General features: G+C 40.7%; 2 protein-coding genes across 2 annotated transcripts in view; one reads left to right on the plus strand and one right to left on the minus strand.

The window, feature by feature from the left end:
- Positions 1–11,354, plus strand: part of zgc:63972 (protein CutA homolog) — a 17,056-nt gene extending 5,702 nt beyond the window's left edge. Inside the window, exons 3-6 of the mRNA XM_067969494.1 lie at positions 4,376–4,435; positions 6,947–6,992; positions 8,300–8,349; positions 10,526–11,354. Coding sequence (XP_067825595.1) covers positions 4,376–4,435; positions 6,947–6,992; positions 8,300–8,349; positions 10,526–10,628 — 259 coding nt within the window. The 3' untranslated portion in view covers positions 10,629–11,354. The remainder of the gene's footprint in view (positions 1–4,375; positions 4,436–6,946; positions 6,993–8,299; positions 8,350–10,525) is intronic.
- A 10,285-nt stretch (positions 11,355–21,639) lies between these two features.
- Positions 21,640–55,531, minus strand: phf19 (PHD finger protein 19). Its single transcript, XM_067969759.1, has 15 exons — positions 55,392–55,531; positions 51,102–51,296; positions 50,187–50,268; positions 46,732–46,827; positions 43,606–43,706; positions 41,468–41,616; positions 40,198–40,293; positions 38,804–38,872; positions 35,463–35,586; positions 33,103–33,170; positions 29,747–29,923; positions 29,406–29,508; positions 27,523–27,608; positions 27,024–27,119; positions 21,640–26,791 (listed from the first exon to the last, which is right to left on the minus strand). The coding sequence occupies exons 2-15, from the start codon at positions 51,279–51,281 to the stop codon at positions 26,461–26,463; spliced, it is 1,758 nt and encodes a 585-aa protein (XP_067825860.1). The 5' UTR covers positions 51,282–51,296; positions 55,392–55,531; the 3' UTR covers positions 21,640–26,460.
- Positions 55,532–72,089: the final 16,558 nt, after the last annotated feature.

Genomic DNA, 72,089 nt, shown 5'->3' on the forward strand with positions numbered 1-72,089 from the left:
ATGGGATGTGGACGTCGCTGGCGAGGCTGGCATTTATTGCCCATCCCTAATTGCCCTTGAGAAGGTGGTGGTGAGCCGCCTTCTTGAACGGCTGCAGTCCGTGTGGTGAAGGTTCTGCCACAGCGCTGTTAGGTAGGGAGTTCCAGGATTTTGATCCAGCGACGATGAAGGTACGGCGATATATTTCCAAGTTGGGATGTTGTGTGACTTGGAGGGGATCGTGCAAGTAGTGTTGTTCCCATGTTCCTGCTGCTCTTGTCTTTCTAGGTGGTAGAGGTCGCAGGTTTGAGAGGTGCTGTCGAAGAAGCCTTGGCAAATTACTGCAGTGCATCCTGTGGATGGTGCACACTGCAGCCATGGTACGGCGGTGGTGAAGGGAGTGAATGTTTAGGGTGGTGGATGGGGTGCCAATCAAGCGGGCTGTTTTGTCCTGGATGGTGTCGAGCTTCTTGAGTGTTGTTGGAGCTGCACTCATCCAGGCAAGTGGAGAGTATTCCAACACACTCCTAACCTGTGCCTTGTAGATAGTGGAAAGGCTTTGGGGAGTCAGGAGGTGAGTCATTCGCCACAGAATACCCAGCCTCTGACCTGCTCTTGTAGCCACAGTATTTATGTGACTGGTTCAGTTAAGTTTCTGGTCAATGGTGACCCCCAGGATATTGATGGTGGGGGATTCGGTGATGGTAAAGCCGTTGAATGTCAAGGAGAGGTGGTTGGATTCTCTGTTGTTGGAGATGGTCATTGCCTGGCACTTGTCTGGCGCGAATGTTACTTGCCACTTATCAGCCCAAGCCTGGATGTTGTCCAGATCTTGCTGCATGCGGGCACGGACTGCTTCATTATCTGAGGGGTTGCGAATGGAACTGAACACTGTGCAATTATCAGCGAACATCCCCATTTCTGACCTTATGATGGAAGGAAGGTCATTGATGAAGCAGCTGAAGATGATTGGGCCTAAGACACTGCCCTGAAGAATTCCTGCAGCAATGTCCTGGGGCTGAGATGATTGGTCTCCAACAATCGCTACCATCTTCCCTTGTGCTAGGTATAACCAATCCCACCCGGCGGGAAATTAACGGGATTGGGTCGGTCACCCGATTTAACACCCCGCCCAATTTTGCTCTCCATTGACTTCGGTGAAGTGTAAAATCGGCATCCAACCCAAACCAGCTTGATTTCCACCGGGCGGGTTAGGTTAAAATCAAGGCATTGTTTTTTTCTGTAGCTTCAATAGATTTAAAACAAAATGTTCAAATTTTCTTTCCTTTGTTGCCCTCTCCTGAAAGTCTAATGTTGGGCAGTGATTCCGTGTGCACCAATGGTCCTCCATACCACACTTAAGTGGCCATCCTTGTAAGCCTCAACAGTGAATATTGACAGGCTCTTTGACAACTAAGCCCCATTTTGTCCTCACCTGATGTCCCAACACATGCAGTCTCCAAGAAGGATCACTGGATAGTGATAAAGAGTAACCTAATTAAGTCTATGGGCTTCAACCATCAGGCTGGATGCATCCTTGAAGTGGCTACATCAATCTCCGACTTCTTTTTACAGCAACACTGTGCGCTGTAATTGCTCGACAAAAGAACTTGTCAGCAGTCCAGCAGAGTGAGCACTGCTGAAGCAAGTCATCTCATTAGTAGTGCCCTGCCTTAAAAGGTTTGAAGATAAGCCTGTGAATCATGCCATGGCTCAACTGACCTAGATTATCTTTTGTAACTTGAGGCTTATTAATTATGCAACTTTTTTTTGGTGTTATAATTTCTTTAATAATCCAGTCACATTCTTCACACAGCCAAAATAACTTTAAAATTGACTCTAGTTCTCATCTTACTCCAATTGTAGAAAAGGAAACTTACCTGAACTTGATTCAAGAAGAGTTTTTGAGAGTTAAGTAATTAGTGAATTTTTATGTTACAGTTTTAATTTCCATGATTAAATTTGCATTTTTCTGCTTTTAACAACATTAATTTTCTTAAATTGAGGATGTTAATTTTGGTAACAGAATGAAGGATCAATTATACTGAAGAAAATAATATAGATAACACGTAAACAAAATCAAATTAATTATCAGATCTAAAGCAAACCCAACTAAACACAGAATATACGGGCAACAGAAGTCATATGAAGACCTTAGTGAGGAGATGTATATAAGAAGTGTGTGCCCGAGGATCTGCAGCCACAGTCACCTGTCTGCGCTGCCCTCTACGTGGCTGTGAAGGTGATGATCGCACTCAACCTTTATGACACAGGGTTATTTCAGGCAGCCATAAGGGATCTCTGGAACATTAGCCAGGATGCAGTATGGGTATGCCTTTGTCATGTGACCAACACACTTTACAGGAGAGCAAACCGATTTTCAAAGAATGAACGTCTCTGTCAAATCACAGAGATTCACATTCCTCTCCTCTCAGGTGAATGTATAAGACCCCACTGCACTATTCGACGAAGAGCAGGGGAGTTCTCCCCGGTGTCCTGGCCAATATTTATCCCTCAAATAACATCGCTAAAAAAAAGTCAGATTATCTGGTCATTATCACCTTGCTGTTTGTAGGACTGTGCAGTGCGTAAATTGGTTGCCGTGTTTCCTACATTAAAATGGTGACTACACTTCAAAAGTATTTCATCGGCTGTAAAACGCTTTGGGCATCCTGATGTTGTGAAAGGTGCTAATAAATCTTTCTAATAAACGAGTTCAGTTTTGGTGGGTCCATTAAAACCATAATTTGGCAACAATATAAGCAGTATAAAGACATACTGGAAACAGCGACCTGATAGTGGGTAAGATTTTTCTTAAAAACCTGTTGATTCCATAGTTAGTTGTTACTGATGGACTCCAACAGCTGAATAACAATTCTTTGCTTTGAAAGTGGACACTCCCTTGTTTTACATTTCTTGATTGCTTTAAGACTCCACTGACCCAAAGCGATCAGTTACAGGCCCAGCTGGTTCACTGATCACTTTGTTTTTTTTGAATGCGTTACTGAAATTACACCCATGTTTCACGTGGCTTTCAAATAATGTTGTAGTTTGTAGTCCTGCACTTATTAGAGACCGACTTAACTAAACTTTTAATAAGCCTCTTGCTAAGTTATTATTAAATGCTTCATATTGGATTGGCTGTAGATTTCTTATTTTTATTTTGAAGGCTTATCAGGAAATGTACTCTGGTAGAGATTATTTTAAAAGGAAAAGCAATGGGTACATTTGAGATGAATGTTACTCCGCCATTCTTTCGGTTGCAAACCATCAGCACATGCATGAAATCCGAGGTTGGTTTAGTATTAATCAATCGGTGTTCCCATATATAGTTTCAACAATTTCAGCATGAAAATCTTTATTTTTTTCAAAATCAGTTTAAACATTGTTAATTTTTGATGTGCAGTACTTTTTTTCATTCCCATGACTTGGGAAGAGGAAAAAATGCAGAGGCTAAATTCAATTTTTTCCCCTTAAATTGTACACGACATATTGAGAAATGTTATTACAGAGTATTAATATATTAGGAGGGTTTGCTTCTATCCACAGCATATTTGTTCTGACATTTCATTTCTGTCATGTGTGTCAATGTTTTCCTTTAAAATACCAGCAAGAGCCATCTCCATGTTGGTACTTTCTGATTTTATTACATTCAGATTCCTTAGTTCCAAAATCTTGTGTGTCAGTTTTCTTTCTGAGTTCAAGGGGTTCTGTGATCATTAACTCCTTTGGGTAATATGGGTACACGCAGGCTTCCCTCTCTACAAGGCTGCAAATTACAGATGCAGCCATATTAGAACACTGTGTACTGCGCAGCCCAGGAAGGAACTCTGCTACTAGATTTCAAGAACTGTCTCCTTCTCCTTAAAAAGGAAACTATTAATTTACCTCATGCACAGAGCGATTGTGCAGTGATCACAACTAGAGCTTTCCATCAATCATCCTTGAGCAACCTCTTTCCTCTCAGTAGGAGTCAGGATGTAAAAATGTTGTGTGTTTGGGATGTAAAAATGTTCTGTGTGTTTAGCTCCTTTTCACACAAAGGTGCTCAAACTAGATACTGAAAGTAGAAACTGGCTGATGTTTCAGGGTGGTATAGAGTCTGCAGGCTGAGCAGGCTTTTAAATAGCCCAGATAAACTTCTATTGTAATGCTTAAGTCACGAGTGTGAGAACAGCAAGTAGAATTTTAAGTCACTAGCTCTGTCCTAGTTGCCAGGGCAACATGAGGGATTGAACACATTCGGTTTCGGGAACACATGTTTAAAGATGAGAAAGGAAAATTACAAAAATAATAAAATGAAGTATAAGAATCAAATTATTGATAAACCTTAAAACACAAAAGTGGGTTCAGTTGATTGGATAATGAACTTTGTTTTTTTTGACCCCCTCCCCAGGACCATTATGGAGAAGAAGCTAGCTGCTTGTGTGAATATTTTACCAAAGATGTTTTCCATGTAAGTTAAAGAAAATACCCTTTCTTTCAAAGTTTAGTGAACCTGTGCCTGTCAGGAAACTTCCCAAGAATTCACATCCATGAAAATCTGTGGCTTGTTCCTGAACAAGGGATGTCATCTTAAAATTCAAATGAAGCCATTTAAAAGCAAAGAAATATTTCCACACAAAGATTTGTGAGAATGTGAACTGCCCCGGAGGACCATAATTGCAGAACCAATTGAGATGTTTAAAAAGGGAGATAGATGGTTACTTAGGAGGCAAGAATATTAAGGAATATGGGGAAAGGACAGGGAATTGGGATTTAAAAAATAGAGCTGGCTAACAAAATGCTACAGCAGATTCAATGGGGCGAATGGCCTGCTCATGCTCCTATGACTTAATCACCCTCTCATTAAATTTGCTTTCATGCAGCTATTAGTCCTGTTAAGCTTTTTACATGCCATTAATCCATATACTGTAGGATTTTGGCTTCCTAAAGATTATTAAATCTACATAAGTACATCAAATTATGATAAAGCATTGTCAAGTGCAGAATATATTACAACTTTAGCAGTAATAGAATAGGACTATTTTTAGCATAACTTGTAGTGAACTGGGAGAGATTTTTGAAACTAAATTTTTGGATTGTGTTCTGAACAACTACATCTCTAGGCCCAATGCACATGTTGATATTCAGTTGGAGTTTCATTTTTAGTACAATTTGTATTTGTCAAAAAGGAGAAAAAAATTATGCAAACCAACCCCAACCTTGACCTCTCTACTTTCTGCAAGTACAATTCTATATCTCATTTATTCTTTCATTCCAAAGTCCTGGAGCATGCCATAGCCATTCACTGACATACCTGCCTACCCCATCACTCCCCGCTGGAGTCCCTCCAATCCAGTTTCTACCCTGCCCATAGAACTCTGGTGAAAGTCATCACTGTAACTATGATAGTGGCTCATTGTTCCTTCTTTTCCTCTCTGCTGCCTTTACTGCCATTGACCACTCCATTCTCCTCCTTCACCATGACCCCTCCATGGCATCACTCTGTCATGGTTCCACTCAGATCTTTTCCAACACAGTCACTGCATCTCCTAAAATAGTTTCTCTTCATGTAACTACAATACTTTTGATGTACCCCAGAGTTTTCTCTTTAGTCTTTTCCTATTCATCATTTACCCAACAGCAACATCTGCAGGCACAGGCTTCATTTCCAAATGAATGCTGACATTTAACTCTACTTTATTGCTCCTTCATCGACTCTATAACTGTTGCTAGATTTGCCAACTACCTTCTCCAACATCAAGTCCAAGAAGAGTCAAAATTTCCTTTAGCTCAACATCAACAAAATCAAAGCCATCTTTTTGGTTCCAGCCAGTACCTTCATGACTCTAGCCTCGACTCCATCAAACTTCCCACTTACCCTCTCAGGCTAAATCCAGAGGAAAAATTTGCAGGGCTGTGGGAAAAGAGCAGGGGAGTGGGACCAATTAGGTATCTCTTTCAAAGAGCCGGCACAGGCAAGATGGGCTGAATGGCCTCCTTCTGTGCTGTCTCATTCTATGATTCAATGATTCATCTCCTTGAGAAATGACTTCCCCAATGCAATCATCAACTTGTCTTTTGGCCTTCACAAATTTCAAGAAATTCAAAATTCCATAACCTGCATCCCCTCCCATATTAAGTCCCACAAACTATCCTGGTCAAGCTGCACTGACTCACTGTGCCCCAATGATTTGATTTCAAGATCCTCATCCTCTGATCCCTCCACAACCTCACTCCACTCTATCAAAGTGTACTTCTGGAGGCATCCTGTGCTCCTGTGACACTGGATTACTGCTTACTTCCCAATCCTTCCACTTCACCAGAGGTTGATCAAGAAGGCATTTGGCCAGTGTCTTCTGAAATTCTAACCATTTCACTTCAATACCTCCCTCTTCTGCTTCCAAAAAGCCTCCTAAAACCCTTCTCTATAGTCAGGCCTTCAGTCTCTCCACCCCCTGCATTTCTCTGCTTGGTCTTAAGAGCACAAGGACTTCTTCTTTTGGAAATCTTATGGATTAAAGTTAATGGTTGGAAAAATCATGTGGAGTATGCTCACAATTTCCCGATATATACTCCCAGTGGGAAAGGCTCCGCATGGGAGTGAGCATTCAGAAAAAAAAATCCAGTTGTATGTAACTAATATTTTACATAACGATCTATGATCGAGTACAGAAAAATGTGCAACCCCTAAAAATGTTTGCAACACCCTGCACTGTCCAGGTTAAATTTCACCAATATATGTTATGTGTAAAATATATTGGGGGTAGCAGTTATAATTGGACTGTTCATTTACAATACTGGAACAACCAAATTCTACTGCACTTGGAAACCATCTGTGCAGTTTTTAAGTTTGTCCTCTTCTGGTTTTTACATCCTACACAAGACTAACAGATGGAGGAACTCTAGAGTTACAGCATAACTCTGTCTGGAAGTAGGCCTGTCTTTGCCCAGCTGACCACTGTGTTTCTCATTATATGCTCAGGTACTATTGGGACAGTGAAATAACAGAAACTTCTGAAGCACTGCTGGTGAGTTGCCGCATGTCTGGATTGTTAAAAATATGAAACTAAAGTATTCATTGTTAAATGCAGTATGTGTAAGCAGTATAGCAGGCAAGATACATTAAACACAAACCACACTGCGGAGTTCATTTCTAAAGTAGCACAAACTATACTAACAAGGGATGAGATAATATTAATTACAATGTCAAACAGTTACTTGACTGGTAGCTTGCCAAATGTTTAATAAACCTAACATAATTCACAGTGAGAACATTGTGAGCTTACATAACAGAAAACAATACTTTTCTTATCTTTTCATTCCCTCCCTCTCCAAAATAATGCTGATTCCCTTTTTTAACGACTTAAATTTCCTACACTAACATAATACACTTCCTGTATAATACTTACTGCCAGTTTGTACAGTTAGTACTAGACTAAGCACTTCTAGTTAGCTGAAAAGCCAAACAGCTCAACAGCTTGCCAGTGACAATAGTGTGTTTGTCTTTTTGTTTCTCTCCCTGGTAGTCAGTTTTGTCTCTGGTGCTTTATGTCTTGAAATGGCAGGCAGGCATTGTACCACCTGTGCTTCATGTGATGGGGGATCTATCTTTTGATCCTGGTGCTCAGGCAATAGGACTGCAACAGACCATAAAATCAATGAATCTTACAGCACAGAAGGAGGCCATTCGGCTGGGAGCTTTTCACTTGTCCAATTTGGGAAAGGTGACCCCAGCAGACCTTCTGGGGTCAGTCCTCATTACCTCTGTAAGGTAAGCTTCAGGCCTGGATTGGGCCTGCAGGTGGGAGCTCACCAAAAAGGGAGAAGGAAATTGTGTGTGTCATCAGTCTTTAAAGGGGCAGGGCATCAAGATTAAAAGGGACGCAGCCAATTATAAGATAAAATTCTTTTTCAGCCTTTGGGCAAAATATGTGGATGGCAATGGATGGCAAAATGCATGGGGAGGTAGGAAATGGAGTCTGCAGGCAAACAATGGAGTGACAAAACACCTGAACCCTCTTTGATGGATGGTGAAATAGAGATGTGGCTGCATTTGGACACAAGAAGAGTTGCTCGGTTTGGGACTCTAGAGCATTGTCCCCAGAGGGCAGCGGTGCAATATAGACTTCCCCTGTAGAGAAAGCACTTTGTGAGGAGAATTCCATTTAAGCAGAGGGAAGCAAAAGCTGGCAGCACCAGGTCGACCTTGCAGCCAATTATTAAATGGCATTGATGGCAGCCCCTTTAGAATCCCAGATAATGGAGACGGATATCCAAAAGAGAACTTAATGAGTTGCCTATGAAGGTTAATAGATGATTTTCTACATTTCTGTAGGTGATAAAAACAAGAAGTTCAAAAATACATGAACTGACAGAGTTTATCAGGTGAGTATATTCATTAACCACAGATGGCAGTCAGGTGTTGGGTTTACCCATCAGCTACAGCTTCTAAGATTTTTTTATCTTTAAGAACATAAGATCTCAAAGAATGTGTAAAGACCATTCAGCCCTTTCCTTCCACAAGCCATGTACAACCTATCTTATCTTGAACTTTAATCAATTTAATGTCCACAGAGAATACTACTCAAAATGTCTTAGTGACCCACAAAAGAACTCCAGAATATCAGCATACCCTTATACCTTCAATAATCAAATCTGATTGATTATGTTTCCACTGCCGAACCCTTCATTGTCTTGCTGGCAAATGAACCATCATATATCACATGGTCTGTTACCCCTGTCCATGTTTTTCTCTAATAACACGAGGAATCATTCTTGTAGATTTTCACTGTTATAATTCTTTGGTCATTTATTCAATTAGATATTAGATTTAGAGATGGAACAAAAAGTCATTCAGAAGGAAACTATGTCACAAGTTTGAATCCACAATTACAGCGAACAATTTGTTTTTTCCGCAGAGAGGGGAAAGCATTCCTCTCTTTAAAATTATATTTCTTTCCCTCCCCTTTCTTCAGTCTCTTTTTTATATATGTCTCGAGGCATAGTACATATTTAAATGACCATATAAAGAAATTAGGCACGATTTTCCTCCTGCCCAGTGACTGTATCCTGCTGTTTTTCCCCTTTCCATCAGTCTACCTCAACACGATCAGTATTTAATTGAAAAAAAGTTTTGTTATAGATGTTTATCCAGACGTTGGAATACAGTCTGGAAGCTGCAATTTTCGTGCACATGAAACATCACAAATTACTGTTATCCTCTCAACCAACATCAATAAAACAGTCTCTCTGGACATTTATCTTATTGTTGTTAGTGGCGCCTTGATGTGCACAAGTTAGCTCCTGCGTTTCCCTGAGGTCATGAACGGAACTGTATAAATGCACGTCCTTTCCTTTTACTGATGTTGCATTCATCAAGGTTTTAATTTCACTCGAGGGTCAGTCTGTACCAGGAGACTAGCTGAGAATCAATTGCTTTTATCCTGTGTAACACATCCAGGATGGAGTGTTGTCAAACACTTGATGTACAGGCATTTAGATAATTAAAGAGAATGAAATCATCAACTTGTCACTGCTTTTCAATGTGCATTATAAGGAAAGTAGAAGGAACAACATCTCAACAACACAATTTGAATTTTGAAAACTGGGAAAAGACCAACAAATGTAATCATTGGTTGCAGATTCTTTTAATACTGGGAAACATCTAAACACTAGGAACCACTGATAATGATAATGATGATGTCAGGGGCAGCTTTCCCTCAATTTAAAACTCATTAACACGAGACAGGTCTGGAAGCATGTGGCACTTAAGGACCTTGAAGTGAGTAATAATGGTGTAATCTTCAATATTTTGTCCCTGTGAAGGGCACGTTTTAATTAACACTTCAGAAATATACACTAACCGAGGTGAAACTTTACTGTTTAATCATTGTAACTACATTCAGGCACACATGAAAAGACTACCCTTTGATTCCCAACTAAAAGACATCAGTTTTCAAAAAAACCAAACACTTGTACATCTTGTCCTTGATGTACATAAATTAATGAATTAGTGCTTCATGAATCCATTCTACAGCATTTCATGAACTATTAATGAGATCTCCATACATCCATTTACTAAAGTGGATCCTCCGTAGGAACACAACAGTGGCATAAGCACTTCAGTATTATATTGTTAACAATGTTGTGAGCTGCAGTCCTTGGGTTATTGGAGCTCTCACTCAGCTGCCTCAGTCACAGGAGTTACTCAGCTCAACCAGGCTGCAAATGGAACACTATATGGAAGCAAATGATTCCATCTTGGGTGTAGGGAAACCATAGATTGGCCACCTGAATCACGGATTGACATCTCTAGCAGTTACAGAGAACTCCAGGACACAAACCAATACCCCCTTTTCGACTGTCCCTTTCAGCTGACAGGAATGAGATCAAAAGGGTAAAAATTGAGACAAAGATGATTAATGATTCTTTATAATTTTATTTTATTTATTTGTTCAGGGTTATACCAGGGATGTTACTAGGATTTAAATAAATGCACAAATAATGAAATGAATTTTGCCAGAAAAATCTATCCTCTAAACCTTTGCTTTCTTTCCCCCAGATTAGTCCATCCTTTTGAAATTCCTGAAGTCATAAGCCTCCCAGTTGACCAAGGCAACCCATTATACTTGAAATGGATAGAAGAAGCTGTGCCAGAAGAATGATTTACTCACTTTGTTTAAAAAAGTGTATAGAGTTCAGTCTCCGTTACCATTGCTTCCTTTAGTGGTGTGTAAATGAACAACATGGCTTGTTAAAAAACAACCAGCCACAGCAACACCCAAAGGTCACTTTGCTGCTCTTCAGAGGCAGGGCTACAACTAAGTTGGGAATTGCCTTTATACTGTTCAATGCAGTGAATGACCCTGTCACTTACTTGAAAGAAACAGAATCCAAAAGCATAGTAATGAAACACTGTTCCTTCACTAATGTGCATAATACTTACATTAACTTCTTCCCCCTTCCAAAATTCGTTGCCTCCAAACTAAAAAAGCAAGTCATGGAATAGTCCAGCCTTCAATACTGAGTCTTTCAGGCTTTAAAAATATCTACACGAAAATATGTGTGTAAATGTAACCAAAATATCTGCAAATTTTCGTTGCTGAATATTGTAAAGATAAGTGGGATATTTCCTCTGGTCACAAATGTGAATGAAAAGGTTTATGAAGCTATAAAATGGGGAAACCTGTTTTGTACTCACACAGATGTTTTCCGTCACATCATTGACTGGAGCGAAGTATAGTTGGAGATGTATAGAATAGTGAAACATGTCTTAGTTCTGGATTAATGGTAATCGTATTATAATTGTGATTTTCAACACAGAAATCCTGCTATTAACTTCAAACATCTTTTAAAAAAGAGGAACGAGTAACTGAACTGCTGCCAGATGTTCAGACATAATAAAAATATTTCTTAAAAGAATTGAATGTTACAAATGCAGCCTAATTATGGCTTTTTTAACTGAAAGAAAACACCAGCATGTTTACTGTTAGCATTTTCCCACAGCGGGACCATTTTGAGAGCAGCTTATTAATCATGACTTTAAACAAATTAAGTTATTCAATCTGCTGTGGCCTTGCACATGGTAAGTGAGGTGATATTCTGAGATACAAGGACGAGCATTGTACAATGTTATGCACAGTGTATTATTCTTCTCTAACAGAGAGCTGTGTGTAACTGGCCTGTTCCGCCAAAGCCACAAACACATCCTGAGGTCAGTTGGAGAATAACTGCTCAATTAGTAGTTTTTTCTGTTGCTGCGGAAGTTTCCCTGAAATCAGCATGAAATGAACGGCTTTGTTTTTTTATATACTTTATTTTTCAAGTGCAACGCAGATATTTCAAAGTGTGACAAAATGTGACACCTGAAATGTAACAGATATATACAAACACAGAGATATGAGCATATATTATCTCCCATGGCATTGGTCATGGATAGCCTGGGACATGAACTATAGCGTGGGAGTGGAGTGGGAACGCAATACAAGGACAGGGAGTGGAGCAGTTGAGCAAAGTGAGAGCTGGGAAGGAGATGGATTGGGACACAAGGTCTGAATTGAAGCAGGGAGTAAGCAGAGTTAATTTCTTAGTATCTGGCAATTGGTAGCAGCATGTTGTGGGGCCTGAGTTACACACACGCATTCCTGGGACTGAGACTCATGAGGAAGGCAGAGTTCTGTCTGTCTAACATGTAGCATGTCCGCACTATTAGTCATTATGTACCCACATCAGGAAATGCTGGAAATACGCAGCAGGATGGCCAACATCTGATCATAGGAACAGGAGTAGGCCATTCAGCCCCTCAAACCTGTTCCGACATTCAATTAGATCATGGCTGATCTGTAACTCAACTCCATTTACCCACCTTTGCTCCATACCTCTTGATATCCTTACCTAACAAAAATCTATTAATCTCAGTCTTGAAAATTTCAATTGACCCAGCATCCACAACCTTTTGGGGGAGCGAGTTCCTGATTTCCACTACCTTTTGTGTGAAAAGAAGCTTCCTGATTTCACTCCTAAATGACCCAGTTCCAATTTTAAGATTCTGCCCCCTTGTTCTAGATTCCCACACCAGAGGAAATAGTTTATCTGTATTTACCCATTATCATTTTAAACACCTCAATCAAATCACCCCTCAATCTACTAAATTCAAGGGAATACAAGCTAAGTTTATGGAACCTGTCCTCATAATTTAACCCTATAAGCTTGGTTATCTTTCTGGCGAATTTGAACTGTATCCCTTCCAAGGCCAGTATATCTTGAGGTTTGGTGTCCAAAATGGAACGCAGTACTCCAGATGGAGTCTATACAACTGAAGCATCACTTCCTCACTTTTGAATTCCAACCCCCTTGAGATAAAGGCCAACATTTCATTCACCTTTTTGATTACCTTTTGTACCTGTGCATAACCTTTTGGTGATTTGTGTACATGGACACCTTTGCTTCTCCACAGCGTCTATTAAGAAAATTTTCCAATTTATCTTTCTCCCATCTAAAGTGGATGACATCACACTTCCTCACATTGAACTCCATCTGTCATTGTTTTGCCCACTCGTTTAGTCTGTCTATGTCCCTTTGTAACTTCCTTTAAAGATATGTTAAATATTTTGGGTATATACTCTTGATCAGAACTATCTTTTCTCTTTACAGCTGCCGACAGACAAGTATTATGTGTTCATTTGAGATTTCTAGCATTTGAAGTTTGTTACCCTTGTGCATGGTTAAGATACATTGTTTTTCCTGTCAAAGTTATTTCAGAGAGTGTACAGCATGATCTGAAATGTTTTCTTGTTTTGATACAAAAAAAATGATTACTTTAACATAATTATTGGTACCAGCTGTGACTTCCCTGGTCCTCATGCTCTCAAGCCTTTTCAGTCATGGGCAGAAGGGTAGGAAGCAAAGCTTCCAAATAGCAAATCCTAGCACACTCTGTGAGTGGCCAGTCTTGCTGTCAATCATAAAAGAAGTACTGGTGTGTTATGTGGCCCTCAGCTCCAAAATCAGAAAGGAGGCAGCTTTAAAATGAATTTTGGCAGTTGCAGTGCAACTCTGCAATGCAGTTGTATGAGCTTCTCTTTAGATACTACTGGCTGAAACCAATTGTTAAAATACATTTGCCTTGCTATCTAAAGTTATATAAAAATATAATAGAGAAATTATTCCACACAAACATATACATGTAACTGTGGTGCAAATGCACATTGGGATAGCTTTGCTGATTCAAGTCACAGTTCCAAAATGGCAGCACTGTTAATGTTGAGGAGGAACAGAACGATAAAACCAATCTTGCTGGAGTCTGTAAAAAAAAGTTTTAATACAGATTGTTTGGAGAGGGGGGATGATGAGCAAAAATATTTTAAAATATATTTTAAAGGGACAAATTGGATAGAAAAGGTTAAAATAATAACAGAGAAAAAGGAACATATACGTAAAAACCATATCAATACATAGTGCGTGTAGCATTAACATTTATGTAAAACAGAATTATAGAATTCACTTTGCTAAGAAGAACAAGACCTGAGGAATCACTCTTCCTTGGTTATATAACATTGTGGAGGTCAGATTGAATTGAAACTCTTGTATAGTTAGATGCATTGTTTATTGATCTCCAAGAATTGTATATTCAGGCTGATTTCTGCACTGTGAAGTGGTGCTGGAATAGACATGATCCAAAGCATCCTCCCAAGGGTAAAATGCTGCAGCCATTCTATTTTCCCCTGGAGTCCACAGCTATTTCTTAGATTTGAATTATTTTTAAATATGAGGATGACACCGTGTTTAGAACTTCAATCACTTCACCAGGAGTAGTGGGTAGAATTTTACTTTTCACCTGTTGAGTTACTGATTTCAAGTTAACTTGTGTGGAAAGGCTGGACCAGTCATCAAAATCAAGGAGAAAGGCGGGTATTACCCTGGGATGTTCACACACACCTCCTAGCAACTAGATATAGAACAACACAGGGAGAGGCCTGGGGACAGCTCACCTGCCAACACTCACAGCCAGGGAGAGTGCATGGCAGAGTACTAAATAAAGAAGAAATAAAAGTAAAAAATTAGAACAATATGCATTTTGCATATCTGATTAAAAAATGCAATTTCACCCGTGAAGTGCTCTCCTGAGATTATATATTAAAAACTGAGGTAGCTCCAATCAATCCACTCTTACAGCCTTGTAATATTGAACCCAGATTACACCAAAATGAGATAATGCCAGATAAATATACCAAATCGTCTTTCCTGATGTTTCTTGTTTGGATAAGCACTCACCTAATATATAATGCTCTTACCTTTTAAGCTGAAAGCGTTTTCTTGATTAGCAAAGAAAAACCTGTTCAATATATCCTGAAAGCATGGCAGCTAGCACAATTACTCTGTCTTTAGTTAACAATAGGAAGCCTTAAAAGTGTCTATTCATGTGGGAGGATTTAATGTCAGTAAATGTGGCATGGATGGTGGGTTCATTGAACAAGTCTGGGTTTCTTTACACTTTTTATCCAAACCTCTTACACCTGTCAAAGCCACTTGCTCTAATTTCTAGTTTAGGTTCTAATAACATTATCCATCTTAGCTGAATCCTGGAAAGGCTTGTACCCATTTAATGTGTCCAGCTGTCCTTTCTAGATCTGTGTTGAAACTCTAAAAATAGATTTCCTCTGTTGAAATTATTTTCTTTCTGATTTTGCTTTAATTTGAGCAACAAGGTGAAGGTCTAGGACCTGCTGTGCAAACCTGCCAGCTGCACACTGACCCTTCTATATTGTCATGGAACCAGTACTGATGAAATGTCAAGTTGCTTGTGTAAACACACAACACTTTTGAGTACTGTAACAAAAATATAGCCCTGGGCCAGGTTTCATAGTGATTTCATGCCAGTGGTGTAAACCATCATTTTAATGCCAAAAGGCAGTTCCTGTACTGCGCTCCTGTGCTTCAGTTCGAGAAGTCATTGTGCTATCATTATCAAACTTGCAAAGTCTTGAAGATTTTTGAGACTGGAGTTGCTCTAATAATCTGGTAGAACACAAAGGAAATCAGTAACTGGACAATTTTACTAAATGGGACTGAGATCAGGGGATATGGGGATCGGGCAGGAAAGTGGAGTTGAGACGAAAGATCAGCCATGATCTTATTGAATGGTGGAGCAAGCTCGAGGGGCCGAATGGCCTACTTCTGCTCCTACTTCTTATGTTCTTATGAGAATATGGAGACACAAGTCTCAGATTTTAATGAAAGTGTGGCAGTACGGTTCGATTACTTGGAAAAAGAGCCATCTGCACCAAACTGAATTATAACGTAAATGGAGATCACAGGGCTGGTTTCTGAAGCTAAGCTCCCTCCGGCCGTAAAGCTATATAAGAGGGGGAAATGTTACCTTAGAATTGGTACCTGCTGACTTGGACATAGAATTTGACTCGGTAGCAGTAGTAGTAAATGGTTTCCATAGGCGGGAGCACTTTTCCTCTGTTCCATTGACTCTGGGTGATCTGGTGCACTAGTTCCTATTGCCCACTCTCTCCATTTCATTATCAGTCCCTGTTTAAAGCATTTTATTTTTCTCAGAAGTCAAATTTGGTTTGTTTTTCTGTGCCCTGCTTTGGATGTACTTATTACTGGTACTTAACTTTCATTAATAATTCTTTATTACATCATTGATTTGTGTGAAAACTCATAAAATGGAAAAGAAACATTCGTTGTCTTAACCAAGTCTGGGCTCCTCTGATGATGCCAGTTAGGTGATGCAAAATCAAAGTTGGAGTTTGCACTCACAGGCTTCTGAATTGTAATACTATGGTGCCCCATCTAAAAAATTACAATACAGACCACTGAATTCAGGGAATACTTCATGTTTAGTTAGAAAGTTTGCTACATGTTTCCCAATTAAATATTTTATGTATCAAGATTTTCTGCAAACACCAATAAAAGTTAAAACTCCCGGAGGAGGCGAACAACTTTACTGTTTCCCAATCTCTTTTTTTTTGCCTGCTCCCTGCGGTTTAGAACCTAAATCAACCAATCATAAAACAGACGTTTCCAATCTGACAGGGTCAGGAAGTTCAAGAAGATATAATTAAACAGCAGAGGAAATATAAAGATTTATGCAGCACCTGATCCATGATTTGTGAGATTCAAATGTTTCACATCCAATGAATTACTTTTGAAGTTTAGTCACTGTTGATATATGGACAAATATAGTTTTGCTGCATCCCTAGCCAGCTAATCAAAGCTTATGGGCTGGTTATGGCCTATGTGTAGTAGTTTGTACACCCTAGCTTTAAACTGAGTACCTTAAACACATGTGCTATTTAAAAAAAGTCATTAACCAACTTAAAACAACTTTGTTAAAATAGTGGAACAATCAATGTTAACCGAACATGTTAAAAATAGCAGACGGGGAATTCGTATCCAGTCTTTCAGAAAAGATTATTCACTTAAGTGAGGGGTTATCTGTGGATATATTTTTTTTCTAAATGCAGTGTGTGGTAATGGATTTCAGTGTTACAGTATTAAATTAACTTGTTACAGTAAGTGATGTGCAAAATATAAATGTTAATAGAACTGTTCTTTGTAATCACTTTATTTCAGACAGGGTTTAATTACACTGCCTGGTCAACTTTGACAGACCCTAAGGTAACCTCTTAAATGACTTATTAATGTTAACTAGTCAGTGTTAAAATTTTGTAATGCTATACAGTGCCTTTCATACCAACATTTATAATATAACTGTTGCAATGAAGGAACAAGTTAATCTCAGGCATTGCATTTCTCCAGGACAAGCTCACGTGAAACATTAAATCCCACTCTATCAGACTTTACACAGCACAAGTATGCAATGAAAAATATTGCTCTTACTGAGAAAGTTAAAAATAAATCACCTCACAGGCTGCACCCATGAACCTTGTTGCTCGAATTGTCCAATGATGCTTTGCAGCAAATCCAGATGACAGACTTTGCTTTAACCTGACCAGAGTAGTAACATACCTTGACAGTAGTAACCATGTGACAACAGCCCATTTAACATGTACAACCATCAAAGATTAGTTAGTCAAATGACAGCAATTAAATTCTTGGTTTTCTCTTTCCCTTTCTTAGAATCATAGAGCTCCTTAGCCCTGTAAATTTTTTCTTTTCAAGTAGCGATCCCATTTTGAAAGCTATTATTGAATCTGATTCCATCAGGCAATGCATTCCAGATCATAACAACTCGCTGCGTAAAAAAAATTCTCATCTCTCTGGTTCTTTTGCCAATTATTTTAAATCTGTGTCTTCTGTTTACCGACCCTCCTACCAGTGGAAAGTGTAAAATTCTCTGTTTCATTACAGGCCTAAAGCTCTGTAATTAATACTATATGATTAACAGTCAATGGTGACCAAGATACAAGGGGAATATTCAAATTCTGGAGGGGTTGGACAAAAATAGCCATCAGGAGGTGGGTATCCTGTAACGTAAATCAGGCCCAATGTGATCTCCTGGACTAGTTTCGATCACCTAAAGGGGTTCAGTGAAGAATTTTTCATCCCCCCTCCCCCAATTGGCCTGAAATATTATCTGCTTCTTTTTGCCTCTCCCAGGAGATTCCAGGGCTCTAGGTGGGTGGGGAAGAGTATGTATTATGATGAATAAGGCATCACAACTGTGTGGGACAGCCTGAATGGACCAGTAGGTCTTTTAAGAACGTAAGAAATAGGAGCAGGAGTAGGCCACACGGCCCCTCGAGCCTGCTCCGCCATTTTAGCAGATCATGGCTGATCTTCCACCTCAACTTACTTTCCCGCCTGATCCCCATATCCCATCATTCCCTTAGTGTCCAAAAATCTATCAATCTCAGTTTTGAATATACTCAACGACTGAGCATCCACAGCCCTCTGGGGTAGAGAATTCCAAAGATTCACAACCCTCTGAGTGAAGAAATTTTTCCTTATCTTAGAACTAAATGGCTGACCCCTTATCCTGAGATTATGCCCCCTAGTTCTGGACTCTCCAGCCAGGGGAAACAACCTCTCAGCGTCTAACTTGTCAAGTCCTCTAAGAATTTATACGTTTCAATAAGATCACCTGTCATTCTTCTAAACTCCAGAGAATATAAGCCCATTCTACTCAATCTCTCCTCATAGGACTATCCTCTCAACCCATGAATCAGTCTAGTGAACCGTCTTTGCACCCCCTCCAAGGCAAGTATATCCTTCCTTAGGTAAGGAGACCAAAACTGTACACAGTACTCCAGGTGTGGTCTCACCAAAGCCCTATATAATTGCAGCAAGGCTTCCTTACTCTTATTCTCCAACCCCCTTGCAATAAAGCCTACCATACCATTTGCTTTCCTAATTACTTGCTGTACCTACATGTTAACTTTCTGTGATTTGTGTACAAGGACACCCAAATCCCTCCGAATACCAACATTTATTAATCTCTCACCATTTAAAAAACATTCTGCTTTTCTATTCTTCCTACCAAAGTGAATCATTTCACATTTCCCCACATTGTACTCCATCTGCCACCTTCTCACCCGCTCACTTAACCTGTCTATATCCCTTTGCAGCCTCTTTGTGTCCTCGTCACAGCTTACTTTCCCACCTAGCTTTGTATCGTCAGTAAACTTGGATGCAATACACTTGGTCCCCTCATCTAAGTCATTGATTTAGATTGTAAATCGCTGCACCCCACTAGTTACAACCTGCCAACCTGAAAATGACTCGTTTATTCCTACTCTGTTTTCTGTCTGTCAACCAATGCTAACATATTACCCCTAATCCCATAAGCCCTAATCTTGTGTAACAACCTTGTGGCACCTTATCAAATGCCTTTTGAAAATCCAAATATACTACATCCACTGGTTCCCCATTATCTACCCTGCTAGTTACACCCTCAAAAACTCTAATAGATTTGTCAAACACGATTTCCCTTTCATAAAACCATGTTGACTCTGCCTAATCATATTATGATTTTCTAAGTGCCCTGTTTACCATGTCCTTAATAATAGATTCTAGCATTTTCCCTACTACTGATGTCAGGCTAACTGACCTATAGTTCCCTGTTTTCTCTCTCCCTCTTCTTGAATACCGGGGTTACATTTGGTACCTTCCAATCCACGGAGACCGTTCTAGAATCTAGGGAATTCTGGAAGATCAAAACCAATATATCCAGCATCTCTGCAGCCATCTCTTTTAAAACCTTAGGACGTGGGCCATCAGGTCCAGGGGATTTGTCAGCTTTTAGTCCCATTAATTTCTCCAGTACTTTTTCTTTACTAATATTAATTACTTTAAGTTCTTCCCTGTCATATTTTTGGACTCTAAAGGAATCAAGGAATATGGGGTTTGGGCGGGAAAGTGGAGTTGAGGCCGAAGATTAGCCAGGAACTTATTGAATGGCGGAGCAGGCTCGAGGGGCCGTATAGCCCATTCCTGTTCTTATTTCTTATGTTCTCTTTAGACCCTTGATTCCCCATTATTTCTGGTCTGTTTTGTGTGACTTCTACTGTGAAGTCAAATTCAAAATATTCTAACATCTACCATTTTTTTTATTCCCCATTATAATTTCTCCTGTCTCTAAACTGTTTTTATATTTCTTGCTATTACTCTCATATTCTATTTTCTCCCTCTTTACCAATTTCTTGGTCATCCTTTGCTGATTTCTAAAACCCTCCCAATCCTCAAGCTTACTACTCTTTTCGGCAACATTGTAAGCCTCTTCTTTTAATCTAATACTTGTCAGTCATTTTCATATGCTGATCCCTAAGCCAGAGCTTTGAGGGGACAAAATACTGTAGCGGCATGGGCTCTTTAATCTGAGAGGGGACCTCAACATATGAAATGGTGTAGAATAAGGAAATCTGAAGCACTATGAAGGTATGGAAACTGTTTAAGGAGGCACAAGTTCAAAGTAGTGAAAGGAAAATTTTAGACCAATGTCAGGGAGTTCTTCTTCTAAAGAGTGATATCATTTCGAATGGACTTTCAGGTAGGTTAGTGCCGGGGGGGGGGGGGGGGGGGAAACTCAGTCATTTAACAGACAGTTGGCTGCTGTGTTGAGAAGACTGCAGGGTTTTCTCAATGGATGAGGTAGGATGACATCCCTCATTTGTACTGTCTTGTGATCTCACCGACACTCAGTATATGATGTCAGATGCACAATAATATATGATGTTATCATCATAAAAGCAGAACAATCAAAAAGCCATGTTTGTGTACCAAAAGTTCAGTACCCTGGACATTATATTCTAAAAATATCCCACCATGTTAGCGCACAATAAGAGCACAATGGCTGTCTTATGATCCTGTTCATTCTTAACAGTCAATGATTTTCTTTTATTTGTTAAATTAAATAAACATAACTGTTGTGAATTTGGGTCAATCGTCGATACCTTTTCAGGTTCATTGACATCAGTTTCTCCTGTAAGCAGCCTGAGCATCTTACTTTTATGGGCCTTGACTCAGACAGCCCTACATCTACTTGTACGACAGTGGGACCCAGGGGGTATAACAGTGAAACCTCATGATCTGGACCGAATCGCCATGTCTTTCGCAAGTGCGTTTCTTCAATCTCTCCGAAGACAGACTGAATGAGATGAGGCTCGGTTTCGAATTAAGTGCCTTTACTCCACAGTATGGTGAAAATGTACATTGCAAGTGTTATGATCAGCGTGCCTCACCTCAATTGGTGCAACTTATATTCGCATAACAATACAATGTAAAGGGTATGCCACACCTTCCATTATTGGTGTACTGTCTTACTCATTATTGTGCCCTCTAGCCCAAATTTAGAGGCTCCCCTCCCTGTAGTCTCCTGTCTTTCCAACTTGTCACCACACTTAGCTGCTTGACTGCCATTTTTGATGTCTGTGGTCAGTTCTTTTTTTTAAAAAAAGCTTCTTTCTCTGTCAAAAAGTCTACTCACTCCCTCTCAGACTGACAAAGATCAAAGGGTTTTCCAACACAATGGTGAGGAGTGTCTTTCTAAATACCCAGACAAGCTAATGCATCGCTTATTATTTAGTGTCTGGGGAAAATAACTTCTCTTTAGCATACCATCTTTCATCGAAATGGCGCTTTTTAAAAAAAACTCATGAGAATACATACTGCTTTTAAAAACCCAGTAAGCTTTTCCAAATCCTCTCTGTGGAAATGTGGTCAAAAATACAGAAACGTGACAATAGCAACTTAATCCAAGAATTTATTGGCAATTGGTTTGCATAGCTGAATAATACAGAAAAGAATACTGAACTGCATAATGAAGAATAAATGTTCGTTACAAGATAAGGGTAATTACATATGTGCTTGCTTACAAATGTACAATGTTATAGTAATACTGTAAACCTCTAATGGTTATGCAAATCATGTTGTGCAGGAAACATTTGTACGAGGATTGTCATTTCAGGTTTTTCTAATGTCAAAATCGATCAAACGCTTTGGGAGGGGGGATGGAGTACTGAATGTAAGATACATTACATGGCTGGAGATTTGGTACAGTACTAAGTGGTAATTCATAAGTTACAGTACACCCCCAGTACTCCCATCAGTTATACTCTACCAAAGGGCTTCTGTGGTCAACTTTGAAAATCAGAACAATTGTCCAAGTCTGGTTATGAACTCATCAGACCACTGTACAATAACTGGCACACTGTAATGATAAAATAAACCATATGGGATGTGAAATGTTGATTTTCCAAATGTTAAGCAAACTCATCAAAGTACAGTAAGTCTTTACACATTGCCTACTCAGCAAAATGTTTTAGTGCTAATGGTTTCTGAAATAATAGTTATTTGCAACTTTAAAACATTTTCACAAAGACTACTAAAGCAAAGAGCATTAAAAAGAACTTCATAAAATCGACTGAGCATTTTCTATCCACTCTAACGGAAACTTCCACCTGTTTTCTAAGCCAGGACCGAGCATCAGTCAAGTGACATCATCACTATAAAACTGAATTACCTTAAACTTACAGAACCTGTGAACAGAAAAGCTTTGATTATTTCACCACAGCTGATACACACATAACTTGGTGAGCGAATTGCTGTGTGTTTGGTGGGTTTTATTTCAATGGCTAGAGGCAGGATGGGAGGGAAGAAACAAGTAGGCTGTAGATTGGCTCAGATCTTGCTTGTGTTGCACCCAGCACATGGGTATAACGGCACCAGCAAAGATGCGAACCACGTCACTGCCTGCTCTACCAAGGGAAGGACGAAAGCAGAATGAAGAGAGGCTGGGTGGGGTGGGGGAAGAATATCACTGTCCTTGTGAAATCAAACCAAATAAAAAGTCTGAGGGATCTTGAAGCAAGTTTTTTTTTTAATATTCATTCATGGGATGTGGGCGTCGCTGGCAAGGCCAGCATTTATTGCCCATCCCTGAAGAGAATACATTACTGGTGAAATTTAAACAATTGTAATTTTTGGATTGTCATGCTAGGCAGCTAATTTGAAAAGTTATTGTGCTCAGAATGTACAGTACATGGGGTTCTAAATTGGTTATAACCCATTTTCGAGTACATAACCAGTGGAGCGCCATCAGCGCACGTCTAAACCGGGAGGCCAGAGACTTTGCTTTGGGCCTCACTTACATTATTTGGGAGAGCTGCCAGCACCTCCACAGGCAGCTCACCCATTTTAAATAGATAAATGTCGGGCTGCTTGCCCTGCTAGCAGCGGTCCTAAGGTAAGTCCCGGGGGGTGGAGCAGCTTGGAGGGGGGTGATGGTGCACCTGCTCCTCCTGGTTCCACAGCAACGTTTTTGGAAAAAATTACCTTTTGTTGGCAGCCGCTGCTTAGGCTGCAGCAGCAGCTGAAGAATCCTGAGCAGACGGAGCTGGCAATCCAATTTCTGCAAAGGGGCTTAAAACCCTCATTTACATATGTAAGGGGGCTAATGCTTATTTTAAGCGGCCACCAGGGACGCCTGAAAAAAAAAGGCCATCACAACATTGGAGCGCTTGTCTTTCAGGTGTCCTTGGGGGTGCAGGACATTGACCCCCAAAATTGGCCCTTGTTGCACCCGCTTTACGCCCGTAAAAAGGGCACATCAAGGTCCAATTTCTGCCCCATGATGTCTGTGAGTTCTAAGGTAAAAGTTCCTACTGGTCACTTTAATCAGATAGATAATCCTTTCATGTCCATTAGACACTTTGGGCGGTATCACAAAACAGGCCACAGCGAATCAGCAGCCCGTTTTACACCGCACCCCACTTAATAAGAGAGAATTGGGCAGAGTGTAAAACAGGCTGCCGATTTGCTATTGCCTGTTTTGTGCTACTGCCCGAGACAAATTCCTCCCCCCTTTGTTTCCTCACAATTTACTGGCACTTTTATAACAACACCTTTTGTCAATAGAAAAATAAAACCACAAAAGTACGAAGTCTTTGGCTGCGGGGCCTATTTTATGGAGTATAAAATCACAATTAAATTAATCTCCATATTGCACACATGAAAATGCTGTTCGGAATATTGTGCTTTTTTTTGCCACCGTCGACATAAAAAGGTAATCTGTCTCCATTAAGCAGGATATTTTCAAGAACAGCTTATTTTGATCCAATTCAATCAAGTCTCCAGTTTTCCTGAAAACATGATTTAAATGAATAATCTTGGCTGTCAATTTCAATCCCACAGAGGATAAATCAGAGAAAGATCTACATTTCTCACAATAAAAATACCGTTGGTACTCATTGAGAGATGACAATTCACTAATATCTTTCATACGGTTATTACAGACTGGTTTTGTTGTTGAATGTTTTCTTGAAACGCATTTAAAAAAAGAGTTCATACAACCATTTTCACTTTTAAACTGCTACTGGACCATGACAGCTCTAATAACACTTAACTGTGACAATATAATCATACATTTTGATTATCAATAGCAACTAAAGCATCCAGTGTCCCTTAGCATTCCATTTGCAACACCAGGTTGGCACATACAGATACAGATACATTAAAGCTTAACCCTTTGAGAACAAACAGAATTCTGCAGCTTTCAAAGTGCACACCTCTTTTCTTTCCTACAACTATCTGCAAAAGTGAATTATAAAGCAGTGTTACAGCTCTTAAGATTGCTCAGTTAGCAAGTGCATAGATAGTGTGGAACTGACCCGGGTACACCAGGGAATTCCCAGGTTTGATCCTTGCTCTGTGCTGATCCCAGCCAGAGTTGGCAATGAGGAACACTACATTTGGTCTTGGAATCCCATGGGCAGGCTAGGGGGCAAAATTAAAAGAAATCAAACAAGATTCTTGCTCCTGATCGCTATCCAGTGATTCCTGCTGGAAAGTGCACTTGTGTGGACACTGGCTGAGGACAGGACTGGGATCACCTGTGATAGAATAGGATGCTGGCACTCACTGTTAAGGCACGGGATGAATGGCCACTTGGACAAGGGAGGATGGCTGGCTGTCCTGTCAGTTTCCCGACTGACGGGTTAGATTAAAATTTCTCCCCTGGATTTTTTTTTTTAAAAATCGGTGTGCATTGCTTTTAAAATTGAAAAAATTCTATGTATTGTGTTGTGCCTCTGCTCTCCTTTAGGCTAACAGTGGAGGTACAGGACAGTAGATAAAAAGGTGTGAGAGATGGATTTCTGCCAAATCCCAAAATGCCCTATAGAGAACAGAAACAACATGAAATCTTCCAAGAAACAGTAAAGTGAAAAAAAAAATCCCTGTTTACAGCAACCAAAGGAGGAGCGGAAGAGAAAAAAGAAATCTAATGCAGTGCGACCAGCACACGACGTCACGGTCATCATCTTGGAAGTAAAAAGAAAAAAAGTTCCAGCCCAGTTATATTTTTTGATGTTGGCACAGGAATGTCAAGCCAGTTCTCAAAAGAGTAAAAAATTGCAACTTGTGTGAAATCTGCGCAAATAAAGCAGACCCACAGAGCAAAAGCAGCAGCGTAAAAATTTGTCAATTCACATTCTCTCAAGCAGGGTTCTATATATTCTCCATTGTGGAAATTCCAGTCCCAACAAGGAACATGTAGGTACCCACGGGACAGGGTAACCTGGAGCAGCAACGACTCAACTACGCATCAGGTGATCTGCTGAAGCTAGCTTTGCACTTGCCAGACAGAGATACTTCTATCTGATAAACAAGGTTTTTTTTTTGCCAAAAATAAAACTTTTAGCAAAGCTGGCTGATAGGAGGATTCAAGCAGCAGAAGCCGGTGAAAAAATACAAAGTCTTTCAAAAGCTAGCTGTAGTTTGATCAGTTACATAGCAACTGGCTACAGAATGAGCTAGCATAATTCTGAAGTCTAAAGCAGAGCTGTGTATGGATAAAAAAAAACATTTAAAAAAAAAGTGTTAAGTGTGCAGCAGATACAGTGGAGCCCACTTAAGATCAACTTTGCGAAGGCCTAATCCCACTTTAGGATGAAACATTCTCAATGTACATCACTATTTTCATTCACTGCAATGTCAAACATTAAAGTTTAAATCTGTAAAATGACAAATCACACTAACAATCAACTTTTACATTTCGACCTTGCTCGACAATCACATGCAATTAAACTTCCTTGTTTTCCTTCCCACAACATAAAAACCCCTTTAAATCGTGATTTAAATAAGCTTTTCATGGCTACAAATCAACTCATAATCCAAAATAGAAGTGGACCATTCCATTGTTGGTGCTTTGAGAGATGATGTCAAGTCATCTGCATAGCTGGATAAAGCTAGTGCAGTACCCATTCATCGCCACTGGATATCTAGAACCTTCTGAAAATGCTCTTCAATGGGGTATTTACTACATACATTAGCTATCACTAGCAGCAGAAAGCCTGTTCCGCACCAATTTTTTAAAAATTACATTTGTACAGCAAGTACCTAAGGAGATCTCAAATCTTAGATTAAATGTTTGTTTCTGGTAAATAAGAAGGCTCCACTGTAGTTTACTTTCATTTTTTTTTTAAAACAACTACAGAGTTACTTTAGAGCCCTGCCCAGCCCAGGTTCCTTTTCACCTTGACCCTTTGGTCGCTAACAGGACTAGATGCAGTTCCCAGTTGTGATTCAGTATGGAGTGGCACCTTCCCATTCTACCAGATACTGCACGTTCCCGTCCAGGGTCACCCTCCGAGCAAGGACCTGGAATTTTTCGCCACACGCCAGTCGTCCTGCAGCACCAAAATAATTAGTGATCGAGGATTTAAGGTGGGATAGGGAGGTTTCATCATCACTCATACTATCGAAGGTGTGGCCGTTAATGTAATTATTATCCATGGATTGTTCCGTCTGATCCACTCCATTAGCTGTGTGTGTGTAGATGCTTTCCTTCTGATTGCTTTTGCCGTTCAGTGAATACTCAACCGGTGCCTTCCTTTTACGGCTCCCCACACTCTTTCTGGTGAGCAAGAAAACAAAACAGAACAAGGAAAGTCAAGATACTGTTGTGCAGAATTGTAAAAACAACCTCTCTGTAATGCAATGTGCCATCTTTCAGTCATTATTCTCACTGCCTGCTTTCTGTGGGTCAGAACAACGCTTCTTGTAATTAGACACCAAACAAACATTCATTTGCAGATTGATACACAAATGTTTGCATAAATGATTTTGAAGCATAACTTTGGTCTTACCGAGAATCGCAAGACAAGCTTGTTGAAGCAGAACCAGATGTACTTGCTCCATCTGTCGAATCTAGGTCGGAGCTAAAGGTTCGCTCAGAGTGATCACTAAAACCAGGTGAAGAAAAGACAAAATTAAAATCTTCAGGGAGAAGAAATAATCACTACGCCAGAGGATTTTGTATACGACATGGGATGTTGAGGCAGATCAGAGGCCAGCTATGCTGGAACTCCACAACTGTTCCTTGCAGCATGTTTTTGCAACCTCCAGTTTGATGTTGCGGGGAGGGGCTGAGCAGAGGCAATAATCCTTCCCACAGAGCAAGAGGGAAAATCTGAAAGAAAGTTATTGCCAGGCTTCTCTCGTCTATTGTTTCGTTTGGCTTTGGCAATGCATTGCTGCAGGCCTGGGTGCAGCTTTGCAATACTGTCCTCGGAGAATGTTGACTCTGTTCTGACACACCATAGGCCTGTTCTAACACACAAGTCTTTAAGGTGGGAACTCACTCACCTTTTCAAACTCTGAATGTCATCCACAGTAAAGTCAAATATGTTTGCCAAATGGTAGCTCGTACTCTCAGCTGTTGAGAAGTCACTCTATCATTGGAAAAATGAAATTATGAACGATAATTAGAATGTTACTTGCAAATTATTATATTAATACTTTCACTTATAAAGCACCATATCACTGAAATATCTGAGTGTTTTGCACAATGGATTACTTTGCAAGTGCAGTGGCTGTCGTTATGTCGGCAAATGCAGCCACCATTTTTTGCCAAAAAGATCCTACAAATAACAATGAGATGAATGGCCAGTTTTTGGTGAGTTGGGCGAGGGAGGAATTTTGGCTAGGACAGTGGAAGAACTCCTTAATCTTCTTCAAATGCCTTGGGATCTTTAATGTCCACCTTAACATGCAGATGGGACCTCAGTATAACATCTCATTCAAAGGATACCTTAGGCAATACAACACTCCCTCAGCATTTCAAGTAAGTTACACAGAATGTACACAGCATATAAACAGGCCATTTGGTCCAACTAGTCCATGCTACTGTTTATGCTCCACACAAGCCTCCTCTCACCCCTCTTCATCTAACCCTATCAGTATGTCCTTCAATTCCATTCTCCCTCACTATGATCTTAAATCCTGGCAAATGCATAACCTACTGACTCAGAGGCAAGCGTGCTAACAATGGAACCAAGCTCGCAATTGTTACACAAGCTCAAGTGGGAAAAGCCATCAGGGCAGAACCATTGACCTCGCCTCTCAACAAATGCAGGATGTCAAAGAAACTGCAGAACATCAAACTGGAATATTTATTTCTCATCATTAAATCACTGGATGAATAGATGTTTATCATTTGGAGAATATGGGTTTGGGATTTTGTCCAATTTTTGACCAAGTTCATACTGTGAAACAAGTTCCAGAAGAGCCCTGCCATTTATTTTTTTACGGTAAAAAAAATGTTACTGCAATCATGCTGTCAGACCAATGTCAGTGTAACAATTAACTCTCAGGAATCCTGGTCTTTCATCAGCACATCGTGACGCACAGGAAACCGTCTCTGAGCAACATGCTGCCGCTCAGTGTCATATTTGCAATAGGCATCTAGGGGCTTCGGTAAATATTCCAGCGAGTCCAATGAAGAGCCAGTGTATGCACCAAATTTGAAGGGTAACAATCATAGATTCTTACAGCACAGGAGGAGGCCATTCAGCCCATCGTGCCTGTGCTGGCTCGTTGAAAAAGCTATTCAATTAGTCCCACACCCCTGCTCTTTCCCCATAGCCCTGCAAATTTCTCCTTTTCAAGTATATATACACAATTCCCTTTTGAAAGTTAATATCGAGTCTGCTTCCACCGCCCTTTCAGGCATGCATATCCCGATCATAACTTGCTGTGTAAAAACATTTCTCCTCACCTCTCCTCTGGTTCTTTTGCCAATTATCTTTAACGTGTCCTCTGGTTACCGACCCACCTGCCAGTGGAAACCCATTTCTCCATATTTACTTTACCAAAACCCCACAAAATTTTAACTATTCTATTAATTCTCCCCTTAACCTTCTCTGCTCTAAGGAGAACAATCCCAACTTCAGTTATGTGGAGAGATTAGAGAAGGTCCTCATCCCTGGTCTAATTCTGGTAAATCTTCCCTGCACCTTCTCCAAGGCCTAGACATCAGCCTTTACATTTCTAGGTAACCAAAGGATTGTTACATATTCCAGATCATTGGCACTACCAGCGTTCCAGCACTGAGTCGTTAGCTCCCAAGAGGAGTTATTAGGCTGATTTTAGAGCAGAAAAATGTTTTTTGTCTGGTTACAATATCTGGCTTTCTTAATTTAAATCTGGGTTTATAATTCACAGCTAGAACTGGGGGGAGTTTAACGAACCTTTGGAACAGCATCCTGCAGAAACCATTTTGATTTCCTGCTCTTCTGCCTCCATTTCAATGGAAGTCTCTGTCTGCGAGGTTGAAGCACTTCTGGCAGGGGACTGTGACACAACAAACAGGAGTCAAAGGCAAGTAAAGACTAAACGGAACTGTCAAAAAAAATCAGGTACAGATCTAGACTGGCTACAACAAACAACTGAGTCTGTCTCACCAGGTGCTGACAGTCATATTTGTAACAGTTTACCGCAAACACTTTATTTTCCCCTTATTTATCACTGATCTAAAGTATTCATTGGATAGCTATGGTGCAGTCAGTCTGTAAACATGCTCAGTACATACCCATACTTAGGCGCAAGCACTAACATGTTTTTTCCTCTCCTCTTGATTTCGTTAGAAGCATTATCTGTCAACTGACCAATATTATCCGGCAAAATAATATTCGGAGGAACCGGGGGTACTCGAGTTCGAAGACGAAAAATACATTTTTTCTTTTTAATTTCTTTACCACAGATAAACCTTTAACACAAAAGATAATTGCGTTAAAGCTCTGTTGTCAGCATCATCCAAAATTCCCTTTGGTTTGGGTTCTAGTCTCCAACACACATCATAACACTACGTTCATTCAAGGTAAAAAGTCCCTGAGTGTTTGTGGTTAGATCAATGTAAAAATTAGGATAACCTGAAGTGCTGCTCACACAGAAGAACCTCAAGGATACCTTTACAAGAGTGAAAAGGATGCCAAATACGGAATAGGAAGGGTTAAAGGGGGTGGACTGAACATATGGTAGAAGTAAAACCCACAGCTAATGAACACACGTTTCACTCAAAATGAAGCTTTTCTTCTGTAGTAATTTACCTTTCTTCCCCACGTTCCCCCAATGCCACAAACCTTTTTTCTGGCTGCGAGGGCAGGTTGGAGACCTGTTCCCAGGCTGGAGCAATGTCTCTCTATCAATGTCCACCACAGCAGCCCGGGTGACTAACCTGCAAATTTTCCTCTCCCTCCCATTTTCGGGAAGCACCCAGCTTTGAGCCCACACGTTCCCACATCAGCCGCTTGCCGAGTGACAGGCATGGACCCAAGCGTATGTGGTCCAGCACCACTGAGTCTCCTCCACTGAAGATCAAGTTAAATTCATGAAGATCATTCCTTCAAATAAGCCCAGAAGCTGCAAGTGGGTTATGGATGAAGCCACATGAAGTGGACGATCTCCATTTTCATCACAAGCTTTTAATTGTGAAAATGACCTCAACATCAGCAATTTAAACTCAGGCTATGGTGAAGGAGGGAGGTAGACCGCATTGCAGCTGCTCAGTGAGGCATTCCCTTCATTTTTTTGTGGTGCATTATTCGGAAGAGGAGTGTTCTAGCAATAGGTCTAACTAGGGATGGGCAATAAATGCCGGCCTTGCCAGAGACGCCCACATCCTGAGAATGAATCTAAAAAACACATAGAACAAGGTGAAGGTTAGCGACTGCAAGTCAGAGAGATGGTCCTGGTTGGCATTTTATTTGAGACTCTCACAGTAAGATTTTCTTATTTTAAAGTTATTCACATGACAGAGATGATATTTGCTGGAATCTACGTTAATCCCTTTAAATCCATATCCTCACATCAATCACTGTGGTAAAATGAAGATAAAATTCCCCCCAGAGGCTCCAACTCAGAATTCCTTTTAACTTCTTTTCTCCTCTCTCCAGTAAATTTGGTTGCACTAGAACAATGCACTCTGAATGTGAAGTAGAGGACATAAGCCAGATGATACACATTAGGACTATGTTAACCAATTATTTCTCTAATCAGATGTTTTACTGATTATGTGATTAGTTGAATATTCAAAGTTACCCCACCAATCAGAAATGTAATTTATACTTACATTGTGCAATTAGGAATAATGATAGAGGAAACATTACACTATAAACAGCTATGGCAGAGGTATGAAGCTCCCAGTTATGATGAGATGGACAAACTGCTAACATAAACCAGTACAAGAATGGGACTGGTTGCACAAAGTATCAACATCAAGCACTCCCAGCCTAGACTCAGCTGTCCCTTTTTCACCAGGTTTCCTCATCTAAGGAAGGATATACTTGCCTTAGAGGCGGTGCAACAAAGATTCACCAGATTGATTCCTGGGATGAGAGGGTTGTCCTATGAGGAGAGGTTGAATAGAATGGGCCAATATTCTCTGGAGTTCAGAAGAATGAGAGGTGATCTCATTGAAACATAAAATTCTGAGGGGGCTTGACAGGGTAGAGGCTGAGAGGTTGTTTCCCCTGGCTGGAGAGTCCAGAAGTAGGGGGCATAATCGCAGGATAAGGGGTCGGCCATTTAAGGCTGAGATGAGGAGGCATTTCTTCACTCAGAGGGTTGTGAATCTTTGGAATTCTCTACCCCAGAGAGCAGTTGGATGCTGTTACATTGAGTATATTCAATGCTGAGATAGATAGATTTTTGGACTCTAGGGGAATCAAGGGATATCGGGATTGGGCAGGAAAGTGGAGTTGAGGTTGAAGATCAGCCATGATCTGATTGAATGGCGGAGCAGGCTCGAGGGGCCGTATGGCCTACTCCTGCTACTATTTCTTGTGTTTTTATGATCTCTCCGACAGCTCCTGCACCCACACTGATCTCTCCGACAGCTCCTGCACCCACACTGATCTCTCCGACAGCTCCTGTACCCAGCTCCTTTTTGAAAGTTACTACTGAATCTGCTTCCCCCACCCTGTCAGGCAGTGCATTCCAGTTCATAACAACTCGCTGCGTAAAAAAAAATTCTCCTCATCTCGCCTCTGGTTCTTTTGCCAATTATCTTAAATCTGTGTCCTCTGGTTACTGACCCTCCTGCTACTGGAAACAGTTTCTCCCTATCTACTCTGGAAAGCTATGGACCAAGAGCTGGAAAGTGGGATTAGGCTGGATAGCTCTTTTTCGGCCAGCACAAACACGATGGGCCGAATGGCCTCCTTCAGTGCCGTAAATCTTTATGCTCTCTATAATTCAACACTGGGGGCTTCTTTTACTTATTTTAGTTTTTTAAAAAATGTCTTAACCCCATGCCTCTTTAGAGGGCTCCACACCATACCAGCATGGCATTTCCAATTTCCACATCACCCATCCTTGTGGCTTCCCAAAGTGAATCTGCAAATTTAATAGTGGTGTTGTTCATCGTGTGTCCGAGGATACAGTGGGACAGGAGACAGTGGAGCTACGATACCACTTAGTGACTGCAGCCTGCAACTATAGCATCATGGGGACTTGTTTACATAGAGAATTCCCATTGTAATTGATTACATAGCATTTCCAATGTTACATGTTGACGTAAAAGGCATGACCAAAAATGGTGACAGGGGGAAGTGAAGTTTGTGGATAGGAAATACATGCATACACAAGATTTTTAATATATAGGTACAGATATTTATAAGCAGTTTTGTGCTGTAAACTCATGCACGTTAAGAAAAGCCCAAACTCATTTTTATTTTAAATCTTTACATATACTGCAGAGAGAGGAGGCACTCATTCCAAGTGTGATCTAGATTCAAACTCAGGGTGGAAGGCAGTAGTCTAACGAACTGTGCCACCATACATGTTATTTTCATTAGAAAGGCTCTAATAAAACTGAAATCATAAACGCAGGTATGTGTTTTGCAATTTTACTGAGTCTCACTCTTAAAACACAAGACAAAGTCTCACCGGCTTTTATAGCTGTTTAAAGCATCAAGGAGATTCTGCTTTCGTTCAAGCACTGCCGTTTCTGTCAGCTGAAGAGAAACAAGAGGATTTATTCAGTACCAAAACACTGCAATATTTCAGTAACAATATCTCCTGAGACTTTAATCAGAAAAATGGACCAGCAGGTGCATAATTTGAATATTGTTTTTTTTAAAAAAATCCTGTAGATCTTAATGCTAATCAGAAATGTTTTTGATCTGCATTTGACAACAGAATTAACAACTGGTCTTGTCCCAGCAGTTTCTCCTCTCTAGAGAGATGAATATTCTGCTTCTACCCAGCATCTGATTACGTGAGCTGGCCAACAAATGGGGAAACTCAGTCCATGCAGGTGGTTGAGTTTGAATCTCATTCTAGGCTGGGATATTAATGGTCAACACCCAAAAACAAAAAGACTGTAAAACCTGAATTTCCCTTACTTTTCCTCATAGCTCATCCCCTTTACCCTTGGGATCATCCTTCTTACTGTTCTCTGCTCCCTCTCCAATGTATGCACATCCTTTTTGTGGTATGGTGATCAGAACTGAACTCAATAGTCCAAGTGTTGTCTGACCAGTGACATTGTAAAGCCTCTGTAGACGTGTACTCTACTTTTCTGGCCATATATGCCGACATTATGTTTGCTCTTTTAATTGCTTCAGCACTTAGTTTTGATTTTGAAAGTGATGGATCTATTGTCATTCACGTGTCCCTTTTCAAAAGTCACTGTATTAATTCAATTACATTAATTGCACAAGTTCTACTCTTGATAATTCAAAGTAGTTTTTTGTGCAAAAAAAATTTAAATTATCCAATGTTTGAATTAAAAATTGCAAATAACATGGCAAAGTGGGAATTTAGTGCTAAAAAATGGAATGATCAGATAATTTGAATTAAGAGTCGAATATATTTATAGTGCACATTTTTCACTAAACGCACAATACTTTACTTTTGTCAGTATTAAATTTAGTTTTCATTTGTCTCTCCAACTGTGTAAGTCTGAAGTATTTAACTACACTCTATTTCAACTGTACCCCTATTTAGTCTCAAGTTAAAAATTTGATAAGCTTACAATCGATTTCGGTATCAGAGTCATTTCTGTAGAGCACCCGGCTCAGCTCTACAATTTCATCCACCAGGTTTCTGGTATAAATGCCCAGGGGATATTTTAACCCCCGCCCGGAGGGAATGGAGTTATAATCACCAGCGTCTCAGGCTCCAAGGGCCAGACTGTTTGCCGCTCGCTTCGACCCGATTCCCACCCCCCCCCCCCCCCCCCGAGTTAAAATCGGGGCTACTGTCCAGAAAACAATTGGTTAAGCAGTCCCACTTGAAGGGATCCATCCTGGAGCAAACGGTAATCAACTGACTGAACATGTCTGTTGAATATCAATTTATGGGGTATTTAACATAAAGTAACAATAATCATAAAACAAAGAACCACATTATCAATCACAGTTGTTTCTGTAGTTACTAAAGCAAGCAATTTGTCTGATTGTATTTACTGATCATTTTTTAAAACAGTGATGGCAAATAGAATTGTTTCTCAGAAAGTCTTCAGAATGTTACATTGAACCCATTGGTTCATCCTTTTGGGTGCTAGCTCTTCTGATTTCACACTGGCGTTCAAAGGGTTAAGAACCCGCAATGAGTTGGTTTTAAACGACAGTAACTGGCACTGGGGACCCATCAACACCCATCAAACTGGCTTCATATCAAATAACATCTCAACTACTGCCTCAAATATTGCTTGAGACAAACCTGTTTTTAATATCAGAACAGTTATTTGATGTACAATTCTATATGTACCTTTGTCAGGGTAGGGGAGCTTTTAACTCAAGAAGCTCGACACCATCCAGGACAAAACAGCCCGCTTGATTGGTACCCCATTCACCATCCTAAACATTCACTCCCTTCACCACCGGCGCACCGTGGCTGCAGTGTGTACCATCTGCAGGATGCACTGCAGCAACTCGCCAAGGCTTCTTCGACAGCACCTCCCAAACCCACGACCTCCACCACCTAGAAGGACAAGGGCAGCAGGCACATGGGAACAGCACCATCTGCACGTTCCGCTCCAAGTCACACACCATCCCGACTTGGAAATATATCGCTGTTCCTTCATCGTCGCTGGGTCAAAATCTGGGAACTCCCTACCTAACAGCACTGTGGGAGAACCTTCACCACACGGACTGCAGCGGTTCAAGAATGCAGCTCACCACCACCTTCTCAAGGGCAATTAGGGATGGGTAATAAATGCTAGCCTTGCCAATGACACCCACATCCCATGAACGAATAAAAAAAAAACTACACACCAGTTCCACAATAACACACACACCTACCTTTCCAAGCTGGAGGCTTGACCAGTTTTGGTTAATAAATATTAATATTTCCTCTTCAAAGTCAAAGTATTTCTTTTTCCCACGGACCCCTAAATTGTATAAAACAAGGTGCACAACATCTACCCTAGAAACAAAGTAAAGGGACAGGAGTTTGATAAAAGGACAAAGAGCTGCCAACACATTTACCGACAGTGCTACCCCGCAGTTATCAGGAATACGGAAATGACATTCAAAGCTTCCTATGTATGGCATCTAGTTATACCACACTTTCAGAACTGAATCCAGAACCACTCTGCTGAAACCATGTCCAAAAATCTGGTGCAGCACACCTGGTGCAGCTGTCACCTGCTCAGCACTGGAATGCAATAAACACTCACAAACCGCTGGTTCTATCCTGGTCTCCCATGCTTCCAGCTACACTACACGCTTGTGAACATGTCATCTGTAAGTCTTGTTCAGGAGTTGGTGACTTGCGATTTTCCTAGAATACGGACAGAGGCGTGGAACATGATTTACAAAACACTGGCAAAATCCATAGAAAATCCTGTAATTTCCTGTGGAATCTGACTTATTCCGTCACCATAAACCAGTGTTGTCCAATACATTGAGGCACTAGCCACAAGTAGCTAATTGGGATTCCAGATGTGGCTGATTGCATTTTTGATTAGTAAATAAAAAATGAGTAGTAGACACCGTCGTTGGACATGTGATCTCAATACTCATATTCACACGGTGTATGCGTGTGTACTTTAACCGTTTTGTGCATTTGTTGGTAAAATGGTAAGATGAAAAGCAGAGCTGGAGTGTTTTTTGATCATTGTGTGTGCTTTACTTCCTTGGTTACTGCTTATTGGTTATCTGCTAAAATGGTGTGTACCACGGGTGAAAACACTGGACTTCAGCACCATAGAAACACCAGTAACATGTTATGGGGAGGGGAGCTGTCATTGTGGTCAGCTCAATCAATTGGAAGAACCGATTCAGGCCATCAGAAGAAAGCAAGCCCAACCAATAATGAGCAGCACCAACAGGGCGCATTAGGCAAAGGGCAAGCAGCAAACAACTGCATTCTGGATGGAGAGCGGGGGCCGGGTCCGGCATGTATCGTTGAGTCAACATTCTCAGCAATCACTCTGATGTGGTGAAAATACCGCTCGCAACTGCTGGATCAAAACCTAGAAGCTGCACTGAGACTTGCCGGGTCCAATAAGTTCATGCCTGAATTCCAAACTTTGCTGAATGAGAAAGAGTGCAATGTTTCGCACTGAATAGTGATAAATGTTTATGTAAATATAAATGTGAAGTACATTTACCTACAGTGTATGTATGACATGTGGCCAAAACAGTGTCACTGTAGCCATGCTTGTGGCTGGTCAACGATATCTATTGGACAACACTGCTGTAAAACATTGGCCCCTGCGAAATGATCCCATTGCTTTCTTGTGAAAAACTAAGGGGGCAACCAGCACCAAGGTCTAAAGCTCAAAAGTAGAAATTTCACAGAGCTAATATAACTAACCCATTCGCCAGAAATCCACCTTGCATTGATTTGAAAGCAAGGGCTGGTGCTGTCCTGGATCATTTAGTTATAACTGGGGTATAGGCCACAAATTTCTAAAGCATCTTTAACAACAGCTAGAGACTATAACTTCAATGTAGGATTTTATAGGACCCGTATTTGTAATGGCTCACGCAGGTTTATGAGAAGAACCCATTAGATAAGCATCATGCTGATTTCTCTACACTGAAATATTTCTGTTTCCTTAACTCTTTGGACTGTAAAATGTCACTGCATTCACCTGTACCACAAAGAGCACGACACCTAACAGGCTGAACACTCCAGTAGTGGAAAGTCTAGACTGCATGTCATGGCTCCGACTTAAATCCCAACCTTGAGAGTCACTTCAAACTGAGGGACCCCCAATAATAAATGTGAATTTGGTGGGATTTTTAGCCAATCTGGGAAAAAGGTGAGGTCTAATGAAAGGGTCCTGAATGGAAATCTCTATCTTTCTCTCTCCGATACTGACTGACCTGCATGGTCTGTTTTTATTTCTGTCGAACAGATTGCCTGCCAGTTACGAAAGGGAAGGGAAAACTTCAAGGTAAGATCTCCTACTGCAGAGCACGCTTCAGCCAATCGGGTGCAGCATCAATTGTGACCCCAGTGGAGTTCATGAGTGCAGTCCTCATCTGGGAGATGAATATAAAATGGGGTTGGAACAGTGGGTTATAAAAGGAAAGAAAGTCCTATCTGTTGAAACCCAATATTTATAGTTTTGTTCTGGTGATATAAAAATACTCCATTTTGGAGAGCAATATTTTCTCCTTCTTCCCACTTTTATTTTTGATGGGTGAATTTTTGTGCTATTTGAGATAAACATGCTAATGCTGAGAAAGGATATATTTTTCCACTTTTAGGACCCAGTCTCAGCATTAATTCCACTCAAGGAATGTACGGCACAGTTTAGATTCACACTAAAACACTCTCTACTCTAAATTAACATTATAGCCTAGCCTAAGAACAGCACTTTCTAAATGCACAAGTGTGAATTTACATTTCTCACACCAGAACGTCAGTCCCCATTCTGCATGAGATTGCTAATTTAGTGGCAATCTGGGCAGAATTACTTGTGGTTTTATGAAGTGGAGCTGTGCCTTTTAGGAGCCAGGCTAAGATTGGCAAACTCATCTAATACAAGACCCTTACAACCAGCAGAGAAAAGACGACTTTCATCCCACCCGTATGGACAGGATTCAAACACTTGTCCAAGAGGTGAAAGCAAAACATGCTAACCCACTGTATAATCATAATCCCCCATATAATGACATTCTAACAGTACTTAACATTGAAAGACTACATGTTTTTAATCCATTTTCTATGCAAATTAATCATATAACATTAAAAAACACCAATGAAATAACAATAAAAAACAAACAAAAGCAAAGGGGTTTCTTTGATTGAATTAATAGTGTGATTAGAAATTCATCGTGTACAACCACAGGACTTTGCATGCCAATTGCCAGCCATTGACATCCCATTGCTTATGCTTTCTGCTAATGGGCAATTCACACACAGCATGGTTTCAGCCTTCACCACCATTGATCCCAATATAGCATCACGATCTACGATTATACGCACCTCAGCCTACTCTAGTTGGGGATTATTTTTCAAACTATGACTGGGTCCTGGCAGGGGGTGGGTGCTGCGTTCACTCCGAGTGGTGGAAAACCCAGACAGAAGTCCGGGCCACAAGATTAAGAGGCAAACATTAGGGCCAGCTGTGTGTGTTGGCAATCAAACTTTACATAAATACAACAAAATCCATCGCATTACTTACCATCTGAGGGGTAAGCGTTTGATATATTCGGGTCCTTTATTGCACACTGAGCAGACAAACAAATAAAATCTAAAAAAATGGAGAACAGAAAATGCACTCATTTCAATAAGGTACATGCCATAAATGGGCATCTTGTTAATGGAGATGCTTGACTAAAGGAAACATTTTGTCTCAGGGACAGTTTAATTAGAGTGTAAGGGGAACAGAAAGCACACTGATTGTCTGTTAGTTAGGAGACTGAGCTGCCTGCTTTCGAGATACAGCTCATGGTCAGCGCCACACCTGCTACACATTGAGAGACGCACTCAAACAAAAAGCAAAACTTTGAAACTTTAATTTGGACAACCATCAAAGCACAGAAACCTCTGAGACACGGGCTGATGAGGTTCTTTATTAAGCAGAAAAGGGGATTCATTTTCTTGCTATGCATTAAAAAGCTTCTCCTGTAACAATGCCATTGAAATTTTAAAGGGTAATTAATTGAAAAGTGTATATGTTCAGGATTAAATCAGATCATGCCTGTAGAGTATTTAATAAATGAGCACCATCTACTGGTCACTGGTGGTTACATTAAAAATAAACAGTTTCAGCAATAACAGGGATGAATGACATTATTCATTGTCCCAGAGGGATGTATGAGAACACAACAGAAATGCAAACATCCACAACATGTTACAACTAGCCTACAATCTATTCAGTCCACAACGTACGAGCTGCATGTGATTTCTCAGACTGCTGTCAGTGGGCAGGGTAACAATTACAGCCATTGATATATAACACATTCTATTGGTAATCCTCATAGGCACCGATACTGCCCTAAGAGGGGTCCTGCAGGGTTCCTCCAACCACTGTGTGTTGTGGCAACCACTGTAAACAAAGATTGCTGGCGAGACCACGATTGGGTCTACCATCTTAGATCTGCTCACGGATGGATGTAGACCCACTGCTGGTCTGAATTCAGAACCCCCCCCCCCCCACCCCCCCCCCACCCCGCAGCATCAGGGAACGTCCTGGCCAGACTCCAAACTGTACAATGTGAAGTGCTCTGTTCAAGCCACATGTGTGCTTCACAAAATGGGTGCATCGATGCACACTTTCATAATATATGTGAAAGTAAATGTTTGGTCATTCAATTTAAAAAAAAGAGAAAAACAAGCCAAATCTGTGGCTTCAGAGCAAATACAGATGTGCAAATCTCACACGTGCAATTTTCAGCACCCACGGCAACTGGCACATACTTCAATTGGAAGAATAAATTGCATTTCACGTAGGAACGGCGAAGTCTTATGGTCCATCAAAAGCAGTATGGTAGTTAGTGAAACAATGACATTCCTCCCACCCCCGTAGTTTATCACACGTCATCACATTATGACAATAGCTGAATGTGATCAGACCTGTCTCCAAACATCATGGCTTCATTCAGACACTGTGTGCAGGCTTCGTGAAACCACTGCTTACATCTGCAGCACTGAAGCATCTTCAGGTACCACCTGGTGTCAGAAGATAAGAGGAATCATACTCACATCAGTAAAATACCAACACATTTACAATGTAATACTTCAGCACATTTTAACCTTTCTTGGCTGATCCTCCACCTGATCAGGTATGAACAATTTCTAACAATAAATAAACTCATGTAGACTAGGCAATGAGAATTCTGAAGTTTTAAAAGAGGTTGTTGGGGCATAAACATTGCACATGACATTTCCCTGATACTGGTTGTTGAAAATCTAATTACAATGGGATTCTCAGGAATGTACTGAACACCCTCAGTCTCTTCCCTTCTCCCACCAAATTTTCCTCCTCTCCTCTTGAAGACTATTCCTCGAATATATTTCCATGGGTACCGGTACCTCTCCCAAGTGGCTAGTCTTCGCACGTGAATCCAGAAAGTTAGTGTTGGCAGGCTAATTGACCATGAAAAGCATCATGGCTGGGGCCAATCCTGCTGTCACCCAAAGTCCACAAACTCCAGGAGATCTTTCCAGCAGCAGGCACTGGGTGACAACCAGGAATGTGATCTCGAATTGAATGTTTTCCCTCTCTAAGCCAAGGCCAAATGCAGCACCTTAGCAGCTGTCCCAACACAAATTAGGAACTGAATTTGGGATATTCTGGTCTGTATGGCTTAGCATCTTTGCCCACCTGCCCACTAAGGGGAGTCTGCCGTACTAACTTAATGGAAGATGGAAGCAGAAATACCATGAGTCACTAGGTCTTTAACACAAACCGGAGAAATGTTAAAGTGTCAAAGCACTATGCTAACATAAGTGTAGTATCTTACTGGTCTGATGATTTGTCACTGTAGAGGAGAGTGCTGAACACTGGGTGAGACTTCATTTAACTTTCCTTCCTAGCTAATCATCTGCATGGAATACATTATTGTGTAATGGTTCACAAGCACTGCAAATTGGTCCACTGCGGATTGGTGCAATACGCAGATTTACGCTTGTGATTCCCCACGTGGTGAGCTCTGATCGAAGTTGTACTAATTGGTGAGTTGAGGGGTAAAAGGATCTGAGGGAAGGTCTACCCGGGCCACTCTCACCTGGTGTCTCCTAGTGGCCGGTCAAGGAATATTATACAGCACCACAAATGGTGGGAGAAAAATCAAGAGACGTTTGGGGCGGGTGGAGTTGAAAAAAACTATACAGCAAATCTTACTCTCCGGGTCCCCCACAGTAACAGTAACACTGTTGCAGATTAGTTCTGTGCAGAGAATCCCAGTTAAGTTCATCCATGTTGTAGGGCAAAACCCGTTTGACACTCTGCAAGGCTTTAGCAAGTGGTCCCTTTTTCAAAGCACCTCCTTTCTGTTAAAAAGACACAGAAAAACAAATCCAGCATCGTAACAGCAGCATCACACTCCCTCAGTATTCATTCTATCTCCTCTAGAAGCTTTGCACAATATTAGTAGTTGCTCAGTATGAGTAGAGTACACATTATAGTTTTCTTGCTGCACAAATCTAAATTCGATACCTGCCGAACCAACCCAGGCTGCAGCACCATTCTCCATACCTCGTCATCCCCCCACTTACCACTAGGCGTGTAACCCTGGCTGAGGTGGTCCCTCAATTTCAAAGTTACTGGTACATGCAACCTGCCTACAAACGTTCACTTTCACCTCTGCATTTGCCTGTGCTGAGGAACATGGGTAAGGTTTCCAGCATATAAATTTTTTTTTGGGGGGGGGGGGGTGGGGGGTGGTTTGGTGATTCTTTTAGCAATTTTTCATTTGCACCAAATTTGGTGCTTTATCAGCCGTTTCCTTTTTTTGCAGGTAGTTACATTGGTCAACCTGAAAGTATCACACCTGCACTTGCTTGGCTCAAATATCGTATTCGTAAAACAGCAACTGAACAGAGGGGGAACCGACCAATCAATAAAAGTAGCATCTTTAAAAAAATATATCAAAAAAGAGAAATAGCATTTAGCCTCTATTTGAGCTCAGGATGCACTTAACACCAATTATCTTTTATTGAACTCAGGTAATGCCTATTTATAGCAATTAAACTTTATGGCTTACAGGGACAGTCCAGGTTAAACACAGCTCCATCTTAACATCAGAATAATACACTGTATTACATGGTACAAGGTCTTGTCCTTATAGGACAGCGTGTGCTATGATTTACTGTGATCAATTCCACGGGAGGTTTGTTGATCATTAAAAAAAATAAACATCGGAGCAAAATTGTGTTAAAACTTGAAACTCTAAGGGGGTAATTTTAACCTAACCTACCCGACAGGAAACTGACTGGATTGGAGCATCCGCCCATTTTAACTTGGCCTGGTTTAACTTTCCATTGACTTTAATGAGAAGTAAAATCGGGTTGGGTGCAAAACTGGCGGCAGATCCGTTCCCGTCAGTTTCCCGCCGGGCGGGTTAGGTTAAAATTGTATTAGACTCACACTGTACAGGCTGAGGGAGCTGACATGAAACATGCATGAAACAGTTCTATGGTGTAGAGTCAAGAATTCTGTTTCGGAGTTCAGTATTCAGATTTTATTCTGGTGACCCTTCATACCAAAAATAAAGTTTATGCTAAAAATCCATCAATAATCAAGTGGCGAAAAGAGCATTTTCATTGTTTTTCAAAGTTCAAAGTCACAGGAAGCTCTCCTGCCCAACATCTTCCCTCATCCAAACACCACCAAAAAAAACCATTAACTAGTCATTCAACTCATTTGCTGTTTGTGGGACCTTGCTGTGTGCAAATTGGCTCCCACATTTGCCTTAATAGCAATAGTGACTGCACTTCAAAAGTAATTCATTGGCTGTGAAGTGATTTGGGGCATCCTGAGGATGTGATAAGGCACTGTATACATGCAAATTCTTTCTTTCTAAAGATTGATTTCAACATTTTTTGATTCCTGGGGGATGGGGGTAAGAAAAGCACACCACATGCTCCTTGTGCTGCTATCATCTCTGTAAGGTTGATACTAAGGATCATGGAAAACCATTAAAAACTGGGATGTATGCACTACAACCCTTGGCCAACAACTTAACATTATTTTCTTGCTGAAGTGCCAGTTCAATTCCTTTTTTGCTTCATGTCCCACACCAGCCTACTTGAAGCTGCTAAATTATCACCAATTGTTGTAAGCCCTTCCCAGAATCCTATATTCTATATAATAACCAGGTCTTAATGATTATTCTTCCTTCAGAATGATACAGCTCTACTTATCGCCTTTTAGGCAATCTGAATAACCTTATAAACATGCACTTGTGGTTTTAATGACACGCAACAGTATTGCCTTAAGATGGTAAACACATTAGGTACTTAAGCCAGAACTGCTCTTACCCTGACAGCCAATGCAAATATACACTGCCGACAGAACCAAGGTGAACTGGATGCATTTATTGTGCTTTCTACTTTGGGATTGTGGCATTGCTGATGGTAACCTAAAGAGAAACAAAGTTTTACTATTCAAATTGAGTTTGTATTATATTTGACAGCAAGAGACAAATTATCTGCATTCTAGTATCACAAGTGAAAGTGCAGTTGCAACAAGTAAACAACCTTCTTAAAACATGAAGAAAATGGGAACTTTAAAAAAAAATTGTGCTTATCAAGATGAGGGGTGTTTTTGCTGGGAATGGAATAATTTCCATTTCAGGGACCCAATGTCACCATCAAGCACTCCCAGGTCAGAAGCATAGTTAGGTGCAGAGTAAAGCTCCCTCATCCTCAACTTCAGAAAAACACCCCTTACTGCATCAATAGGACATTTTCCATTTCCTATAACAGTAGTGTGAGATTTAGTTGATCTAGTCCTGACTAGTGCTGAATTAGGAGCAGTTTTGTGCTGTGGGCCCACGCACAGTAAGAATTGGTTCGAACTACCCAATCTCATTTCACATCCGACCCAGACAGTCAGCTTTCTATTCTAGTAACTTACAATTTAGCACCTTTGGAAACAAAGCATTAACCTCCTTCAATCAATAAGTTCATCTTTCCCTAAGTGCAATGCATTAGTATATTCAGAAATACATTATGAACTTACATAATAAAATTAGTATGGCAAAATACCAAGCTTTTCTAAGCTGCTTTTTGTGTTCTTTATCAGAATCAATAGTCTTCAGACTGGGTAAGATTAGGATGTCATCTCTGTATAAAACAGAACCTCGGACATAAAAGTCAGGAAATGTCAGTTAATTCACCTTTTCAGTTAAAATACTCTTTCATATCAAAAGATAACAAGGCAGTCCATAGCGTGATGTGTTATGCACTAGTGCGGATTATAAGTGTGTCCAATTCTGCACACTGAGTTTCTGCTCTTAGCCGAGCCACAAGGGGCAGGCACTGAGAAAAGGCTAGGAGCTTCCCCAGAGAGGGGAGAGAGGGAGCAAAAGAAAGAAAGAGAAAAAGGGAACATAGGGATCATTGCAGGTAGAGTCAAGGAATAAACTACAGCACTGGATTACAGTCTTAAACAAGAGGAGAAAATGACAAAAAAACTTTTAAAATTTTAGTGATGAGAAAGGACTGTAGTTTATATTGACTAAATTCTTACATGAGTTCACATGATACACTAAGAGCTTCCAATCGGTTTTAAATTCCTTATGCCATTGTTATTATGATCTGGAATGCACTGCTTGAAAGGGTGGTGGAAGCAGATTCAATAATAACTTTCAGAAGAGAAATGGATAAATACTTGTAGGACTATGGGGAAAGAGCAGGGGAGTGGGACTAATTAGATCGCTCTTTCAAAGAGTCGGCACAGGCACGATGGGCCGAATGGCCTCCTTCTGTGCTGTATCATTCTATGATTTGACACATACTGGAACATTTTACAAAAGTAACACTGTTGCTCTGGCACTGCTCACAAATCCTACAACGTGCAACAAATAAATTCCAGCAAATAAAATTTAAAAATTATGAAAGATTTTGTGATGGTAATAATGAAACATTGTTTCCAGTATTTAGGAAATTGGTAACAGGAAGACATAGACTCAAGAAGGGGGAAGATTTAGAAGAATTTTTTTAAAAACAGTTATTAGAATGTGGAATGCTGTACCAAGAGCACTTATTGAGGCAGGCTATAACATTATGGAAAAAGGAATTAGATGTCTAATTAAAAAGGAAGAATATAAAAGAATACAGGGAAAGGGCAGGAATGGAGTAAGCTTCCGTTGAAGAACTAGCACAGGCAGCATTGGTCGAACGGCTTCCTGTTATGTAATGTCTATGATTCACTGACACAATGCCATCTCTCAGAGACATATAAAATGCTGGCTGCACTACAGAGGCATTTTATACAGTGTCCCTGTTAATGCTGGAACCAGTCAACTACATAGAATTTTACAGCATAGAAACAGGCCATTTGGCCCAACAGGTCTATGCCGGTGTTTATGCTTCACATGAGCCTCCTCCTGCCTTACTTCATCTCATCCTATCAACATATCCTTTTATTCCTTTCTCTCTCATGTACTTATCTAGCTTCCCCTTAAATGCATCTATGCTTTTCACCTCAACCACAGATTAGGGAGTAACAAACCTCAAGGATTGCATTTATCACGTCAGTTACAGGTGTAGCACTAAACAAAGCTGAGAGCCAACATTAATGCTGATGTGGTAAAGCTCATGTTATAGGCAATGTCTTGCAGTTTGTTGTTGCAAATAAATCAATAACTGATCACAATCTTTTATACATCAAATGAAAAGCAAAATACTGCCGATGCTGAAAATCTGAAATAAACAGAAAATGTTGGAAAAGCTCGGTCGAACTTCTCCAGCATTTTCTGTTTTTATTTCTCTTACACATCAAAATGTATACATGAGAAAATAATGTTAAACAAGTGACAATTTGACTTAGTCACACCACAGTGGGAGCAATTATAATTCCAAACAGTCTCGGAGTATATCTAGGGCCTTACAGCAGCCAGCCATACAACTAATGTAATTTCAACAGTGCAGCTTGCATCATAGATCATGAAACATCAAAAAAGTGTTAGAGTGAGAGGGATATGATGTATCATGTATTAATCAACATGTGTATTCTCTGGACCTGTTTAAGGATTTTTCAAATCTCTCGATGAAGTAGCTAACCTATCACAGAGATAGCGAGCTTCACTTCAGTTTCATTCCTCTAATTGCATTGTGTTATTTCCTCGGTCTAGGCAGTGCATGGCATGGGGGGGGGGGGGTTTGAGCACTTTACGTGCCCATGTGCCACACTCGGCTCATATTTAATGTTCTGAAGCCTTTGCTAATATTGCTGCAGTATTGGCCTCTAGGAGGTTCACAACGATGGTGCTGGTCGACACCCTCCAAATTGCCTTCTCTCTCTCACTGGGGAAGTGGGTTGTGACCGGCAATGGGGACAAATTCCCTTTTGCTTTCAGTCCCCTTTAAGGCACATATATTACGTACTTTTTTTGTTAGCCTTGAGCACACTCAAAGGGGATTGTTAACTGTGCGTCTTACCTAGCCCACACTTGCCACAAATCAGAATTTCATTAGGTGGTGTGGATGTTTTCTCCGAGCAGATGTTACACCTTGGCTCTTCTCCTGGAACACCAGCTGTTTAAAAAAAAATGAACATCCAATGTGGAAATCTTTGACAAAGAATCAAGAATTAGACAACGAGGAAGGAGGCATTGCTGGATTTGGTTCTGGGGAATGAGGCGGGCCAAGTGGAGCAAGCGTCAATGGGGGAACATTTAGGGAACAGCGATCAAGGTATCATAAGAGTAGCTATGGAAAAAGACACGGTCCAATCTCAAGTAAAAATACTCAATTGGAGGAGGGCCAATTTCAGTGGGGTGAGAACAGGTCTGGCCCGGGTAAATTGGAATCAAAGATTGGCAGGCAAAATTGTAATTGAACAATGGGCAGCCATTAAGGAGGGGATGGTTCGGGTACAGTCCAGGTACATTCTCACAAGGGAGAAAGGTAGGGCAAATAAAGCCGAGCTCCCTGGATGACAAAAGAGATAGAGAGTAAGACGAAGCAGACAAAAGGGGTGTATGACAGATGTCAGGTTGATAACACAAGTAAGAACCAGGCTGAATATAGAAAGTTCAGAGGGGAAGTCAAAAAGGAAAGTAGAGGGGCAAAGAGTACGAGAATAGACTGGCGGCCAACATAAAAGGAAATCCAAAATGGGCATGTAAACAGCAAACAGGTAGTAAGAGGAGGGGTGGGGCCGATTAGGGACCAGCAAGAAGATCTACTCATGGAGACAGAGGGCATGGCTGAGGTACTAACTGAGTATTTTGCATCTGTCTTTACCAAGGAAGAAGATACTGCCAGAGTCTCAGTTAAGGAAGATGTAGTTGAGATACTGGATGGGCTAATAATTGATAAAAAGGAGGTACTAGAAAGGCTAGCTGTACTTAAAGTAGATAAGTCACCCGGTCCGGATGGGATACATCCTCGGTTGCTGATGGAAGTTGCAGAGGTACTGGCCATAATCTTCCAAACATCCTTCGATACAGGGATGGTGCCAGATGATTGGAGAATTGCAAATGTTACATCCTTGTTCAAAAAAGGATGTAAGGATAAACCCAGCAACTAAAGGCCAGTCAGTTTAATCTCAGTGGTGGGGAAACTTTTAGAAACGATAATCCGGGACAGAATTAGCAGTCACTTGGACAAGTGTGGATTGATTAGGGAAAGCCAGCACAGATTTGTTAAAGGCAAATCATGTTTAGCTAACTTGATATTGTTTTTTGATGAGGTAACAGAGAGAGTAGATGAGGGCAATGCAGTTGATGTGGTGTATATGGACTTTCAAAAGGCGTTTGATAAAGTGCCGCAAAATAGGCTTGTTATCAAGATTGAAGCCCATGGAATAAAGAGGGCAGTAGCAGCATGGATACAAAATTGGCTAAGTAACAGGAAGCAGAGAGTAGTGGTGAACAGTTGTTTTTCGGTCTGAAGGGAGGTGTACAGTGGTGTTCCCCAGGGGTCGGTACTAGGATCACTGCTTTTCTTTATATATATTAATGACTTGGACTTGGGTGTACAGGGCACAATTTCCAAATTTGCAGATGACACGTAACTTGGAATTGTAGTGAACAGTGAGGAGGATAGTGATAGACTTTGAGAGGATACAGACAGGCTGGTGGAATGTGCAGACACGTGGCAGATGAAATTTAACACAGAAAAGTGCGAGGTGATAAAATTCGGTAGAAAGAATGAGGAGAGGCAATATAAACTAAAGGGCACAATTCTAAAAGGGGTACAGGAACAGAGAGATCTGGGACTATATGTACACAAATCATTGAAGGTAGCAGGGCAGGTTCAGAAAGCGGTGAAAAAAGCATACGGGATCCTGGGCTTTATAAATAGAGGCATAGAGTACAAAAGCAAGGAAGTCATGATGGAGCTTTATAAAACACTGGTTTGGCCACAACTGGAGTATTGTGTCCGGTTCTGGGCAGCGCACTTTAGGAAAGATGTGAAGGCCTTAGAGAGGGTGCATAAGAGGTTTGCTAGAATGATTCCAGGGATGAGGGTCTTCAGTTACAGAGAAAGACTGGAGAAGCTGGGGTTGTTCTCCTTGGAACAGAGAAGATAGTGCAGAGATTTGATAGAGGTATTCAAAATCATGAAGAGTCTAGACTGAATAGATAGAGAAACTGTTCCCATTGGCAGAAGGGTCAAGAACCAGAGGACATGGATTTAAGGTGATTGGCAAAAGAACTTTTTTTAAAAAAAACACAGCGAGTGGTTAGGATCTGGAATGCACTGCCTGAGGCAGATTCAATCATGGCCTTCAAAAAGGAACTGGATAAGTACTTGAAAAGGAAAAAATCTGCAGGGCTTTCTATGATTCTAGAGAAAATAGAAGTAAAAAACAATAATTAAATAATATTAATATATTTCAAGAGATGCAGTTTTCAATTGACCTCAGTATCCAGACAAGGGAGGGGAAAAAAATCAGTTAGGATTTCTGCTTCTGATTGCAATACATTGGGGTAGATCTTGACTTTGTGTGAAGTCAATGGAAATAAAAATGGGGAGAAATGTAAAGCAGGCTCCCGACTCATTATCACCTGCTTTACACCATCGCACAAAGTCAAGATCTACCCCATTAACTGCTGTTGGATTTGAGGCGAGGATCAGGACTGACTCAGCTGTGATGCTTCCCCATATTCAAATAGGTTCAAATATGGAGTGGCCATTTGGATGAAGCAGTGGAGAGCTGCTGTCACCTATGGAACCGTATCTCAGCAAGAATCAGTGCCTTCAGGAAAGGGGGAAAACAAAGGAAGAAGCTTTTTTGCAAACCTCACTGAAACTAATTACAGCTATAAAAATAATAGAAAATCACTGGAAACTGAATAATGGTCCTCACCACCATTTCATTTTGATGAGGGAAAAGCCTATTTAAAACATGTTTCAGACTCCTAAGGGCCTAGTGAGTGAAAGCAGTGTCCATTATATACAGACCAGGAGTTGTCAGGTTAGAGCACTATACCTGGAGTCCCTAAACTAAGGAGCGACAAAGGACAAGGGTCCCCACCCCTAACTACTATCAATGGACTCGAGTGGAAAATGCACTTGTGTGGACACGGGGGCGAGTAACAGAAGGAGCACAGCTGCATCACTCTCCACATTTGGACAGATTGTCCGTCTGGGCTCTCATTTTGAAGAATGGCCTCAGGCACGTGTCGACCTGTACCGGAGTAAGTCAACACCTTCACGAGAGGGGGAGCAAATGGTCAAATAAACTAATAAAATATGATCCAGATCCCCATTACTTTTCTCATTTATTTTTAAATAAAGGTGGCAGATATAATACTAACAACTATGAGAGAGAGGCTATTATTGTAAAAAGACAGCATTTTAGCCTTTTAAACTGTGGAAGATCCTATAATGAAAATGTGGTGGCCCACAATCGGTGTACACATAGTGCTGCATATTATACTCACCATGTTGTATATCTTTCCAAAGAATCCAAAATTCAGAATTATCTTCAAAGACTAAAAGGCAACTGTGTTTATGTTTATTCACCTGAAGAGTTTCAACAAAACCAATTCATTACCTCAGTAACAAATCCATGGTTAGTATTCCAGCAAATATTAATGATACAGATTCTGACATCTATTCTAAATCACATAATACATTCCATTAAAAATTACTTATTTTTTTAATGACTTTCTCCCCTATTTGCTCCTTAAGGCTCTATTGTACCTGTAGCACACTAGAGAATGCAAATCAGTAAAAAATAAATTTACAGCAGATACCAGCAAAAAAAAAACCTTTACTAAAAGAGCAATAAATGTTTGGAATAATTTATCAAACAAGGTAACAGATGTGAAAAATTAGTGCCATTCAAAATGCAGTGAGAGACCATGGTGAGAGACTAAATTTACTGCAGGGATGAGCTTTGATGGGCTGAATGGCTTTTTCTCAATGATGGTATTTCTATTTTCTTACATAACATTAATTACATGGTCATAATAATGGGGCCAAGAGCTACAACAGGAGTATCTCAATGAGGAAACTTGTGTTTGATTGAATCTCAAATGACATGCACACTCGGCTTTCTTCTGGGATTGTTGGTGGAAGGGTGGGGAGGGAGAAGGGAAGGGGAAGAAATCTGGTTGAGATGGGCACATTCCTTCTTGCATTAGCCAAGTGTGTCTTCTGGTGGACTGACCAAAGAGTATACAGAGATGCACACAAGCTGGTTCCTCATCCCCTCAACCTGAAAGGGCAGTAGGGGACGAAATGGAAAAATTACAGCGATACAGTCTTATATATAGAGAGTACTGTCTTAGGTAGAGGCATTTTACTAAAAATTACATTTTTTTAAAAACTGTTTTAATCAGGAGCGTTCATACCTTCTTGATTTTTCCCAGGTAGACCAACCCATCTGTCCATCTGGATAAGACATACTGCCCTTCAGTAAATGCACAATCCTGTTCCATGTGCACAGTTCCATTTTGCAGAGATTTGACAGAAATCTTTTGGATGCATTTGGGGATGACTCTCAATTGTGGTTCCAGTGTGCCTTTCTCCATCAGCTCCTCCTACTGCTGTAAAATCAAATGAAGAAAAATCAAATATTAATAATATTATCATTACAAGATTAGCCAACTGACAACTTCCACACGCTCAAATGCAGTGAACATTTTGTCCCAGAGGAAGTAGCTGGTGCAGTGCACTGGAATGCTATCAATTTCTGAACCACTGCCCATCATCTCTGGAGATCCTAGGTCACTTCCAGAGGTTTCATTCGAAGTTATTAAGAATGTAATCTAACTCCCAACTTACAGTATAGAATCTACAGCACAGACTCAGGCCATTTGGCCCAACTTGTCTACGCCGGTGTTTATACTTCACGGGAGCCTCCTCCCACTCTAATTATCCTTTACCCCATTTAGTTTCTAACTTCAAGGGAATAAGTGACCTCCTTATTCCTCCTACCAAAATGAACCACCTCACACTTACATTACATAGAATTTACAGCACAGAAACAGGCCATGCTTATGCTCCACACGATCCCCCTCCCACTTTATTTACTGCATTGCATCCGATCGACATATCCTTCTATTCCTTTCTCCCTCATGTACTTATCTAGCTTCCCCTTAAGTGCATCTATACCAGTCACCTCAACTACTCTTTGTGGTAGCAAGTTCCACATTCTGATCAGTCTCTGGGTAAAGAAGTTTCTCCTGAATTCCCTATTGGATTTATTAGTCACTTATATTTATGGCCTCTTGTTCTGGTCTCCCCCGCAAGTGGAAACATTTTGTCTACATCTACCCTATCAAACCCTTTCATAATCTTAAAGGCCTCTATCAGCTCACCCCTCAGTCTTCACTTTTCTAGCAAAAAGACCCCCAGCCTGATCAATCTTTCCTGATCAGTATAACCTCTCAGTTCTGGCATCATCCTTGTAAATCTTTTTTGCACATTCTCCATATCCTTTTTATAATATGGAGACCAGAACTGTTCAAAGTGTGGTCTAATCAAGGTCCTATACAAATTTAACATAACTTCCCTGCTTTTCAATTCTATCCCTGTAGAAATGAATCCCAGAGCTTTGTTTGCTTTTTTTTTTAAAATGGTCTTATTAACCTGCGTCACTACTTTTAGTGATTTGTGTACCTGTACCCCCAGATCTCTCTGCTCCTCTACCCCATTTTGACTCTTTTTTTCCAAGGAGTATGTGGCCTCCTTGTTCTTCCCACTAAAATGTACCACCTCACACTTATCTATATTGAAATTAATTTGCCAATTACACACTCATTCTGCAAATTTATTAATGTTTTCCTGTATTTTGTCACAGTCCTCTTCAGTATTATCTATACCCCCAATTTGGTGTCGTCCGCAAAATTTGAAATTGTACTTCCAATTCCCGAGACCAAATCGTTTATGTGAATGGTGAACAACAGTGGTCCCCAGTACCAATCCTTGTGGAACATCGCTTCCCCCACCTTTTGCCAGTCTGAATAACTACCTTTAACCCTTCAATCAAAAGCAAAATACTGCGGATGCTGGAAATTGGAAATAAAAACAGAAAATGCTGGAAATACTCAGCAAGTCAGGCAGCATCTGCGGAGAAAGGAACAGAGTTAACATTTCAGGTTAATGACCCTTCTTTCCTAACCTTTGCGTATTCCCTTTTGTCATCCTCTCCTTTGTTGTTTATCTACTTCGTATATGCATTTTTCTTTCGGTTCAATTTTGCCTTTATTTCTTTAGTCGTCTATGGTGTGTCATTACTAGCTAGTTTGTTCTTGCTTTTTAGTGGGATATATTTCTCTTACAGCTCCCCTTCTTCTAAAGTCTAACTTTATATGTAGTGTGTAAAAGGTTGAACAATAATATAACAATGTAAAACTATGCACCTTTTTAGATGGACTTCAAAATCAATGAATGAAAGAGCAATAAAAAGAGAGACAGAAATAAGATAATACAAAAGCTGTCCTAGCCTATTTGCATTTTGAATAAAAACATTCAATGTGTAATGCATATTGAAACACACCAAGGTTTAAATCACCTACAAGGTGTGGGCAATTTACTTGCTTAATGAAATCTGGAATAAAAAGTAGTTTAAACCATCCATCGTCTCTTGGCTATCAGTCAATACATGCAACAAATTCTGCAGCCTCAATTAAAATACAATGGGCTTACAACAGAGTCCCACACTTTATTACTAATTACTCAGGCAAACTGAGGAGGCGCTGAATGAGGATGTCACACTTATGCAGCAGGGAATATGGCTCCCCAGATGGGGGTCTAAATGGATTGTCAGGGCAATGTCAAGAAGCTTTGGATTTTACAGTATACAGGCTTCACATTGTTTGGGCAAATACAATTGTTGCAGTGGCTCCTGACATTCAGTAACCTATTTGTCCTGCTATCAAAAGCCCTTATGATATTCTGAACCCCTTATATCACAATACTATTTTTTTTTAACTGGGTGGGGGTTGGACTTTTATATTTACTATTGCAATGCACATTCCAATGTGGACACAATTTAGGGGTCATCCTGAAGTGGATGCTTTTAATCCCATCTTTTGATATTTGTCACAATGGTCAAAGTGCAGAATCAATACAGTAAGTTCTTTAAGCATCAGTTATACTGAAATGGCTCACTGCCAATTCTTCAACTGAGTCGCTCTCCCTCCACACAAGGTTTTTGAAAGCACTAATTCTAATTAAGCATTAGAATTCTTTATCAATTGTCAGCCCTTTAACCCTATAACGACTCACATATCTTTAAAACTACTGATTTCCTAAATTCAGCATTTTCCAAAAATGTACATTTTAACAACAGTTTCATATGAAGGCAACGTACAGAAGAGTTTTGAATTAAATAAATTACGACAGCCCCTTTCATACGTTAGTGCCAATATTTGAGTACAGTTAATGCAGCTGGGTTACTTCAATGTGACTTAACTTTTCTGCTGACAATTTAACTTCCTGAAAGTTTCATTCATTCCATTGCACCCCATGGGGCGAGGTTTGGCAGTTGTCAAGCATACTATAATTCAAGGCGTATTCACTGAGCAAACAGGTAATGAACTGGAGCGTCTGGCCTTTGATCTCCTGCTGCAGAGACCGGTCCTAATGTGCCACACGGGGACTTCCTTTGAACGTCAAAGCGCGCCAAGGTGGTCCCGCCTCCGTCGCCGATGTCATGATCTCGTTACCCAATGACTTGGCACAAAGCACCGCCTTGGCTCCGCCCATGCGCGACTGCGATTGGTCCAAAGTTTATTGCTGCCGCTATAAAAGGTTCTGAGTTGCCCGCCTGAACGTCAATCAACCTCACGTGTGTCATTTAGGGTCGCCTGTGCTACAGACATATTTACAGTAATGCCGTTATTTTGCAAGAACAGTTTGTTTCACTCACAGCAAAGTTAAATAAATGATCGAGTTAATGCATTCTATGCACTTGGTGCAAGCGAGCGACGACTCTGTAATCAGAAAATTAAATAAGATCCTGCCCGACTTCATCCCAAATGATTATCAAGCACCTCAAAAATAAAGCACCATTCAAAAATAAAATAACTGCAGCGACTGAAATGCAACTTAAGCAGACACTCCAGCGAGCTATATTAAACATGGCCGCTTGTAAGGCAATAGTTTAGTACATGTATTTTTATATTTTGCGTCCATCTCCTTGACTAAGGAGTTTAAAATTTTTTAGCATAACAGATCAAATTGTTTTTAAAAATTTAATTCAAAAAATAAAATCCAGCAGCTAGCAAGCAGGGACTCCCTGAACCAAAAAATACTGCACCAGGATATAGGTGCTCAGATTTTAATTCGCATGCTGGCAATATCCGGGCAAATGATATATTTTAGGTAGAGATCTTGCATGAACTTCGGGACAATCACCGGTCACTTAAATCAGTTTACCGCAATATTTTTACATTAGAAAAAAACGGCACATGAGTCCAGCGTGAGTTTTGGGACTTTCAGCGAGTCAGTGCATTCCGTTTGCTGCAAAAAAAAACTTCAGAATCCACTTACCTGTCAGGATCTCCGTCCACTTTGATCCGAATCACAGTTAATTTACTATCAACCCGCAAAACATCTCTTTGCATTTTTTCAAACTCTCCCCCCACCCCTGTTGCACCAGCATTGCACAAACCTGCTCCAGCTGCCTGCCTTACCCACTCTCTCATACGTTTCCACTTTATTGCCGTCTTTTCCTGAAAGTCGCGCTTCTCGGTCGACCCTTGCCGATAAATCCCTTCCACACGAATGACTCAATCCGCGGCACATCCACTTCACTGCGGCTGGGGTAATGACATTAAATATGTCCAGTTATAGTCACATCTCCCTTCCCTATAAGTCGCCATTTTTTTCTCTTTCCCGCGATTTTATTTGCGCGTGCTTATGTAATTAACACATCATCAAGGAAGTTAGCAGATAGTGTGTGCGGGGGTACGAGAACACACTCCCTGTACACTGCCGTGTGTAAGGACAATACTGCAGTGCCCTGGCTGCAAATCACAACTTACTATCCAGCACAAGTGAAATGTCAGCCCCGCAAACTCACACACCAGGTACTGCCAAGTGCCTTAGAGATGACAAAGCAAATACTGTACATGGTGAAAGATGCCAACTCCCGACTGTATGGAGGTGAATTGCACTGCGTTTTGCATGAACTTTTAAAAAAAAAATAACGAACATGAGCCGTGTTTTTTTTTTATGAATGCACACATATATAACCAATTAAAATTCCTGAAGCTTGTGTACACTTAGGGAATTTATTTTGGAGTTTGCCTAGCTGTCTTCTTGATTTGTTTGCATTGTGGGCGAAATCTTCAAACGGATGGGAGGTGTCATCGTCTCCCAACACCTTTACAATTAACACGACGCTTTGCACGATGCGAACATAAGAGGTTTGCACCCCAGTCTGAACACACTTGTACACACCTTATTCACTTGTAATAAATGTTCTAGAAGGAGACTAAATCACGATTTATTTAACAACGAATTCCATTGAATGCGACTTCATGGGTCAGTATCCTCTTGAGAATATTAATTACTATAGAACATGCCGATATTCTAATAAATACACATTCATTTGCATTTCCTACATTTAAAGATTTTTCTGAAAAGATTGTCAATGTTTGTGATTGTGTTTTGGGATTTAATGGAAAACAGAAACTAAGTTTTATTTCTTTCTTTTATCCAGATTGTTGAATCTGTGCATCAGCGAAAATAGCTAGAAAGCGACACATATTGAGAGTTTATCCTCAGGCTTACACAATCTAAGTAAAATTGATAAAAACGATGTTTGAGATTTTCAGGCTGTTTAAGTTAGGTCAATGCTACTTGGTATCAAAAATGTTGCCATCTCGCAAGTTACCGTTTTAACAGTTACTTGCTCCGGGGCCTATTGTACAAATACCTTATTAAGCCTAGTCTTTTTATATAGAAACCCTGAATCAATAAATGGGTACAACTGCATGATGCTGGAGCGGATTTTGACTTTACAGTACAAATCTTTGTGAAGATTATGCAGAAGGGCCTATAATCTGAACTGATAATATTTTGAAATATAGAAGAATTAAGTCCAAGTGCTTCTTGTTCAGAAATGAAAAATGTTAATGCAGGTTTTTTAAAAATACTACCATAAATATGTCTAAGTAGAACTTGAAATCTCATTCCAAGTATGGTGCAGAGTCATCTTTTAAAAAGCTTAGCTTCTTATTTTTGTTCGTTTAAAAAAATAGTTTTGTACAACAATAAGCACAGATGATATCATTAGTAAATTGATTTGGAGGAACTGCTGAATCCCTCAGTGTAAGGAACTAAGTTAATATACACCAGTCTTTGATAAGGTACCTCACACTAGGTTACTTCACAAGATACAATCTTGTGCTATCAGTAGAAATTTGAAACGCTGGATCAGGAATTGGCTCCAATCCTGCAGCCAAAAAGTTGTAGTTAACAGATGTGGTTCAGCCTGGAGACATGTTACTAGTGGTGTCCCTCAGGGATCAGTCCTAGGCCTGCTACTCTTCACAGTCTTTATTAATGACCTGGACAGTGGTTTTGGGAGCATCGTAAGTTTGCAGATGACACCAAAATCTGTGCAAGGGTTAATTCGGTAGAGGGGTGCAATCAAATCCAAAAAGATTTAGATGTGCGAGGGGAGTGGGCCGTTCAATGGCAAATGACGTTTAATTTAGATAAATGTAGTGTCATGCATGTTGGTAGAACCAACACAGAATACAAGGATCATTCGCAGAGAATTATACTGAAAGAGGTTGAGAGAGAAAAAGATCTTGGCGTTATTGTGCACTAAAGGTTCATAACCAATGTAGAGAAACTGTAGTTTATCCATGATGGTCCAACTATCATGGTATGGGGCAGGCTTGATGTACTAGCTGGTCTTTTTCTGCCCGTCAATTTCGTATGTAGTTGTTGAATTAAAGACTGCATCTCTGTTTATGTTAGTTCAGTTGCTTACACTATGATATTCAGTATCTAAGCCAGTGTAGTTATCAACTGTATTTTACAGGAATTCTGTTAGCACAGTTTGTATTTTCTAAGACCATTTCAAATATACCGTTAAAAACTATTAAAAGCTGTACAATCCATTACACGGAGACCGTTGCAAGATTCTGATAACATATAGTGGTATATTTTCGTCTTTACCACCAGGGCGTTCAGCATTGCCTGGAAAGAGTGCAGAAAGAAAAATCTGGCCGAGAGTATCACATAACCCTTGCAGAACCTGCTGGACATTCCTTCTATTATACCTAATGGAGGAAAATCCAGTTAGGTTCTGTAAGGGGTGTGTGATTCTCCCTGCCAGGTTTTCCTTTCTGCAATCTGCCCAGGTGATGCTTAACATTCAAATGATAAAGGTGAAAATCTACCCCATAGTCTCTAACCTATTGGTAATAAATATTACATTTTCAGTTGCTTTTGTTACCTTTTGATATTTTTTGCATTTGTCGCGTAAGTTTGTTTTCAATTACATTTTAATGGTAAAGTAAGGGAGCATCTCAATTTTCAAATTCTTATCTTTGTTTTCAAATCCCTCCATGGCCTCGCCCCTCCCTATCTCTGTAACCTCCTGCAGTCCTACAACCCTTCGAGATCACTGCACTCCTCCAATTCTGGCCTCTTGCGCATCCCCAATTTTAATCGCTCCACCATTGGCGACCTTGCCTTCTGTGACTTAGGCCCTATGCTCTAGAATTCCCTCCCTAAACCTCTCCACCTCTGTCTCCTCCTTTAAGACATTCCTTAAAACCTACCTCTTTGACCAAGCTTTTGGCCACTTGTCCTAATAGCTCCTAATGTGGCTTGGTGTCAAACTTTATTTGATAACACTCCTGTGAAGTGCCTTGGGAAGTTTTACTACGTTAAAGGCACTATATAAATGCAAGTTGTTGTTGTTGTTTTTCAAATAGCTATATTTGAGAGTTGCTCACATCACAGTTTAACACAATTTCAACTTTGCCCAGGCACCAAAGATGAATAGCATCATGACCTAAAAACAAAGTCTTGATGACCACAGAGACATGGTCATCATAGCTGCCTCGAGGGTTTAACTTTGAACTTTTTAAAAAGCCTATGTATCGCTTGGAATAAAAGAAGTGAACTGGGTGAACTGATGGTATAGCTATCCGAAGGACAACCATCGCCAGGGTGGGAAGTGAATGAGGGCATCCAGCAGGTTGTGACTCATGGAGAAAGAAATGAAGGGAAATGCTACAAACTTTGGCTGCATGTTAGAATATCTTTTCCCACCAGATTGATTCCTCTCAGGTACTCCAGCTCCTAGAGACGACGTCCACTAATCTGTCCCAATGTAAAGTGTTTTTACAGCAAACATAGGATCTGCCTTTCAGTTTCAACACTGAAGTGAAAATGGTGATTCAATCCCAAAAACTAAAATATGCAATCATTAGTTTGCTTTTGATGTGATTGTGGCTGGCATGTTTACATATTTATGAGAGTGCCTGAGAACAGATCAAAAGTACTTCACTTCAGGATCCCAACTCTTTGCAACATTCTGTTCTTAAAATTTTGGTTTACATATTGTGAAAAGGTAATGTTCCTTAATTAACAAAGGGAACACATGCACCATTTCTTAATTCTGTGGAATCATTAAGCTGTTAAAAAAAAAAGTGTTTGAATGGGTGACGAGATGGACTTTAAAAAAGTCTCTATCAATTCAGCAGTTGACATGTAAACAGACCAAAAATTAAAGGTGGAGGCAGGTACAGGGAAAGAGATGGCAGGAACCCCTATCGAAATCCAGAAGTACAAATTACCTGGATAATTTTTTGAGATGTCAAGAAATTGAACCCTAGGCTACTATTGATATCAACAGAAAGTCCTTAATGGTGTACATATTTGTGGACAAAATATAAGATTTGCTAAGGTTAAAGTGGGTGTTCCAAGTACCACGTACTATGTGTGACATCCTTGTCCATGTTGCATCTAGAAAGTATTCTCGCCACAAGAGAAAAGCTGCTAATGATTTGGATGGTGTGATAGAATCTGACTAAATATAAAAAACCACAGCCTTACCCTGAACTTCTAATTGGATCGTGGTCTGAAATCATCACTCAGTCTCAATTAATGTAGTTCCCGGTTTTCAGAGGTGCAGCCACCGATAAAGAGTTGGAAAGAGGACCTGAGGAACAATTGTGGCATTTGGAGGAGGGGAGAAATGTTTCCTTTATAATCTCCAACCGGGCTGGGACCAATGTCCTTGTGGGGAGGATTGGTAGTGCTGTTGGGGAGGGTTTAAACTAGCTTGGCAGGGGGGTGGAAACTGAGTGTAGATTCTGATGGGACAGAATCAGAACTGGAGATAGAAGGCAGAAAATTAGTAAGTGACTTAGGAAGGCAGAGGAAACAAGGGAGTTTGGCAATGCTTAAAGATATATACCTCAATGCAAGGTGCAGAGTGAATAAGGCAGATGAGCTGAGGGCACAGATAGACATGTGGCAATACGATAGCTATTATAGAAACATGGGTTAAAGGGGGGCAGGAATGACAGCTCAACGTTCCTGGTTACAGGTTTTTTGGATGAGATAGAGAAGCGGATAAAAAAGGAGGGGGTGTGTGGCAATTTTGGTTAAAGAAGCAATTACAGCTGTGAGGCGGGATGATATGTTAGAAGGATCATCAAATGAGGCCATATGAGTTGAGCTAAGGAACAAGAAAGGGGCAGTCACACTACTGGGAGTGTACTCTAGACCCCTAGACAGTCAGAGCGAGATAGAAGAGCAAATATGTAGGCAAATTTCTAAGAAGTGCAAAAACAATAGGGCAGCAATGGGAGGGGATTTCAACTACCCTAATATTAACTGGGATACAATCCGTGCAAAAGGTATAGAGGGTGCAAAATTCTTAAATTGCCTTCAGGAGAACTTTTTTAGCCAGTATCTAGCAAGCCCAACAAGAGAGGGGGCAGTTCTGGATTTAGTTTTAGGAAATGAGGCTCGGCAGGTGGAAGGAGTATCAGTGGGAGAGCATTTTGGTGGTAGTGATCATAATTCAGTTAGTTTTAGCATAGTTATGGAAAAGGACAAAGATAGAACAGGAGTAAAAGTTCTAAATTGGGGAAAGGTCAATTTTACTCAGCTAAGAAGTGATTTAGCAAAAGTGGACTGGCAACAGCTACTTGAAGGTAAATCAGTGTCAGAGCAGTGGGAGGCATTCAAGGGGAAGGTTCAAGGAGTTCAGAGTACATATGTTCGCACAATGAAAAAAGGTGAGGCTGCCAAATCTAGAGCCCCCTGGATGTCAAGGAGTATACAGGGTAAGATAAGGCAGAAAAGGAAATTAGGAAAGCAAAGAGAGTGCATGAAAAAATATTGGTAAGCAAAATCAAGGAAAACCCAAAGATGTTTTATAAATACATTAAGAGTAAGAGGATAACTAAGGAAAGAGTAGGGCCTATTAGAGACTAAAAAGGTAACCTATGTGTGGAGGTAGAAAATGTTGGTATGGTTCTTAATGAGTACTTTGCTTCTGTCTTCACAAAAGAGAGGGACGATACAGACATTGTAGTTAAGGAGGAGGCGTGTGAAATATTGGATGGGATAAACTTAGTGAGAAGTATTAAGGGGATTAACATCTTTGAAAGTAGATATATCACTAGGGCCGGATGAAATATATCCCAGGCTGTTAAAAGAAGCAGGGGAGGAAATAGCGGAGGCTCTGACCATCTTTTTCCAATCCTCATTGGATACAGGCGTGGTGCCGGAGGATTGGAGGACCGCTAACGTTATACCATTGTTTAAAAAGGGAGCGAGGGATAGACCGAGTAATTACAGGCCAGTCAGTCTAACCACGGTGGTGGGCAAATTACTGGAATCAATTCTGAGGGACAGGATAAACCGTCACTTAGAAGGGCATGGAGTAATCAAGGACAGTTAGCATGGATTTGTTAAGGGAAGGTCGTATCTGACTAACTTGATTGAATTTTTTGAGGAGATAACGAGGAGGGTCGATGAGGGTAGTGCATTTGATGTAGTCTACATGGATTTTAGCAAGGCTTTTGACAAAGTCCCACATGGCAGACTGGTCAAAAAAGTACAAGCCCATGGGAGCCAAGGGAGAGTGGCAAATTGGATCCAAAATTGGCTCAGTGGCAGGAAGCAAAGGGTGATGGTCCATGGGTGTTTTTGTGACTGGAAGGCTGTTTCTAGTGGGGTTCCGCAGGGCTCAGTACTAGGTGCCTTGCTTTTTGTGATATATATTAATGATTTGGACTTAAATGTAGGGGACATGATTAAGAAGTTTGCAGATGATACAAAAATTGGCCGTGTGGTTGATAGTGAGGAGGAAACTGTAGACTGCAGGAGGATATCAATGGACTGGTCAGGTGGGCAGAAAATTGGCAAATGGAATTCAATCCGGAGAAGTGTGAGGTAATGCATTTGGGGAGAGGGCAAACAAGTCAAGGGAGTACACAATAAATGGGAGGATGCCAAAAGGTGTAAAGGAAGTGAGGGATCTTGGAGTGCATGTCCACAGATCCCTGAAGGTAGCAGGACAGGTAGGTAAGGTGGTTAAGAAGGCATATGAAATACTTTCCTTTATTAGCCCAGGCATAGAATATAAGGGCAGGCAGGTTATGCTGGAACTGTATAAAACATTGGTTAGGCCACAGCTTGAGTACTGTGTACAGTTCTGATCACCACATTACAGGAAGGATGTAATTGCACTAGAGAGGGTACAGAGGAGATTGACGAGGATGTTGCCAGGACTGGAGAATTTTAGCTATGAGGAAAGATTGGATAGGCTGGGATTGTTCTCTTTGGAACAGAGGAGGCTGAGGGGTGATTTAATTGACGTGTACAAAATTATGAGGAGCCTAGATAGAGTGGATAGGAAGGACCTATTTCCCTTAGCAGAGAGGTCAATAACCAGGGGCCTTAGATTTAAAATGATTGGTAGAAGGATCAGAGGGGAGCTGAGGAAATAATTTTTCACCTAGAGGGCAGGAGGGGTCTGGAACTCACTGCCTTTAAGGGTGGTAGAGGCAGGAACCCTCAATTCATTAAAAAAGTACCTGGATGTGCACCTGAAGTGCCGTGACCTACAAGGCTACAGACCAAGTGCTGGAAAGTGGGAGTAGGCTGGGTGGCTCATTTTCGGCCGGCACGGAAACGATGGGCCGGATGCCCTCCTTCTGTGCTGGAAATTTTGTATGATCCTATGCCTGTGCTCCTTTTCAGTGATTTGACTTATGTTACCAAATCTGTTTTCTTTTCTGGTATGCATTACCTATAAAAAGTTGAATGGTTGATCAATGAGAGTTATTGTACGCATAAATCACAGAAAGCTCTTTGTCACTATAGATTCATTTTCTCTGATTTTTCTTCCCGCTCTGTGTCCAGTTTCTGGCCCCTGTTCAGCTTCTCTCCAGGATTAAATCAGGAAATTAACACTTGGAGAATTACAGACATAAACCTGTGGCACAGCCCATAATGTGGCCAGCACAATGCGTAAAATATGAAAGTTATAACAGAATGAGGGCAGAAGATAGACAGAATAAGGAGGAAAGATACATTACATAAGAGCCCAGATTTATAATGGATGTCATTCAAATAAGTAAAGTTTTTCTCACAAATCAGTAAATATATCATTAATCATTCCACAGACAGCACTTAGAGATATGTATTCATTTAATAATGACACTCCAGCATGAATCCGGCAGTATAAATCCTGCTGAGCTTTACACTCTAGCTCAAACTGCTGTGTAAATGCACAGCTGGAGGGTTATTGGTGTCCCTCATCGTGGGTATTACACATTCAGTAAGGTTTCTCGATGGAAGAGGTGTCGCAATGTAAATGCATACCAGAAAAGTTAATGAATTTGGTAACATAAATTGCCATAATTAATCTGCAGGTGTTGCAATGTAAATTTACCAGTGGTTCAGAAGCCTGTACCTTAACCATCCTTCCTAAGTGCCAAATAATCTGACAGCTTTTTGAACATCATTAGCCATTAGCCAGTGATAGAGTGGAGCTCAAGAGCTGGTTGGAGCAGCAAGTTGAGAGGAGCACGAATATACTGGAGTGGAAGACTGAAGCCAGTGACACAAATAAAAATAACTTTATTCAAAAACATGAAAAGATTTAATTTTCCAGCTGGGTAGGATGTGTGTACTTTATATAATGACTATTATGTGAATGCTTTGCTTGGATAACTTACATTTCATGTGAAATCCAAGTTAAGTCTGAAAGTACTAATATCAGCCATGGAGAAAAGCTGCTTAAGGAAAAAGTGCATGCACTCTGCGTTGAGAACAGCAGACTCCTGATTACAAGTTGCATTTTAAATTGGACAATCTGCATTTAAGTCAGTTTCACAGCAGTTACCACACTAGGAGCGGAACTGCTTGGAATATGTTTAAATTTAGCTGTACTTGAAAAATCTGGATATTTCTACCGGAATACAATAAATGTATTGAAACATACTACAATATAACATACAATTAAACACTATCACTGTTCTTCTGCGTGAGGTATTCTTTATTATAATTTCATGCATTACTGCATATTGCACCTGAAAAATCATTGGCCTATTATATTTAAATAACACACTTTGTAAGGATTTAAGTACATGAGATATATTCTCAATTTAGTTTATCCTAATTGAAGACCTAACAAATTCAGGCCAGAAAATCAAACCAGTCTGATTTGATCAAGTTGAGTAATGTAATTTAAATCCACCACATTCATTCTTTACTTTCTCCTTTTTGAAACAACTTCACTAGATCAGGTCACTGATCTATTCCTGCTGTGTGATAATGAGCTCATGTGGAGGAGAAGAGGGATAAAGGCATAAAAATGTGTGGAGTGCCTCCCAGAAGCTAAAAGATTATTCTTAGCACTGGCCACTTGTTAGAATTAAACTCTTTAGATTAGATTCTCTTGGCTGGTGGAAAGATTATATGTAAGGAGAAAGAAATAAACAGCTTTCAATGTGGCTAACCCCTCCATCCTCATCTATCGTGTTCCACCTGCATGGCACCGCTCTTTGATAGTTACATTCCTATCTGTCTGGGACACATCCAGCACATCTCCTGCAAAGACTTCTTCTCTCATGCCTGCCTTTAGCATGCCCCAAGGCCCGTTCTACTCCTTGTATGCTTGCTGCCCTTGGAAACAACATCTGTAACCATGGGGCCATTTTCCAGGTGTATGGTGAGCACACCCAGCATTACCTCTCTGCCGTCATCCTCAACTCCATTACTATTGCTGTGCTGTCTACCTGCCTGCCTGTCACCTCAATTCCTGGATGACCCAAGACTTTTGTCAACTAAACATTGAAAAGACTGAGGCTAGCTACCCTAGCCTTTGAATCAATCTCCCTCCCCGGGTGCCCGCTCAGGTTAAACCTGGCATACTGTTTAACCCTGAGCTGAGTTTCAAAATATACATCCAGTCTGTCACTAAGGCTGCCGATTTTCCCCTCTGCAATATTGCTAATCTCTGTCCCTACCTTATCCCCACTGCTGTTGGAACCCTCATCTATGCTTTTATCACCTTTAGGCTTGATTTCTCTAATGCTGTCCTTGCCGGCTCCCTGAGCAGCACCCAACTCGTTCAAAATTTCACCACCCACGTCCATTTCTGTACTTAGTTCCACTCAGAGGTTATGAGTTCAAGTCCCACCGTGGCAAGTTGTGAAAATGAATTTTTAAAAATATGGTAATTTGTGGGCTAGCAGTAGAAAATGACCATGAAAATTGCCTGATTGTCCTATTAAACCCAACTGGTTCACTAATGTCCTTCAGAGAAGGGAACCTGGCATCTATACCTAGTCTGGCCTCCATGTGTCTCAAGTTCCACACTATGTGGTTGACTCTTAATAGCTCAGAACACTGAGGGATGGGCAACAAATACAACATTGCCAGTGTCACCCACATCCCAAGAACAAGAAAAACTCACCCATGATTCCTATCCTGCTAACTCTACTGGTGCCCTATCCCCCATAGGATTGACTTCAGCATCCTCATTCTTGTCTGAAAATCTCTCCTTGGCCTTGCTCTTCCCTTCCTTTCAACCTCGTTGAACCCTACACCCCTGCTTTTCAAGAGATGACTATGTGTCCCTCTTCCCTCAGATCTATCATCAGTGGCTAATAATTCAGCCTGCAAAACCTTGTGGTTTGGAATTCTCACCCTAAACCCCTCTGCCTTGCTTCATCCCGGCTCACCTGCTCAAAACCTAACGATTTGACTTTGCCTTTGGTTACCTTCTGTAACTCCTCCCAATTCCTGCTCGGTTTCTGATTTTCTTTTTTGCGACATTTTGCTACATTAAAGGAGTTTTGTAAGTTTAAGTTGTTATTGATCTCGGAATCTGGAATTTACATGAAAGCTGGTGGCTTGTCCTTACAGCACATTTCTATAAGGCAAATTATAATTATATACATAGGCCACAAGCCTCAATGGGGGATTTGGGATGCTGTCAAAGTTCAGTTGTGCCTCACAGTTCTGTGGGTTTGAACAGAGTAAATATATATCTTAATTCAGAAATTATATATATTCAATAAAAATGTTTGAAAACAATGAACTTCAACCAAGTCAATAGCAACAAATCTGAATTCAAAAGATGGTTCTAGAAAATGTCTCTTGTGAAAGAGCCTTTTAAACTCCAGAAGGAAATTAAAATAATTTGAGATTGGGGGCTCAATGGAAGGCATGAGCCATTTTCCATACCCCACATAGAACCTCACAGCTAAAATAATAACTTCAAACTGATGCTATGTAACCGGCACCATTTGAGACTGCACATCGGCACTGGAATGGATAGAACCAAATATAGAGGAAAAATATAAAATTTAAGCAAAATAAACTGAATGACACTGACTGCATAACTCAGGAGCATTGTAGTGTAATAACTGAGATACGAGCGATTTAATTTGTATAACCCACCTGTCACTGATATGTGTTCCATTCTATTATCAGAAGGTTCAGTTTTTACAACTCCAGTTAAACGTACTTGTGGACTTTGTGAGACTGTGAAGAGAGAAGCATGTTGCAAACTCGTGAGGAAGTCCAAAATTAGAGGAAAACTATTAAACATTGATTTTTTTTTTATTCGTTCATGGGATGTGGGCGTCGCTGGCGAGGTCGTCATTTATTGCCCATCCCTAATTGCTCTTGAGAAGGTGGTGGTGAGCCGCCTTCTTGAACCACTGCACTCCGTGTGATGAAGGTTCTCCCACAGTGCTGTTAGGAAGGGAGTTCCAGGATTTTGACCCAGCGACAATGAAGGAACAGTGATATATTTCCAAGTCGGGATGGTGTGTGACTTGGAGGGGAACGTGCAGGTGGTGTTGTTCCCATGTGCCTGCTGCTCTTGTCCTTCTAGGTGGTAGAGGTCGCGGGTTTGGGAGGTGCTGTCGAAGAAGCCTTGGCGAGTTGCTGCAGTGCATCCTGTGGATGGTGCACACTGCAGCCACAGTGCGCCGGTGGTAAAGGGAGTGAATGTTTAGGGTGGTGGATGGGGTGCCAATCAAGCGGGTTGCTTTGGCCTGGATGGTGTCGAGCTTCTTGAGTGTTGTTGGAGCTGCACTCATCCAGGCAAGTGAGAGTATTCCATCACACTCCTGACTTGTGCCTTGTAGATGGTGGAAAGGCTTTGGGGAGTCAGGAGGTGAGTCACTCGCCGCAGAATACCCAGCCTCTGACCTGCTCTTGTAGCCACAGTATTTAAATGGCTGGTCCAGTTAAGTTTCTGGTCAATGGTGACCCCCAGGATATTGATGGTGGGGGATTCGGCGATGGTAATGCCGTTGAATGTCAAGGGGAGGTGGTTAGACCCTCTCTTGTTGGAGATGGTCATTGCCTGGCACTTGACTGGCGTGAATGTTGCTTGTCACTTATGAGCCCAAGCCTGAATATTGTCCAGGTCTTGCTGCATGCGGGCTCGGACTGCATCATTATCTGAGGGGTTGCGAATGGAACTGAACACTGTGCAATCATCAGCGAACATCCCCATTTCTGACCTTATGATGGAGGGAAGGTCATTGATGAAGCAGCTGAAGATGGTTGGGCCTAGGACACTGCCTTGAGGAACTCCTGCAGCAATGCCCTGGGGCTGAAATGATTGGCCTCTAACAACCACTACCATCTTCCTTTGTGCTTGGTATGACTCCAGCCACTGGAGAATATTCCCCCTGATTCCCATTGACTTCAATTTTACTAGGACTCCTTGGTGCCACACTCGGTCAAATGCTGCCTTGATGTCAAGGGCAGTCACTCTCACCTCACCTCTGGAATTCAGCTCTTTTGTCCATGTTTGGACCAAGGCTGTAATGAGGTCTGGAGCTGAGTGGTCCTGGCGGAACCCAAACTGAGCATCGGTGAGCAGGTTATTGGTGAGTAAGTGCCGCTTGATAGCACTGTCGACGACACCTTCCATCACTTTGCTGATGATTGAGAGTAGACTAGTGGGGCGGTAATTGGCCGGGTTGGATTTGTCCTGCTTTTTGTGGACAGGACATACCTGGGCAATTTTCCACATTGTTGGGTAGATGCCAGTGTTGTAGCTGTACTGGAACAGCTTGGCTAGAGGCGCAGCTAGTTCTGGAGCACAACTCTTCAGCACTACAGCCGGGATGTTGTCGGGGCCCATAGCCTTTGCTGTATCCAATGCACTCAGCCGTTTCTTGATATCACGTGGAGTGAATCGAATTGGCTGAAGACTGGCTTCTATGATGGTGGGGATATTGGGAGGAGGTCGAGATGGATCATCTACTCAACACTTCTGGCTGAAGATGTTTGCAAACGCTTCAGCCTTGTCTTTTGCACTCACGTGCTGGACTCCACCATCATTGAGGATGGGGATGTTTGCAGAGCCTCCTCCTCCTGTTTGTTGTTTAATTGTCCACCACCATTCACGTCTGGATGTGGCAGGACTGCAGAGCTTTGATCTGATCCGTTGGTTGTGGAATCGCTTAGCTCTGTCTATAGAATGTTGCTTCCGCTGTTTAGCATGCATGTAGTCCTGAGTTGTAGCTTCACCATGTTTTGATGTGCATGCTGCATTTTTTTGTTGCTAAATAAATTAAGATATCCTTTTTGTAGGGTCTTTGAAAGACAGCATCCTTCACACACCGTAGAAACTTTCTCAATCTTAATTGGTTCCAGGGAATCACATTCTTTTTGTCCTGATATTATTAGATCCACATTTCCACCCCCACCCAATCAAACCCATGCTCCTGCTCCATATAAAAACCCAGGACCTAAGTTACAGCTCAGTTATTTTAAAAAAATGATTTAACCATAAAACAACAAAGATCCAGAAGTGCTCAAGGGGATAGTATGAATGAACGAACTTGCATTTATGTAGTGCCTTTCACATCCTCCTTTGGCTGATGGCATGGTTATTGAACAGCGTCAACTATTGGATCAGGCCTTTCCTCATCAGCAGTTAAGACTTGTTCAAATGAAGACAGAACTTAAATTTATTTGCCTCATGTCCTCAGAACATCCCAAAGTGTTCATATCAAATGAATTATTCTTTGATGTGTAGTCACTGTTGTTATCTATTAAAAGTTACAGGGAAACTATCACTAACCAGGTTTATTATGTCAAGTGATGCAGGTTTGGGGAATAGAGTACATGTGGCTGCTATCAGCCTTTAATGAATTATCAGTATTAGGTGTGGTACCTTTTCATCTCTTTTCGTCTTGCTTTATTCAAGCTGTACAGAAATTGTGCCTAACTAGGACTTTAATGTTGTCCCTAATAACTGATGGACCTACTGTTCAAACCTCTTCGAACAAGTGATTTGATGTTTTTTACCTGCAAGATGGTATTATTAGTATTTTCAGCCACAGGGTTAGTACTTTATTTGAGAATCAGATCTATTTGATTTTGCGTGAAAATATAGTTCTTGGACTACTCAAAGTTTCACACAAAGGTGGTTTCACTATTTCATTTGGGTCAGGAGACTGTTGTACCTTCCTTTTATCTGCCTTTCCATCAATTGGATGAGGTTTGTATTTATGCTCACTGAACTTAGGACTTTAGAAAGTCCTGGCAGTTATTTGTGTCATATGGAAAGAAGACCTTAGGTAACTAATGGAATGACATATGGGAAATGGCTGCTGGTGTGTACTTGTTATAAATTGGATAGTGAGGTGGTGAAAGATAGAACACTACAGCCTAGTCTTCAGTTGCTTCCAAGCCTTTATTCACAGAGTTCCACATTACATCCCCTCCACACCCTAGATCAGCTCTCTTATAAATGGATACGAGAGTGCTCAATTGATACACACCACCTGAATACAATTAACATTAATTGATATAAATCACATTAATACAATTAACAGATTCCCTTCTCTCTCTTTAAATAAAAAAAATAAACTTTATATATACAGTACAAACAAAAATTTCAAAAATCAAAAACTTCCATACTCTACATCTCATACTATTCACAGCATTACATTGTGGGGCAACCATTCTCCAGGGCCCCTAATAATTTCTTCGTACATGTACCTCTTTTAGTAAAACAATCCGACTGTTGATGGCTTGAATCCACCCGTTTAATTTTAGAGATTTCCTTTCTTTCCAACATTTGCTTCAAGCCAGCAAGGTCAATCCGTAATCTTTTCTCACTTGTTTTTTTCCTCACATTTTTTGTAGAGTGTACATTATCCCCCAATGAACAAATGTCTACATAACCTTCAATGGGTATACTATCTTCAGTACTCCCATTGTGCAGGATGTCACTCAAAATATTTGCCAAATAGAATCCCATATCCACTGTGTCAACAAGAGCCAGTGTTTCAGCAGCCACAGTACTTTTAATAACCCTTTTTATTTTCTTAGCTTCCCAAGCTAAAGGACAACATTTCCCATTCTCACCTATAAGAAACCTATGAAAACCAGCTATACTAGAATTAGCATGTGAAGCATCGCTAAAGATAACTGGGTTCATTTTCTTTGGGTCACCTAAGGATGGGAACTTAAGTACGCATTTATCTATATTTAATTTATTTTTTGTAATGTTTTATTTGCCCTTAAAACATTCTCTACTATGGCGTGTTTCGTTGAAGTACTTAACTCCAACACAACAAAACTAGCATCTGGTCTAGTCTGAGTGCACAACCAGTTTAACTGACCAATCAAGCTTTGTAGTTGCTCCATCTCTCCTTTAGATATAACATCACCTTTCTGTGATGACCTAGTACCATTCACCGGGATGGGAGTAACACTCTCATGAATATGTTGCCAAAAGAGCCAAAAAGATTTTTAAGATTACCTTTTCAGCAGAGGAAGAATCCACTTGAACATCACCCAGTTTCTCTTCAATACCCCTAGCTCCCAATCTCATTTTAGCCTTATAAGTCCCACCTACAAGGACTTTTTCAGTACAAACCCATCTATGCCACAAAACTGGTTGACCCTTATCTGTTACCTCAGAATTAACTCCAAATTCTTCCCAACTATCTAACTCCCTTTGTTTTGTGTCTCTTACTTGTTTATCCTCATGTTTATTGGCAGCCACCAAAACCTCACATTCATGAGGACTTCTGCTTCTAGTTCTGTTACATGATCGTTCTGTGGTCTTTGCTTCATTGTCTGACCTAGTCAAGCTACGACTTCTACTTCCACTTCTATGTCTGTAGGGACTACTACTGTGAGATCTCCCTCTTTCATACCTAGTTCGCGATCGTTTTCTGGTGTGAGATTCACCTCTGGACTCCCTATCGCTACTTCAACCCCGCTTTCACACTCTCCACTCTTTTACCCCATTCTGCCAGTCCATGGACCTCGCTTCATGGCCATCATCCTGAACATTCAGCCAGAATTTAAACCTACCAGTAGTTTTGTCTGCATGTACCAAATTTGTTCCATCCCTCCATTCATTAGTCCCTTCTGGAACATGTCACCTGTGTACGCACTTTGGGCAATTGTTCTGTGGAGTGATAGCTGTGTCATGTGTTTCTTGATCACCAACATTACCACTATCCAGCCCTTGATCTACCTCAGGAACTTCATCAAAAGAATCATGAACACTGGAGGCACAAGGTGCCTCATTTACTTCTATCAATTGCTCAGAGTCCGAGATTTTATAATTAATTCCAATTAAACGTAAGGAATGAACCTTAACAGTTTGATTGCCATGTTGGACAAGTACTGTCTTACCATCATGACCTATTACCTTACCAGGGCCTTTCCATTCCCTATAACCCTCTCTTTTATAGCATACCAAATCTCCTGAATTAAACTCTGTCTCTGATACCTCAGCCTTGATAAAAGCCTTTCTCCCTGCATGCATAACATTTCAATGCTCGAAAAAGATGGCACTAATTGTAGTACCTTCCAGAGCAGGAGGATTATCACAAAGAACA

The sequence above is a fragment of the Heptranchias perlo genome, chromosome 31 (genome assembly GCF_035084215.1).
Source record: "Heptranchias perlo isolate sHepPer1 chromosome 31, sHepPer1.hap1, whole genome shotgun sequence".
In the NCBI taxonomy this organism is placed as follows: Eukaryota; Metazoa; Chordata; class Chondrichthyes; order Hexanchiformes; family Hexanchidae; genus Heptranchias; species Heptranchias perlo.

Coding starts and splice junctions, on each gene's coding strand:
- phf19 (XM_067969759.1), bottom strand. CDS start 51,281: ATGGAGAAAGGCACACTGGAACCACAATTGAGAGTCATCCCCAAATGC. Junction 43,707..46,731: donor TTGTGGCAAGTGTGGGCTAG/GTAAGACGCACA, acceptor GTTTCTCTTTAG/GTTACCATCAGCAATGCCAC. Junction 33,171..35,462: donor CAAGCCTCCAGCTTGGAAAG/GTAGGTGTGTGT, acceptor GTTTCTCTTCAG/CTGACAGAAACGGCAGTGCT.